At 39.0% G+C, this 72,089-nt stretch overlaps 4 protein-coding genes and 1 non-coding gene across 5 annotated transcripts in view; 4 read left to right on the forward strand and 1 right to left on the reverse strand.

Annotated features, from left to right (window-relative positions):
- The window catches only part of LOC142425894 (olfactory receptor 4K2-like), a 960-nt gene extending 18 nt beyond the window's left edge, over positions 1 to 942 (forward strand). Inside the window, exon 1 of the mRNA XM_075531354.1 lies at positions 1 to 942. This exon is cut by the window's left edge and continues 18 nt beyond it. Coding sequence (XP_075387469.1) covers positions 1 to 942 — 942 coding nt within the window.
- A 14,263-nt stretch (positions 943 to 15,205) lies between these two features.
- LOC142425569 (olfactory receptor 4K3-like) lies at positions 15,206 to 16,153 on the reverse strand. The gene has a single exon (XM_075530836.1). The coding sequence runs from the start codon at positions 16,151 to 16,153 to the stop codon at positions 15,206 to 15,208; it is 948 nt and encodes a 315-aa protein (XP_075386951.1).
- A 10,270-nt stretch (positions 16,154 to 26,423) lies between these two features.
- LOC142427192 (U1 spliceosomal RNA) lies at positions 26,424 to 26,587 on the forward strand. Its single transcript, XR_012780004.1, has one exon. It is a non-coding gene; the product is annotated as a U1 spliceosomal RNA (small nuclear RNA).
- A 10,588-nt stretch (positions 26,588 to 37,175) lies between these two features.
- Positions 37,176 to 38,123, forward strand: LOC142426673 (olfactory receptor 4K2-like). The gene has a single exon (XM_075532256.1). The coding sequence runs from the start codon at positions 37,176 to 37,178 to the stop codon at positions 38,121 to 38,123; it is 948 nt and encodes a 315-aa protein (XP_075388371.1).
- Positions 38,124 to 72,007: 33,884 nt separating this feature from the next.
- Positions 72,008 to 72,089, forward strand: part of LOC142426674 (olfactory receptor 4N5-like) — a 927-nt gene continuing 845 nt past the window's right edge. Inside the window, exon 1 of the mRNA XM_075532257.1 lies at positions 72,008 to 72,089. This exon is cut by the window's right edge and continues 845 nt beyond it. Coding sequence (XP_075388372.1) covers positions 72,008 to 72,089 — 82 coding nt within the window.

A 72,089-nucleotide genomic window follows, 5' to 3' on the forward strand; every position in this document is an offset into this window, starting at 1 on the left:
TCCAGAGTGGCGGAATTTGTGTTACTGGGACTTACTGAATCCCCTGAGCTCCAGATTTTCCTCTTTGTGGTGTTTTGCATTTTCTACTTAATCACCATGTTGGGCAACTGTCTGATTTTACTCACGGTCATTTCCACCGCACACCTCCACTCCCCCATGTACTTCCTACTCAGCAACTTGTCTCTCATTGACATGTGCCTGTCCTCCTTTGCCACTCCCAAGATGATCGTGGACTTCCTTGCTCAGCGCAAGACCATCTCTTTTGAAGGCTGCATTTCACAGATCTTCTTCCTGCACCTCTTCACTGGAACTGAGATTGTGCTACTTATCTGCATGTCATTTGACAGGTATATTGCCATATGCAAGCCTCTCCATTATTCAACAATTATGAGTGAGCAAGTGTGTGTTGGGCTTGTGGTGACTTCTTGGACAGTGGGCTTGTTGCACACCATAAGCCAGTTAGCTTTTACCCTCTATTTGCCCTTCTGTGGTCCCAATGTTGTAGACAGTTTTTTCTGTGACCTTCCTTTGGTAATCCACCTGGCTTGTATAGATATTTATGTTCTCGGCATCTTTATGATTTCAACCAGTGGTGTGATTGCTCTTCTGAGTTTTCTGCTTTTGCTCACCTCCTACATCATTGTTCTCGTCACCATCAAACACCACTCCTCCACAGCATCGTCTAAGGCTCTTTCGACCTGCACAGCACACTTCATAGTTGTCTCCATGTTCTTTGGGCCCTGCATTTTCATCTATGTATGGCCTTTCACCAACTTCCTGGTGGACAAAGTCCTATCTGTTTTCTATACCATTTTTACCCCCTTTCTGAATCCACTTATCTATACTTTGAGAAACCAGGACGTGAAGGCAGCAATGAAGAAGAAACTAAGTTATCAAAATTTTAATATTGGGAAAACCGCACCACGTTACCCAGTGCAATAAAATAGCTCTCCTCTCTGATATTTACTGCCATCAATTTTGTGGATAGAGCAATAGTAAATCAAATTTAGAATGCCTTTGGGGTAAGTTAATCTAAGGTCCTGAGAAGAAAACACAGGGTTTTGATAGCTTTGAAACATCTGTCCCAAATTCAGTGTTTGCAAGCCTTGTGCAATTATAAATTCATTTGAACTATTATTGAAATCTGCAGGTTATTTTATTAAAGTGTACATATCATCAAATTATGAAAATAAACAGGGGTTTATGAAATGTTAACGCTATAAGAAACATGCCTAAATTTAAGATTACTTGGAAAAATCTGAGGTTCATATTTGTATTCTGTCTCCTACTCAGAAGAGTTCCACTCTGAGCTCGGTGACTTGAGTGGGCTGTGGGTATGCTGCTAACCGCAAGGCAGCACAAAGCCGCCAGTCACGAGAAGGACGAGACTCTCTGCTCCCATAATGTGTCTCAGAAACCCCAAGGGCCACATCCACCTTATCCTATGGAGTCTCTGTGAGTCGCAATCGACTCAATGGCAGTGAGTGAATTTGGCTAGCTTTGTGGTGCTCTGATGGTGTCAGCTTATAGGCTTTCAAGGAATATGATAAGTGAATTCCTTACAGCATTGGAACTATTTTCAAAGGCAGATTCATACTGCACATAGATTCTTTTGGACATTTGGAGCAGTCTTGATTCAATGCGTTCAGTTCTTTATGTTCTCAGTCAAACTTGAAGAGGAAAGCGCAATTAAGAAGATCTAAAATGTAACACTGTTGGCCCACAGCAGCACAATTTCTTAATGATTTTGAAGATTCTTATCTTACATGGTAAGTGATCTGTCAAATAATCATTCAAGTGGAAATTTCTGATATTTAAAGCAGAAAATGAACACTTCAAATCTAATTACTTTATATCCTGGCTTACATTCATTGTTATTATGTATTCATTTAATACCATAAGTAAATATTTGAGAAACCGATTCACCATTATACTAATGGCAAGCTTTTCATTTCTAAAGCAAAATATTCCAAAATCTCCTTAGTATTAGTATAAAATATGTCATTTTTATAATAATGTGACCTGTAGAAAAAGGTGAAACAAATTTCAGAAATATTTGACCTAATTCTCACTTTTTTATTATCCATCAACCTAAATATGTTTTTGTGTGTGCTGAAGGTGATTCTAGAGAATCATCTTAAAGTTGAGAGATGTGAATTAAACATGAATTTTTAGTAATCATTTATTTTTTGTACAGTTATAAATTATTTGGAATAATAAAACAAGAGCAACTTCTCCTGAGAAGTTGATACCTAGTCCTGAGACAGGATACCTAATAATTTCAGGAACAAAAGACCAATATAGCCATTAAGGAATGGAAAAGGTATTCATACTGCGTATATTTTAATTATTTTATTAAGGATAGAAAATTCCCCGGAATATTTTCAGTTCTTCCTCTATTCTATAAAGGCTGAAGGGAATAAAGAAAATCTGATTGACAAATGAGAGTTATTTTGCCTCCTATCTAGTTAACATTTCTAAGTTAAAATTAAAATTGTAAAATAGAGCCTGAAATACCACAATAATACCAACATTTTCAGATTTGGCAGGAAGCCAATAGACTCTATGAAAAAAATAACAACATATTCAGATGTTTGCTTCTAAGAGAATAACAAGCCACATTAAAATTCAAATTTTAATGTGATTAAGCACTAGAATTGTAGGTACAAATTCACAAAATTCTATGCTTCTTCAACAGTGTCTCTCAGTGACTCTCAGCGGGCAACAATTCAACTTGTGCTTATCTGATCTTTGAAGGTTTTAGAACATAATATTGAATCACAGTTAGTACCGGGCGAGGTATCATTTAGATTTTATAATGAGAAATTCCACAAAAATCTGTTGTTTGAAGTGCATATGTAACTAGTTATAAGATACACCTCAATCATCTACTTTATAGACGCTTCATAGTTTTTTTCTGATGTGCATTTTGCTAAAGACCATTTCATAGTATAAACGGAGATGTCCAGTAGAATATGTTTTATATCATGAGATTATAAAACAAATATAATAACCGAAAAACCTAATGTCTGGAGGTTTCCCAGAGCTGGCTCCGGGCTGAGTCACTTTAAGTGGTAAAGAACATTCCTCTAGGAATGTCTACATATGAACTTGGCAATCCCATCTTGACGCTGTCATTTGTGCTATCCTGGGACAGGGACTTCACTCCTGGATGTTCTTCTCATCTCACCTCTAACACGAGGAAAACAAAGTAGATAGCAATGGTGTGTCACTGCTTAATGAAATGTGAAAAGAATGCTTATAAATGTCATTTCCATTCTCTCTCAGCCCTACGGACAGCCACACAAAATAAGTTTGTTTTGAAGTCATCTGCGTTTGAAGGATCACTTTACTCAGGGCCAACCACCATTATGCAACATTTGGTACCCTAGCTATAGGATGACTCTAGGAGTGTATTTGAAATGACACACTTCCGCCAAACAAGAGGGGCATGGTGCCATTTCCCATCGTGAAAATGGTGATGACAAAATTAGGCAGGTTATCTGATACTTTGAGATTCGTATTGTTAACAGTATAGTGATGGATGGTATCTTTTTTAATTCACTGGAATATATGAAAAGAATTCTGGCAAATGATATTAATAGTATCGTACATTTATCTTCGAATTTTGGTCTTAACATGCTTAAGCACAAACAAGTTCCAGGTCCAATATTTAAAATCTGAAGTTAAATCATGCACAAAAATTTGGTTTTAAATATTTGCTTCTTCTTATCCAAATCACAAACTCTTCTTTCTTGCCTCAAAATCAGTCAGACAAAGAAAAGATTGAAGGGAAAATGTATTTTTTCCTCATATCCATTCTTCAGGTAAAATTTTGATCTTTGTTTTAAAATATAAAATTTTGTTTCTGAAAGTTAACCTTTAGCTCAATGATCACTTGTTGAGCTCTCGCTCTCCTCAAGGCTCTTTCTGCGTGATGCAAACACACTAAAACAAGGAGGTTGGTCTGTCTACAGGAAAAAGGATGATGACTCTGCAGTCGTCTGAAGTCCAGTCCTAAAGCTTTTGCTGTGTAAACTCGACATTTTAAAAGATTCTAAGCCTCGGTTTCTTGATCTTTGTAATAGTTGCCTTTAATTACTAGAAATTATTTAAAGATTAACAAAACATAGTTGAAACATTTAGCATTAAGGTTTAAATTAATACTAGATAATGTTGTTACTGTTACTGTTGTGTTTTTATCTATAACATTACAGGGTTCTGGATGGAACCAGGTGTTTACTTAAAACTGGAGAGCACAGTTTTAATTCTGTACTAAGATAGTTAAGTTAGCTAATATTTACTACTATGGAAATATTGGATTTGTGCAATTATTATTCTTTGTTGTGTTTACTTTTGTCCTTGGTATGTATGTACTTTTTGGAAAGAAGTATTATTTTTGTGCTTTTCTTAATCATTGTAACTTCAAATATATTCAAAGATTCAATGAAAGGAAAAATAGTAAATACATAATCAGTAGATCCGTTTCTTATTGTATCACAGATATATTAAAATAAAATATGCATTGTTGAAAGAAGACACATTAGGTAGGTTTGGCTGTCTTTAAATGCTTTTACCCAGCCAAAAGATTTTAATGGAGTAATTTAAAATTGTTATGAAATGAGGTTTACAAAAAGGGCATTATCTGGAAACTAACGGTGATAACTGAAAAAAAAAATCAAGCCTACTGCCTTTGAGTGGGTTCTGATGCACAGTGACCCTGCAGTCAGAGTTGAGCTAGCCCAAACCTGTCATCTTTATAGGCGGAGTTTCTCCATTTCTTTATCTATTGAGTAATTGGCGGCTTCAAACTAACCTTTAAACCTGATTTTAAACAATACACTCATGACTGACAGCATGTATGTGTTGCATATCTAATCCATTGACAATGGGATTTTTTAATTTAATAAGTCTTTTTATTGGGGCTCATACAACTCTTATCACAAGCCATACATACATCAAATGAATAAAGCACCCTTATACATTCATTGCCCTCGTCATTCTCAAATTTCACCTTCCACTTGGGTTCCTGGAATCAGCTCGTTTTCCTTTCCCACCTCCTCCCTCCCCACTTCCCCCTCCCACCTGAACCCTTACTAGTTTATAAATTATTATTTTATCTTATCTTACACTGCCCGGCGCCTCCCCTCACCCACCTTCCCAGGAAATGGGGTTTTTACTCAAGTAAGAGCGAGGCAGTGCTGCATGACTGGCTCAAAGATGCCAGCTGGCACGCATTCCAAATGGCATAGTTCCTGCCATCTCTGAGCAGGGGATTTCTGTCTTTTTCCTTCTGAGGTCAAAACCCCACTAGTAAGAAATATGGTTTTTATGCAACATGTGGAGTATATTGGCCATGAATGAACCATTTCAAATGGTTTGAACCTCAGGCCTTTTAGTTTGTAGTCAAGCAGTTAACCACTCTCTATGCCATGGAGCTCCTTTGAATGGCAACACTTGTTATTTGTTGACATTATACATCAATAAACAAAGTTCTACAGTAGAGAGATTTTGTCGAGAAATATGAAAATATAAGGGAGCTCTCTATTCAGAGAAAAGGAAGAACGTCCTATTCAGGAAATGGTTAAAATTAGACATTTGAAAGGACAGCATCTAGAAAGATAGTTCATCCCCGAAGCTGGCAGTTGGTAGGCGATATCACTTGGGCAGCTCTGGTGGTACAGTCCTTTCCCGGGGACTTGGTTAAGACCCAAACTGTCCCCTCTGAGCTCTCACTCATTGTGCCTAGTTTAGATTTCTGCATTGGCACAATATGCCAACCATTCTTTTTATTTATTTATATTTTGTTGTTGAGAATATGAAACCGGAATTACACTAATTCTCCAGTTTATACATGTACAGTTCAACATGTAATCTATCTCAATATTGCACAAGTCTCCCAGGACTCTTCAGTCACTACACTGAGGGTGATTTACTCATATGATTGTCATCAACAAAGGACGATCAAAAGATATATTTGAAAAGAAGATATAAGAGACAATAATCAAGGGAAGAAAAAGGATATTGGCAGAATAGATTCTGAGATATTAATGCATAATTAGGGTTCCATTCACTCCCTGCTCCCAATGCAATTCACGAAATTGTCTTCCTGATTAGTCTCCAAATGCATATTGATTCTACTACCAAAGAAAAAGTATAACAATTATTTAAAATGCCCTCGTTTCCTTTCTGTGAGATAAGAGAAGTTACTGTAATTATTGAGAAACACTCTAGTTCTGGTGACACCAGAGATAATTCATAGTGAGCCCTGGAAAATGTTTGTACTTGGGCAGAAAGTCTGTGACAAAAAATTGTATTAACTCGTGAGTGATGTAGTGTTTTTGTTGCTGTAGATGTAGTGGAAGTATGCACGTACATGCAGTAGTCCTATACATTCCTATACATGTACATGTTACAGGAACACGGTGAACGAAAGCATGTATGCCGTGCATACTCTTCATTAAGCTTTGAGGTATCAGAGCCCAAAGTGGGAAAATCCACTTTGTCGAAGGCTATTCATGGCAGGGAAAGAGCAAGGCTCATTAGTCTTTGTACCAAGGTTCAAGGGATCTACATAGGAGATAAGCCTCCAGTGATCTCCCTCTATCCATAATAGAGGGGTGGGTGGGAGGACAGTAGTTACTAAGTAGAGTGCATCGGAGTCTATAGAAGATCAAAATAATAAACCTGGCTCTAGGATAATTTAAAGGTATAAAAATAAGATGCCTTTCCCATAGGCTCTGAACTCACTGAACTATGGAGTCTTCTTGGTTTCCTAGTCTACCACACTTCTTACTGTTGTGACATGGGATATGTAACTTGTCTCTTTTGATAGGCTTGTCTTTCTTTTTGCTAGAAATCAAGCAGTCACAAGGGATTCTTTTTGTATTTTAACTCATCATTTATTCAGCAGGAGAAAGGTGAGTCTGTTGGTGAGGTCGAGCTCCACAGCTGAATGATCCTGCAGAGCAACATGCACAGTTAAAAAGAAATTGCAGACAGACAGCAGAGCTTAGGCGACTGATCTCATTTGGGAAGAGAGAAGTGGTGCAAGAGTCCAGAGTTTAGTCAGCAACAGGTATTTATACTTCTTGGGGCCTGCAAGCCTCTCGTTATACATACACATCAATCAAACGGGCAATGTGCTCATCTTGAACAAACCAAAACCTCAACAGGTATACTTCAAAGGGAGTACCAGGCATGCAAGAGATAAGAGGTGTGTATTGTTCCTCTAGAATAAAGGACAAAGCAAGTGAATGCTCTTAGAAATGAGCTTCTTTGAGCTGCACATGTGGGGAGGGAGGAGCCAGGCACCTGTAAGAGACAGCTTTCTATTAACTTTTCTGGGGGAAGATGTGCGGTGGAGAAACATCCGTCCTGGAATATGTGCATTGAAGTTCTTTCCATATCTGGGACTGTGGAGGCGTGTCTCTCACTAGGGCTGACGTGCCAAGCCCCGTGGTCACAAGTGCTGGGAGCAGGCCCTGTGTACTTCCCTCCAGGTCCTCAGTTTCCCACCCCTCCCCCTTCTGCTGTTTATGGGCTGCAGGGGCAATATGACTGTAATCTGACCGGCGGCACCTTGTTTAGTAATACAGGAGGCCCAGAAGCTGCAGTATCAATGGCAACTATGGCCAGAAACGGTTTTACTGGGGTTACTGGCTTGCCAGTGTTTGCTAACACGTTTTCGGCCACTGGGTCAGCAGTTTCACCTGGAGGGGGGACAAGTGCTGGATGTCAGGCCCTTCTTTCTTTTTGTGGGATCTCTTGAAGGATGCAGCCATCATGTCCATGGTGGGGAGGGAATCAACCTCCACAGGACCAGGAGGTTCCTTCTTTTCCTCCTCCTCCTCCTGCATCTCTGTCACTCGAGGGCTGGGGTCGGATTCTTCCTAGACGACTTCATCCTCCGTGTCCTCCATCCTCTTGCCTTGCTTCTGTTTCTTCTGCATCTTTTTATGGGTTTTCTTCATTTTCTTCAGAATCTTCTTGTCCATCATCATTTCTGGTCCTTCCACGCCAGGAGCCAAGGGATTCATAGGAGGCAGCCCAGAAACAGGTGGTGGGTATGGAGGAGGGTAGGGACCAGGAGGTGGGTAGGGCCTTGGGGCTTGGCATCCTAGATACCCTAGTTGTGGTAGCTGGTTCCCCTGGGCCACTCCCAGGGCAGTGTGAAAGGGGCCTGGAAGGCAGGCAGGGTTCACAGGTGGTGGATGGGCAGGGTTAGCACCTCCAGGGTACATACTATTGGGGGAGTATAAATTGGGCCCCAGCTGCCCAGCATTGGCATTCCACAAGTGTCCCCAAGCCTCTGTTCACAGTTGAAAGTCTCTGAGTCTTCAGGAGAGGGGAGAGAGGGGCAGAGTGTGCCAAGTTCTGGGTTCCCTTCACTCCACCTCCCACAGAGGATTCTTAGAACAGAGATAGAAATGAAAACTAGAGGAAATCTCTGTCTCTCTCTTTTTCTATAAAAGTATTTCAGTATGGTTTCTCGGTTTCTGAGAACCATTGGGGAGGCCTGGTGGCATAGTCATTATGTGTTGAGCTGATAATCACAAGGTCAGCAGTTCAAAATCACTAGACCCTCTATGGAAGGAAAAGAAGACTTTCTACTCCCGTAAAGATTTACAGTCTCACAAACCCTCATGAGCAATTCTACCCTATCCTAAAGGTCACTATGGATTGGAACCAACCCCATGGTAGTGAGTTTGGGGCTTCTTTTGGTTTGGGGGAGCATTGGTGCAACATGTGGCTGCATCTCACTTGTTTTATTTGTTATGGTCTTTTAGACACCAGTGCAAATCACAGCTTCCTTTTCCCTAATCTCATCACCACCGTTCCCTTGTACTCCCAATGACTTATTCCTGATCTCAATTCTACTGCTAGCAATCTGGCTTTTGGAAGTTTTATACGTGAACTACCATAGGACAACTTGGATTTGGAATCAGAGAAGCAGGACCTTAGAATATTACAGCTTAAAAGATCCCAGGAGGAGCCAATCAAATCAGAGTTTTGCACATCGTTGCATAAGCTGAATTATGTAGCGAAACAAGCCAGTGGCACTCACATATGTATAAGAGTTTTATATCAAGAAGTAATATTGTATCAAGAAGGCATCTCAGTCCAGGCCAACTTCAGTCCATAAATCAGATGCACATAAGAGCTCTTCTCAGACTCATGTAACTGGTGCTCTATAATTAAGAATTGAGAAGCAAAATGCAGGAAGATCACAGGCTAGGTGCTGAGTCCAGCGGATCTCAGTGAATGGGGACATGGCAGGTTACCGACAGCTCTCAATGTCAAGTGGGCCCCATGGGATGATCCTGGAGGCAAGCATGGACCCCAGAAAGCAGGAAGAGAAAGGACAGAGAGAGAGAAGCAAAGTTCCCAGCTTCCCACTTTTAAAAAGGCCACACTCCAAACAAGATATCACCAGGCGGTTACCGAATGACAGGGTGAACTCCACCCCTAGCCAGGAGTGTCTAGTTGACATAGTATCAACCACTACAGTTAATAGTGAAATATGACAAGGTCATTTTATTATCTTTGAAATTCTCTCTAAAGAAATGTGTCTAAAATTTCTATGATAGTTTACTATGAGCTGTGGAATGTCAAAGAAAAGTGTACAGACAGTATGTTTATTATTAAGACGATATTTAATTTAGAAAGTACAGCAAGTTGCCACTTCTAATTATGCCCAAGTCAAGTACTGTGTCAGGTACTAAAAAATTAACACAGGAGAAATTAACAAACAAATGGAAAACAATGACAACTGTGAAGAATAATTAAAAAGAAATCAATACAAGAAATAAAGAAGATTTTTTGAAGAGATAAGCCTTGACAAACTTGAAGGGCGATATAATAAAATCGTACTTGTGTTGTGTGTAAAATCATTGGTGTTTTTATGGCTTATTTTTTCCTTTTTTTGTGTGAATTGAATGAAAACACACAGAGCACATCCATTTACCATTCAGCTATTCATATCCATTTTGATTCAGGTTATTGATAACAACCCCCACAATGCAATACCGCTTATTTCAATTTTACCCTAAGTTTTCCATCTTTATTCCTCCTTCTTTCTTACCTCTTCATGCCTTCTGATTTTGCCCTGGGAAAATGCTGCCCATTTGATTTTGAATGCACACGGTCCTGAAATAACAGTAATAACAATAATCTACCAGTGTCGTAGACAGACATGCAAGCTGAACTGGTCTGGGAAGAAGAATGGGACTACACCCATGAATATGTATAGTTTTAACAGAGGATATAAATACATATGTATTTGCCTTTCCTGCAGATCCATAAATATAATAGCGCATACAGAGGGAAATGTTATGAAAACTTCTTAACCATAAACAACACCTTGAAAGAATAAGCACTTGGGTATGAGGTCTCTGGGTCATAGTCTTGGGAGACACAAAGTTCAACTAGCACAATATAGTTCACAAGGAAAATGCTCTACATCCATTTACTTTGGCATTTCAAACTCAAACACACCACCATTGAGTCAATTCCAACTCATATCAGCCCTATAGGACAGAGTAAAACTGTCCTCTGTGGATTTCCAAGATTGTAATTCTTGGTGGGAATAGAGAGCTTCATATTTCTCACAAGGAGCAGCTGGTGGTTTTGAACTGCTAACCTTGTGGCTAGCAGCCCAACGTATAATAACCATTCCATCACCAGGGCTCCACATTGATGATGAAGTGTGTTTTAAAAGTCCACGAGCAGCCATATAAGTTAGAATAATTTGCACCATGTCTGGAGCAAAGAGGGAAGAAAATGAAAGAAACATGGAAACAGTTCAAACGACCAGTGAACCACGTGAACCTCAACCTTCACAGCCTTGAGATCAAAAGACCCAAGATGGAACTACCAACTTCTCGGAAAGAAATCACATTAGAATATCCTGGATAAAGTAGGGTGGAACTAAACTAACCATCTTACAAAGGTCCGGGCTTATTGGTCAGATAAAGAGTGATCAAAACCCCTGAGACCATGGCCCTTGGACAAAGTTTAAGCTTGGGTTTGCACTTACCTCCTTGGCACTGGTATTTTTTAAAACAAAAATTGTAACATAATTAAAAAATATATGTTCTGGAAATAGAGATGAGCAAATTTCTAACTGAGCAGAAACAATGGCATGCCAAACCATTTCTTTGTCAGTTTATTGTAATAAAGCTTCATGAATTTTTAAATACAGCATCAGAGGCTACATCACTTACTCATTTTTTGCTTATGAGAGGAGCAGAGGAAAGTAATTATTTGAGTAACATGGGAAATTTTCTCCTCAAGGAGAAATATGACTAAATGGTGGCATGGAGCTATTAGCTAACTGAATTCCTAAGACTTGTAACTGCAAAAAGTTAGTAGACCAACATTAACCACTGTGCGATGGGGGCTTACAATATAGTCTGTGTGGTAGTGACAGAATCTCGTGTCAACTTGATAAAAGAATGAAAGGGTGGAGTTTAGTCTGTCAGTCAGCTCACGACCTGATGGTACCTCCTTGGGGGATGGCCTAATCATGAGGATTCTGGAAACTTCCTATCTTTTTCTCCTGGTAGGTGGACCACACTCTCCCTGCTTCACCTTCCTGTTGACAAGCCACATGTAGTCACACTTATGGCAGCCAGATCCCTGTGGATGCATCCACCAGCATTGGATCCAGAAGACTGTGCACCACCAGCCTGAGACCTTCCTGCCTTCTGTATCAGTGTATGTGACTGCAGGAGTCTGAAGAGTGATTTATGGACTATTATTATCTTATGGACGAGTATGGACTTATGGACTTGACCTGGACTGGATTGAGATGTTTTCTTAGCATACAATTACTCTTTGATATAAAATATTTCTTATACACATATGAGTGTCTCTGGATTTATTTCTCTAGTCAATAAATTCCAGACTAACATTCTGGAATAGTCCTTTTCTCAACTTTTGTTTGTTTGATGCTTCCAAATAGTTAGACTTTTTCTTTAGAGTTAATTTTCTATATTGTATTCCTGAAACTTTCCCTTATTTTAGAACAAATTCAAGTCCAACTGAACCCATGACACTTATTTAGCTATAAGTCCAAAGGTCGTATATGCGGAGAATATAATGTAGCATATGATTGATAACCTAAAATGTAGTAAAACAGAACAAGAACCATAATGTTCTCCTTCTCCTCTTCATCAACCAGCCATATGCTATTGGTCAGACTGAAATATTTCCAGCTCAATGCAAGGATTCCTCTTACTAACAAGGTTCAGTAGGTGATGGAGGTGGGGCAGTTTTATAATATTTAGAGACTCATAAAAAGTCAAAGATCCTTTTATTATATGTTCACTGTCCTTAATTCATTATCAGATAGTCCCAGTGGTGGTTGAACATATTTTTAATACCTAGTGGTTTTTCTTCATCGTGAAAAATGTATTTAAGACTATGCATTTTCAATTCTAGTAACTTTTCAAATAATTATTCAAAAGTAAACAAATTGTATTTTATAGTTGGTACAGGTTAAATATACATACACATGAACTATTGAGTCACTATTCTAAATTATATTCATTTAGATATGAACAGTCAATATTGTTTTATCTGTCTACTTATATTACCATATATCCATTTAACATCCACTCACTTATACATCTATATTCCTACCTATTCACTTATTAATCTATCTATCAACTCCATCAAATCTATTTTTAATCATTCTAAATATCCATGTATTTTTGTCTATATTCAGACTAGGGCAATAATAATATTATACAAATAGTATGGCTTTTTTTCTGTTGTAGGCAATTTGCTAATTTTTAGTGTTTACAAATCCCAGGAATTCATTTTATACATGAAACTGTTTTGTGATGTGCAGCTCTCAGAATGATCATGGCCAAAATGCCTTAAAATAAGTTGGGGAAGTAATAGGTGAAACTAGGAAGCGAAGAGAGGGCCTTCTAGGCTAGACTGTCATCAAATAGCTTGATGTACTTGAGAAAATAATTTTACTCCTTGGTCCTCAGTTTCATCATGCTCAAAATAAATGAAGTTGACTAGATAATTAATATGTTCTACAAATTAGTGCAATTATTTATTCCAATAAATTGTAGGGCCACTATTCCATAGATTCCTTAAATAAAACACTGTTTATCCTGGGAAATGGCTCTGATCATTTAGAACTTTATTATATGCAAATTTGCTTTAGATTTCCAAAATGATCCAGCAAATATTGTTGCTCAAGTCTATCTCATTACTGCTTAGCCAAAAATTTAATATCCATATTTTTATATGAGTGGTACAGATTTTGCCTCTAAGGTGACCTTGAGAAAACTACTTTATTCCTGGGTTTTGGTGTTGTATTATGTGGAGCGAGTGCTTGGTTGAGACTTCTTTGTACATGACACTTGGACCTTTGCAGCTTTGTTGGACTTATAAGAGCATTCAAATTTTCCTGCAATTTATTCCGTTATTATTTTTTTCTTTTTTTCACAAGAGAAAAGCTTGTAGTTAGTTCAGGGATAGTTTGCTGGCCCTTAGGGGCGATTTCCAGTCCAGTCTGTTGGGGCACCATGCCCTGGCCCCAAAGTCCACTTTCACCATTCCCTGGGGACCTTGCCACTCCATTCCCTTGCTGTTCCGCTGCACTCCCCCAGTGATTTGCCTCGGTGTGGTGGGATCAGGTCAGGTGCAATTCCCACACTGTGTCTCCGGTGCTGTCCCCTGTATCGCCCTTAGTCACTGAGGGGCATCATGTCTCATAGTAGGGCCAGCCATGTTGTTCTCTCTGTGGACTGGCTGCTCTACTCAGGAACATCATCATCACGGCCTGGTGGGCCAGGCTGTGCTCCACTCTCTCCTCCTCTCCCTTCGTCTGCTCCCGTGTGCTCTGATCAGATATGTCCATCTCCCGGAGCTGCAGAGTCAATGTCGTCCTTTGGAACAAATTCTTTTCGGGGGAGGGGCAGGAATCCTCTTAATTTATGGTGCTGGGGCCAGCCTCCCAGACCTCTCCACTTGTTCCCTACTCCATGTCGGGATATTGCATTCACACCTTGCGACAATTCGTTGAAGTCTGGTCCCACTTTCCCTGTGGAGATATAAACAATACCCTCCCCTTGGGTGGATTAATGCCCCATGACCCCACTACCCTTTTCTTCCTTATATTCATCCTTTTGTTTTTTAAATGCTGATTTCTCCCCTAGGAAACTCAGAGTAGATAGATAAATCTTATTAAAGATAAGATTGCAAAAATATTAAATGCAAAATAATTTTACTTACCAAGAACTTTTCATTTTATTCTGACTTTGGAACTAGAGAAATCCATTCATGGACACCATTATGAGTTAATTTTTTCTCACAGTTCTGCAGTTTATAGGATAGGAGCCATGGTGGTATAGTGGATATGGGTTCGGCGGCTAATTACAAGGTTAGCAGTTCAAAACCACCAGCGTCCTTGAGAGTGAAGGACACGGTTTCTACATCGTTTATGAGTTACAGTCTAGGAATATGCTACATATCATCAATTCGATGGCAGTTAGTTTGGTTTGGTTTTCATGATAGGTGCTGAGGTTTCCATACTTTTCCTCCTTTCTTAGAGAGTATGGCAAGAGACAGGAAAGAATCTACTTTAAAAAAAAAAGAAAACACATAAATGTCTTTATCCATTTGCATATTGTATATTTCATATATGGAGACCTCAACTTATCTGTGATTTTCAGGGGCAGGTTGGAGGGAGAAGGAACAGGCAACTCATTACTTAGGGGAGGCAGAGGTTCTGTTAATAGGATGAACAATTTGGAAATAGTTATTGGGATGGTTGAATAACAATTTAAACATGTCACTAAGTGATACATCTAAAATAAGGGTAAATTAATGTTTATATATATTAAAACACATTATGTAATATAAATAAACAAAAGCAATAAAACAAAAATGCATGAGCTTTTTGAAGGAAGGAATATGCAAATAAATGTTTATATCTGACAAAAGTTGGCAATTCTAAAATGTGAATGAAAATACTGAGTAGGGGTTTGATAATGCCCTGTCATAATTGTCATGTACGGATTGATTAAATATGAACATCTCTTAGTGAGTGAGTGCCGAGGTTGATTCAAGAAAGAGTTCTGCGATGACCAATATTACTTTTCTAAAATAAGAAATTATGTGAATCAATTGACGGAAGCAAGTAAAGCTGAGCAAGTGTTTCATCTTGGTGTGAGGGAAATTAAGGCTTGTGCCCGGTCTTGCTAGACTTCAAGACACGGCTACCCAGTTTCTTCATGGAATCCTTGACATCTTTATTTCGAAGGGTGTAGATCACTGGATTCAGGAGGGGCGTGAAAATGGTATAAAATACCGAGAGCACTTTGTCTATTGGGAAATTTGTGAAAGGCCACACGTAGATGAAAATGCACGGGCCGAAGAAAAGGGTCACGACGGTGAAGTGCGCAGTGCAAGTGGAGAGTGCTTTGGAGGAGCCCCCGGACGAGCGCTGCCGCACAGTGACCAGGATGACCGTGTAGGAGATGACCAAGAGGATGAAGCATACCAGGGAAAACAGGCCACTGGTTGAGATCATGAACACCCCCAGGATGTAGGTGTCGACACAGGCGAGTTTAATCACCAACGGGAGGTCACAAAAGAAACTGTCCACTTCATTGGGTCCACAGAAGGGCAGATTTACCGTAAATGCTAATTGACTCAGGGCATGGAAGACGCCCACAATCCAGGAAAGGGCCACGAGTCCAATACACATCCTCCGACTCATGATGGTTAAGTAACGCAGAGGCTTACATATGGCGACATATCTATCGAAGGACATGGAGATCAGCAGGACAATCTCAGCGCCTCCTAGGAGATGCAGAAAGAATATCTGTGTGATGCAGCCTTCAAACGAAATGGCTTTGTACTCACTGAGGAAGTCTGCGATCATCTTGGGGGTGGCAAAGGAGGCCAGAGACATGTCTATGAAGGAGAGGTTACCCAGCAGAAAGTACATAGGTGAGTGCAGGCGCGGCTCGGACGCCACAGTGCACACAATCAGGAGGTTTCCCAGCACAGTGGCTATGTAGACGAGGGAGAAAAAAAGGAAGTAGAAGATTTGGAGCTCCCAAGAACTGGACAGACCCTGGAGTATGAATTCAGTCACCACCGACTGATTGCTCCAAGCCATTCACCTTGATTTCTGGAGGGACTCTGACATTTACAAATCAGAAGAGAACTAGGAGAGAAGACAGTGATGAAACTCAAAGTGGGATTTTCTGCACAGAATTTTTTTGGGGCGACTCACAACCCCCAGATAGCTCATTATTGTATTTCTGCCCTACTTTCAGTGCTTAAATATTTTCCCCATTGACCTTTCCAAGTGCTTTAAATAATTACATTAAAGATGAATTCTCATACATAGCTATTTACCTTACAAGAAAAATTCGAATTTTTCATGAAAGGAATACAAATTAAATTATTAGAATCGTTATTCAGCTAGTGAAATACCTTATCAACTTCACAGCTAACTGCCAACAGGTTTCGAAGGGAAGAGGAGCATCATGATGCTAGAGGGAGGAATGTTTGTAAACTCATTATTGATATTTAGTGGGAATAAAATTGTGAACCGAAATGCACACAATGGCCTCTTTCAGTGTGGAGGAAAAAGCAATAGAATGTAAGGGGATGGGAAATGGCTACAGTGGAACACCACCTCCCTCATTTTTGAGTAGAGCTTGTTCACAGTAAAAATGAAATTCCCTCCCATATTTACTTCTTCATTTCAGAATGAGGCAGGCATTCTGAATGATCCTTGTCCTCAACGTTACACATTTTGAAAGACCTCCACCTTTCACACGGTGATTACAGTGACTTCCTCCATTTTGTGTATATTTTAAATGGAAAGGTTCTATTAAATACAATGATATCTGAAACTGAACATTTAAAAAAATCTGGACTTTATAGATTTTCACCAAAGCAATTTGTAATCGAAGACTCTTCATATTTCCAAAGTTCATGTGGAACAAATCAGAGATAAGTTTACATAAAAGGCAGAAGATGATAATAGCAAATGCAGTGGAGATTATGGGGCATAACATGTCTCACGAATGAAAACAAGAATGATTTGGGGCACTTGCACAGAGATCTGAGAAGATTCCAAAGGGCACTGAAAGCTAATTGAAATGACACATACCTAAAATCCATGACAAAACCCCATTCATCTCACCAAGAGTCTTCTCAAAACTCTCTTAGCAGTAGACATCCAGAATAAATGGTTGGAAAAGTGATCTCAGTTTTTAGCACACAACTACCTACTTCTTGATGAGGTTTTATTCTGACGTCATGTTCTTTCAGTGACTCCACATTGCTTTGCTGAGTTTACCCATCCCAGGAACATTTACATTAGTCTACTCTGCGTCCACATACCTGAGATGAAAAGGATGTCTCCAGCACAGTTCTCAATTAGATGAGTGTAGCAGAAAGAGCAGTGATCTGTGACTCAGAAAACGTGGATTCAAATCTTGACCTCGGTTGACAAGATTGGGCAATTTACTGAATCAATTGATGCCCCAGAATATTCACATATGAAGTGAATGAGTTGATCTCCATGATTTTAAAGTATGTCTATGTACCTATTAATATTCCAATGCTCAACTAGTGCTTAAAAAGAGTAGCCGTTGCTACAGCATGACCTTAGTTTAATCCTAGGTCTGATTTCTGGGAAAAGGAGGCTCACGATTTTGAGACTTCTGTTTTTATAACAACTGTATTGATGATGAATTGATTCAATGAATTACACGGCTTAAAAAAGACCAGCTGCTGCTCAGGGAATAAAACAACTCAAGTTGCAGAGGGAGTTATTAAACCCTTCAAATTGGGCTTGGCCTGAGTTACATGCGGATCTCAAAATGTCATGATTGCTCTTAAATGCTTTACATACAGGGTAGTCATGTGGGGAAGACGTAAGGAGTCGACTTATCTCAGACCACAATAATGATGAGATAAATTATATTTACTATTTGATTTCTTGAAAATTGTAACCTTTCTACTAAACTACTCCAATAATAATGAGTATAAGGCCTGTAGGGGGCCCACAATGTAAAGAAAAACTCATAATTCACAGTTAATGAATGAGGGAATGTTTAGCTTTATTACATTCACTTGAGTTATTATGAACTAAGGGAACAAAAGAGAACTGAAATGTGATCTAATATCGCTTACAAATTCTGAGAATACAAGAAATGTGAAAGGTCGTTAAATCTTTAATATCTTTATTTCCTTTTCATAATTATCTGTAATTATTATACCGTTGTTAAGGTTTTGCGTCAACTTGATTGGGCCAGGATTCTCAGTAGTTTGGCAGTTAAAACCTAGTAATACCCTTTAAGGATGTGATCTAACAAAAGGTAATACTTTCATAATGGGACTTGTTCTGCGGAACCAATGAGCTCTGAAATGATTAGGCTGGCTGCAATACTCTTACTTGGATGACAGCCTTACTCTGACAAATTGAAAGGAAGTCTCCTCAGGAATATGGGATGCTTCCAATACAAGCAGATGATATGGGAAAGCTTCTCTATATTTTGAATTCTGATAACATTGTCAAAAATATTGAATACACTATCACATAGAGCCTCACTCATCACCAACACTTCATCTGCTACTGTTGATATTTTGGATATTAACATTTCCAGCTCAGCTCATTGGTCAAATGCATCATCTTCCTAACATTGGGAGAGCTATTTATTCTAAGGGTGGCAAAATTTTAGTTACTTGAAAACTAATCAGACTTCAGAACCAATTTAGAAAACTTATTCTTAAGATTTTGTTTCCCTCTAGAACCACTCCTGGTACCAAGTGTACTTGGACTCAAGAGAAGCAAAACCAGTGAAAATTATGTATACACATATATTAAAGTGAACTTAACCAATGGGAAAAGTGATTGAGGTAGTTTATTGTGCCAACCGGTCCGATGAACACGTGTGGGGTTAATTGAAAGGTGCAGGGTTAAATGACTCATTAAGCCTCGCCTTTCTAGTTCTTGGGTCTCTTGCTTTCTGATGGTTGGACCAGGGTACAACTGCCTTAGCCAGTTCTCTGCCTCAGCTAGCAAGGCTCACTTCCTACAAGACAACCCCAAGGAGAAGGTGCCTGGATTCATCCCGATGCAGCCCTGGGTGCTGGAGCAGCCGTGTGGGGATCCCTGCCAGCGCTGAGATGCTTACGTGTTCACTGATTTGGCTTTCCTCTTGCAGTTGGTGTCATTCCTTGTCTTTTGTGAGATGGAGGAGGACTTTGTGGATTGGTGTCGGACATATGGGTTAATGTTGGACTGTGGGCTTGGGCAACACTGGGTTGGGATGTTTTCTTGATGTGCACTTAGCCTTTGTGTAAAACTCTCTCTTATATATAAGTTTCTGTGGATTTGTTTCTCTAATATACCCAGACTATGGATTTGTTTCTATAATGCAACACAATGATGACTGCTCCACACTTTTAAATTTCATTTTATAAACATTAAACTTATGTGTTAGGTAGGTATTGTTTCAACCCATAGTGATCCTACGACAACACAAGAAAACGCTGCCCTGTTGTTTGCCATCCTCACAATTGTTCCTCTGCTTCGGTCCATTGTTACAGCCACTGTGCCACTCCATCCCCTTCCTTGAGGGCCTTCTTTTTCATTGCCTCTCTACTGTTTTTTTTTTTTTTTTTTTTTTTGGCCTTCTCCAGGGACTGATCTCTCCTGACAACATGTCCAAAGTAAGTAAGATGAAGTCTCACCACTCTTGCCTCTACTGAACACTCTGGCCATACTTCTTTCAAGTCATTTTGCTTTGTCCTTTTAGCAGTCTATGGTACTTTCAAAATTCTTTGCCAGCACCATAATTTAAGTGCATCAATTCTTCTTTGGACATCCTTATTCAATATTTAACTTTCACATGCAAATGAGGCCATTGGAAACACCCTGGCATACCTGAGTGGCACACTTGAGTCCTCAAAGTAACATCCTTGCCTTTTAATACACTAAAGAGGTCTTCTGCCCCAGAGTTAGCTTGTGAAACTCGTCTTTTGATCTATTTACCACTGCTTCCATGAGCATTGCTTGCGGATCCAGGCAACACAGAATCCTTGACAACTTCAACCTTCTCTCCATTTATCTTGATTTTACCTATTGGTCCTTTTGTAGGGCTTTTGTTTTCCTTTACATTGAGCGTAGTCTACACTGAAGGCTGTAATCCTTGATCTTCATCAGCAAGTGCTTCGAGTCCTCCTCACTTTCTGCAAGCAAAGTTGTGTAATCTGCATATCGCAGGTTGTGAATAAGCCATCTTCCAATCCAGATGCCACATTCTTCTTATAATCTAGTTTCTCTGATTGAAGAAGTATGATGAAAATTTGTAACCTTAACACACACTTTCCAGATTTTAAACTATGCAGCATTCCCTTGTTCTGTATGCCAGTTATAAATATATAAATAAAACAAACACACACACAAGACAGATGCTGTCACGTTGAAAGCCCACACATATCAGAGTAAAACTATGTTCCATAGGGCTTTCAATGACTGATTTATCACTAGCAAGTTGTCAGCCTTTCTTCTCAGCTCCCTCTTAGTGGCAACTGCCAACATTTAGTTATTAGCTGAGAATGCATCTGTTTGTGTTTCCTGGGCAGTCTCATAAATATATACTAACGAAAATGCCAAGGACAGTGGATTCTGACTCAAGGTAAACTTAGAAAACACCAACGGGCCTTCTAGGGTTTCCAAGGAGGTGAATTTTTATAAGAAACGAAGTTCTTCAGTCAAGTGACCGGTGGGTTTGGATTGTTACTCTTTTGGCTAGCAGGTGAGTTTTTAACCACTTAGGAAGGTGAAAAGTTATATGCCAAGTTCCATATGCATAAGATCCTCATTTATGTTAATAACTTTGCCTTCATTGAGTTCTCTGGATACATATCTATCCAGACAGCCAGTAGCATTTCTATAACTATATTCAATTAAGGTTTAGCACTCTGTGCTATTAATTTTTGTTTCTTTTTTCACTTTCATCATTATTGAATAAATTATTTCAATGATCTGTTTTTGTAAAATTTCACATAGGTTCATCATTGGAAGGCAATGAGAGAACATCACTACATACTTTCCTGTCTGGGTATGAACCAATGACTTTATAGTAAACAATCGCTGATGGATTTTGACAGAAGTGATGTGCTTTGCTCTGATCAAGATGCACAACAGTGAGTTCTTCATGTAGGAATTTGTGGGCTATGGACAAAAGGATTTATGCAATTACTTGCAATTAATATACTGTAGTAACTAAAATTTGAACCATATTTTGCATTCAGGGGGTCAGAAGGGCCTGTTCCATATTACTACAATAAGATAGCTGAAATTTGTGCAAACTCTTCCTCTCTATCTCTACACACACACACGCACACACACACACACACACAAATACACAAAGGCTTCAATAGAAATCTTGTGAGTTTTTTTTCTAGGAACTTTTTGTGGTGTGCTATTGAGCCGGCTCAGTCTCATCAGATTTCCTAGGTGAATTTTTTCTTTAATTATTTTGTTTATTTTTTAACAATTTTGCAGACAAACAAATTGCATATAATACATTTAATTGTTCAATCCCATTCAAAATAGTTGTGTAACCATCAACACCATCAATTCCAGGATATCTCTTCTTCCTTATACTCATTGTCGTTAGCTCCTCAATTCCTGCCAGCTTCCCCTGCCATGTTTGTTCGAATATATTGATATAATCATTGTATCTACAGGCTTACTTAATCTTTTTTGAATATAAAGAGAATCAGATAAAATCAAGACTCAATACAAACAAATGACCCAACAATAGTGTCATAATGAAACAAAGAACAGCCTCAATTGATAATGAGGCAAAAACATGAAAAAATGAGCAATGACACATTGAGTCCAGAGGGAGATCAATGACATGTTTTATTGTAAGTACAATAGCTGTAATCCATCTGCAATGTACTTGGTCTGGAAGCAAGGCCTTTCCCAATGCTGGTCCGTAATCAGAGGGGATTGATCAGAGGCTTAATTAACATGAGATATCCTGCAAATGGGTGTGGTTTTTATAGGAGAAGATCAACAGGTGTTGTCTCTTTCTGAATTTCATAATATTTACAGAATCTGACTCTCATGTATTTTTCCTCTAAAGTGCCTGATGAGTTATAATTGCTGACTTTTGGTTAGCCGCTTAACCCCTGGGCCATCAAACTCCAAATTCATTACCCCTGTTAGAGTCCAACTCATCACGACCCTGTCTGACAGGGCAGAACAGCCCTTGTGGTTTCTGAGACTGTCACAGGACAGGAGCAGAAAGCTGTGGCGGGGCTCTTTAAACTCTGCCTAGGTTAGTGGATTTAAGAAATATCAAAGAGGAACAAATGAAATATGTGTACTTTTAGAAGTACTTTGGAATCTCTGTGTAACAGGAACTGGGATGTGTCTCATTTCTTCTCTTTAAATTAGCATTGCATTGCAATTATGTGATCATTTTTAATATTATCTAATCATCGTGTGCTGGCTATGCAGAAAAAGGAGCAGAGGGTTTCTTTTAAATTCAAATATATCTACACTCAAGGAGGATGGTCTACACGCAAGGAGCTTCATACATATCTAAAGCTGATACAGAAGGAAAGTGCCTGGCCTTCTGAGGTGTCTTGGCATTTAGCAAAAATGTTCTCCAAGAAGGAAAGATATAAATTTTGTCCAGACAGTTGACTATAATGGATTCTAAATCTCCTTCAAATAAAATATGAATATTTATCAGCATGGTGGCACTGTGTTAGCCTGGTGAATAGCTTTTTCAATAAATTGTGTCAAATGATATAATCTCTTAACAGGTCTGCACATTTTATTTCTGTCTTTTTTGGGATGTAGCATCCGTGTAAAGAAACATAGGGTAAAAAGATAAACGCAGTATAAATTACTCACTGATGAGGTGTGTAACATATAGAGATTCCAACCGAGACATACAAATGGTAAGGAGGCCATCTGAAAATTCCAGTAACAACCAAGTGCGAGATAAATGCAGCTAATTGAATCTCTTTTGTGGACTCTGGGGTAAACTATCATACACATTAATATTGTCAATTTGGTTAAGTTGAGAACTTTATTTCCCAGAATTCCTTTGCTTAAATGTTTCTGCATTGTGGTTGTTATTGCTGTTGCTAGGTGCCATCAGGTTGCTTCTGGCTCATGGTGACTCTATGTGCACCAGAACAACAAAGCAGTGCCTGGTCCTGCACCATTCTTACAATTGTTATATTTGAGCCTGTTTTTGCAGCCGCTATGGCAATGCATCTCATTAAGGTTCTACCTCTTTTTTCCTAGGAGCTACAGATGGGACTGCTAACTACAAGGTCAGCAGTTTGAAACCACCAATCATCATCCACAGGAGAAACATGAGACTTTTTACTCCTGTAAAAAGTTACAATCTCTGTGTGATTATGAGGTACGGATGGGATCAGTTATCAGGCATCAAAGAACAAAAAATCATACCATTGTGTGCTCACCTCCATGATATGATTGCTGAAGACAAATGGGTGCATATGCAAATGTGGCAAAGAAAGCTGATGGTGCCTGGTTATCGAAAGATATAGCGTCTGGGGTCTTAAAGGCTTGAAGGTAAACAAGTGGCCATCTAGCTCAGAAGCAACAAAGTCCACATGGAAGAAGCACACCAGCCTGTGCAATCATGAGTTGTCAACGGCATCAGGTTTTGGGCATCAGCAGAACAAAAAATCTTACCATAGTGAATGAGAGAGGGAATGCAGATTGGAGACCCAAATCCCATTTGTAGGCCACTGGACATCCCCTTTCAGAAGGGTGTCGGGGAGGATATGATTCAGCCAGGGTGCGATGAAACATACAACTTTCCTCTAGTTCCTAAATAGTTCCTGCCCCCCGCCCACTATAATGATCTCAATTCTACCTTGAAAGTCTGGCTGGACCAGAGCATGTACACTGGTACAGATAGGAACTGGAAACAGGAAATCGGGTTGATGATTCCTTTCGAACCAGTGGTGTGAGTGGCAGTTCTAGGAACATAAAGCGAGTGTGGGTTGGAAAGGGGGAACAGATTACAAGGATCTACATATGACCTCTTCCCTGGTGGATGGACAACAGAAAATGGGTGAAGGGAGACGTCGGACAGGGCAAGATTTCACAAAATAATAATTTATAACTTATCAAGGGTTCATGAAGGAGGAGGGAGCAGGGAGGGAGGGGGAAAAATGAAGAGCTCATGCCAGGCGCTTGGGTGGAGATGGAGAGGGGACGTTTTGAGAATGATGAGGACAATGAATGTACAAATGTGCTTTAAACAATTGATGTATATATGGATTTTGATGAGTTGTATGAGCCCCTAATAAAACAATTAAAAAAATGTTAAAATCTTGGAAACCCACAGGGAGAGTTCTCTCCTGTTCTATATGGTCAATATATGTCAGAATTGCTTCAATGGAAGTAAGTTTGAGCTTTTTATTATTTTTAGCTGACCCCTGTTCTTTACCAACTGTTATGCCCTGGGAGTTCCTCATGATATCACATCCAAAATGCATGAGCTGAAGTTTCTTTGCTTCTAAGGAACATTCTGGTTGTATCTAAGGAAAAGAGATGCATTTTCCTCTGGTAGTTTGTACTTTCCACGTTCTTCATCAGCTCTACAATTCAAAGGCATCGATTCTTCTGTGTTCTTCCTTCCTCATCATCCAGGTCTCACATGCAGATGAGACGATCGAAAATGCCATGGTTAGTGTCCAACCAACCTTATGACTCAAAGTGACGTCTTTGTTTCTTTTTTAAAAGAAATCAATTTAAAGAGGTCTTGTGGAACAGATTTGCCAAATGCAATACATCATCTCATCTTTTGACTGATGCTTCCATGAATATTGGTTGTGGGTCCAAGTAAAATGAAACCTTAAACAACTTTAATTTTTTTCTGTTTATCACACAGTTGTTTCTTAGTTCAGTTATGAGTATTGGAATCCACAGTGAAGAGGCTGTAGTCTTTCATCTTCAACCGTAAGCTCTTCACCTTCTTTGCTTTCAACAAAGGCATCTGCATCCAGTAGGTGGTTAATTTGCCTTCCTTCAATCCTGATGCCACATCCTTCTCCATCCAGTTTGCCAGTTAGCCCTGATACACACCTATCCTAATTTTAAACCATTCAGCAGTCCTTTGTACTGTTCTATGTCCATGTCCAGGTTCCTCATGAGCACAATGAAGTATTCTGGAATTCCCATTCTTTTTAAGCTATCCTTAGTTTGTTATGACCCACACAGTCAAATACTCTACCTAGTTAATAAAACAGAACCAAGCTTTCTTTCCCCCGGATAATCTCTACTTTCAGTGAAGGTCCATCTGACTTCAATGATGCGAGCCCTCATGCCACATCCTGTCCTGAACTTGAATTTCTGGCAGGTCCTGTTCAATGTACTGCCACAACCATTTTTAAATTACTGTCATCAGAATTTTATTTGCATGTGCTATTCATGATATTGTTCTATAGTTTCCACACCCTGTTGCTTTATCTTTCCTTGGAATAGGCAGAAATATGAATCTCTTTTATTCAGTTTACAAGGTCTTCCAAATTTCTTGGCATGGGAAAATGATTGTTTCCTTAACTTTTGGAACCCTTTCAACTGCTATTTTGTCAACTCCGACACCCTTGTTTGTTTTGATAATGCCTTCAGTATGGCTTGTATATCTCACTTCAATATCATTGTTTCTAAATCATAGCTACTTCTTGATATGGTGGTTGGCTTACTAATCCTTTCAGTGTAATGATGATGCATTTCCTCCATCCTCTTTTGACACAACATCCATCTGTCACTTTGTTACACTGTGGTGGCTTGCATTTTGCTGTAATGCTAAAAATGATTTCAAATACCATTAGGGTCACCTAAGGTGAACAATTTTAGCAGAGCTTCCAGACTAAGAACAGATTAGAAAGAAAAATATATGCTGTTCACTTCTGATGAATTAGTGACCCCAAACCTTCTGAGTAGTGAGGGACTAGTGTCAGGTATAGCACCAGAAAATTAGCCACTCAGGGAAAGAGGTGCTCAAAATAAATGTGGGGAAGAGCTGCCTTCACAAAGTAGAGTCAACCCTAGTGACTTGGATGGAGTAAAGCTTTCAGGAACTTCACTGTTGGAACTTCACTCAAAACAAGAAGAAGTAGTTGCAGACATCCAACAATTATCAGAAATATAAAATGAGGACAATTAGGAGTTTTCAAAAAAGAAGTGAGACATACAAATATTTCTATTCCAAGCATTAGTAGGGTGAAGTGGACTGTTAGTGACCATTTTGAATGAGACAATCATATGATTTACTATACCTGGAATAATAATTTCAAGAGGAATAGCATCGCTTTCATTTCCAAGAAGGACATTTTAAGATCTATCCTGAAGTGTAATGCTCTGGCAGGGGAGATACCATCATCACGAAGGTGGTTTTCCCAGGGCGAGGCTTATCCATTGCACTCCGGATGTGCTGACCCCTGCGATTTCCCCAAATGTGGGAAACCCGACTGCATAATTTGTGGTAGTGGGGGACTGCGTTCGCGCTCTCCCCTAAAAAAAAAAAAGAAAGCCAAGCAATACAACTATTATTCAAACTTATATACCAATCACGAAAGCTAGTGCTGAAGAAATTGAAGAATTCTACCAATATCTTCAGTTCTGCAATTGATCACACATGCAATTAAGGTGCATTGATTATTAACTGTTGGTGATTGGAATTAAAAAGTCACAAACAAGGAGGAAGGAACAGCAGTTGGAAAATAAGGCAGCGATTGCAAAGTAGGAGATTGCATGATAGAATTTTATGAAAGAGATCTGTTTTTCAACAACGTAAATGATGAATGTGCATAGGGAGTTTGTTGAATTGAAGGCACAGGAAGCAGATTGACTGTATCTGTGAGAAGAGGCAATGGAAAAGCTCAATGTCATCAGCTGAAACAGGGCAAGGGGCTGACTGTGCAACAGGCCATCAATAGCATCAAGACCAAGTTTCCAATCTCTTCTGATATCCATTTTGATTTTTCATTTTTAATGATACTTTCTTTTCTCTTTATTAATTGGGATTTAGTACACATATCATATCATTCCATTTTCCTTCTTTTTAATTTTTAAATCATTTTATTGGGGGTTCTTACATCTCCCATCACAATCCACACATCCATCCACTGTGTGAAGCACATTTGTACATATATTGCCATCTTCAGTTACCAAACATTTTCTGCTCGAGCCCTTGGTATCAACTCATTTCCCCCCTCCCCCACCCTCTCTCCATCGTGAACCCTTGAAAATTTTAAAATGTTTTTTTCATGTCTTATACAGACCACTCCTCTCCCTCCACCCATGAAGTACTTAGTTTATTATGCAAACCTGGCCAATAAACACATGTCGGGTTAATTGAGGGGCGGAGGGATAAATGGTTCAGTGAGCCTCGCCTTTCTAGTTTTTGGGCCACTTCCTTTCTGATGGTTGGACCAGGGTGCAGCTGCCTTATCCAGTTTCCTGTTTTGGCTGACAAGGCTTACTTCCTGCAAGATATCCCTGAGGAGAAGTCACATGGACCTACCCCGATGCAGCCCTGGGTGCTGGAGCAGCCATGTGGAGACCCCTGCCAGCGCTGAGATGTTTACACATTCACTTACTTGGCTTTCCTCCAACAGTCGGCATCATTGCATTTGTTTTGTGAGATGGAGGAGGACTTTGTGGATTGGTGTTGGACATATGGGTTAATGGGTAAATGTTGAACTTGTGGGCTTGGGCAGCACTGGGTTGGGATGTTTTCTTGATGCACACTTAACCTTTTTATAAAACTCTCTCTTATACACATGAGTTTCTGTGGATATATTTCTCTAAAGTACCCAGACTAACACAACCCATTTTTCTGTTGTCTGTACACCTGGGAGGGGGTTATATGTAGATCATTGTGATCAGTTCCTCCTTTCTTCCCCTACCTTCCCCTTATCCTGCTAGTATCACTACTCTCATTATTGGTCCTGAGGGGTTTATCTGTCCTGATTCCGTGTGTTTTGAGCTCTTATATGTACCAGTGTACATGCTCTGGTCTAGCTGGTTTTGTAAAGTAGAGTGTGGTCATGATAATGGGGAATTGGGGAGGAGGAAACATTAAAGAACTGGAGGAAAGTTGTATGTTTCATTGGTGCTATTCTGAACCCAGACTGACTCGTCTCTTCCTTGTGACCTTTGTGTTTCGTCCTTGTAAGGGGATATCCAATTGCCTACATGTGAACTTTGGGTCTTCACTCTGCACTCCCCCTCATTCACATTGATATGATTTTTGTTCTTGGTCTTTGATGCTTGAAACCTGATCCATGGACACATCATGATCATACAAGCTAGTGTGCTTCTTCTATGTGGGGTTTGCTGTTTTTGAGCTAGATGGCTACTTGTTTGCCTTTAAGCCTTTAGGAACCCAGATGCTCTATCTTTGATATCACAGCACCATCAGCTTTCTTTACCACATTTTCTGATGCACCCATTTTGTCTTCAGCGATAGTGTTGGGAAGGTAAGCATCACAGAATGCTGTGTTATTAGAACAAAGTGTTGTCGCATTGAGGGAGTACTTGAGTAGAGGCCCAGTGTCCATGTGCTACCTTATTACTTCACATACAAATATATGCTCAGAGATCTATTTCCCTCTCATTATATATAAATATATTTACATATGTGCATGCCTGTATTAAGACCTGTATAAATATCCTTTGTCTCCTAGTTCTTTCCTCTATTTCCTTTTACTTTTTTCTTGTCCCACTATCATGTTCGGCCTTCATTCAGGTTCCAGAAATTTCACAGGGCTACTTTGCTCAAATATTTGTTTTATCTTCAATTAAAAGTGCTCTCCAATTTTCTCCTGCTAATTTAAAATACATTATTAGGTATCCATGTAATGGAATACAATGTAACTATTAAAAAGAATTATTTGGATAAATATGCTCCATCAAAGAAAATGTTCGTTATTTAGTTAAGTAAAGAGAGCACCTCCTAGCTGAAAGACTTTATATCAACCAGGCATTCCCTACTGAACAGTCTGGTGGGTGTTCTGAAGATGGAAGGGAAATGATGCAAGGAAGTACTTTGAAACTGTAATGAAAAGGGAGATCCTTAATACAGGGAGCTGCATGGTCAAATATAACTCAAATTAAAACAAAAACAAAAACTCACTTACATTAAGACAATTCCAACTCTTACTGCTTCATAAAACATCCTAGAACTATCCCTGTGAGTTTTTGAGCCCATAAGTCTGGATGGCAGCAGAAAGCCTCATTTTAATTAAGGGTTAGTAATAAGGCAATCATTCATGATAACTCCAATTTAGAGTTATCTAGTTCTATTGTTGGTGATTTTAATAGCATTATAAAAAGCTAGTATAGTGCTTGCCATATTGGATGCATGCACGGACTGTGACAAGAGCTGTACAAGCTCTCAAGTAAATGATTTTTTTAAAAGCGAGTATAAAAATAAGTTAAAGGGTATATGAAATATAAAGTCATAATCAGTAATAGTATCAAAATGAGGAATGGGTAGGTGAATCTTGGTATAGAGTTTCTAATGTTACTGAATACTGACTTGGCATTGAATAATTATAGAATCATCTATGTCAGAGATTATGTATTACTAATGCATGCACTCCTACATAGTGGGTGTTTCGTAACATCTGTTGACTAGTGGGAGGATTTATGAAAGCACAGACAGGAGGGAAAGAAGACTGTCTAGTCCTACTTGTTCTCACAGAATGATATTAAATAAACCTCTATATCTGTTATTTTTCCAAGTTGATTCTATAGTTGGTAATTAGTTTGATTTTGTCACTTTCCATTTTTGCACGGAAAATATTCTATGTAATAACAAATATTCTATGTAAATATATTTACAATGGCTTTTCTTTTTTTAAAATCATTTTATTGGGGGCTCACACAACTATCACAATCCACATATACATCCACTATGTCAAACACATATGTACATTTGTTGCCATCATCATTCTCAAAACATTTGTCTTCTACTTGAGCCCTTAATATCGGCTCCTTATTTTCCCCCTCTCTCCCTCCTCCGTCCTCCCTCATGAATCCTTCATAATTCATAAATTATTATTTTTTGTCATATGTTACACTGTCCGAAGTCTCCCCTGCCCTCTTCTTTGCTGTCCACCCCCCCAGGGAGGAGGCTGTATGTAGATTCTTGTATTTGGTTCCCCCTTTCCACCCCACATTTCCTCCACCCTCCAGGCTTCACCACTCTCACCACTGGTCCTGAAGTGGCCATCTGTCCTGGATTCCCTGTGTTTCCAGTTGCTATCTGTACCAGTGTACATTTTCAAGTCTAGCCAGATTTGTAAGGTAGAATTGGGATCATGATAGTGGTGGCCAAGGAAGCATTTAAAAACTAGAGGAAAGTTATATGTTACATCGTTGCTACCCTGCACCCTGACTGGCTCATCTCTTCCCCCCAACCCTTTAGTAAGGGGGTGTCAAGTTACCTATTAATGCCTTTGAGTTTCCACTCTGCACTCTCCCACATTTACAATGATATGATTTTTTGTTCTTTAAGGCTTGATACCTGATCTCTTTTACACCTCGTGGTCAGACAGGCTGGTGTGCTTTTTCCATGTGGGTTTTGATGCTTCTCAGCTAGATGGCCGCTTGATTATCTTCAAGCCTTTAAGACCCCAGACACTATATCTTTTGATTGTCAGGCACCATTAGCTTTCTTCACCACATTTGCTAGTGCACACAGTTTTCTTCTGCAGTTGTGTCAGGAAGGTGTGCATCATGGATTATTCCATATTTCAATGCCATCAAGTAGAACTGTAAAATTTCTACCACAATCATTTTCTGAACAATATTTGTCTACATGGACTCCTTGACATCATCTTCCTTCACCCCCACTCCCCACCACCACTATACCCCCTCACTGCAAATCCCTATATTCTGAAAATGGAAAAGCATATAACACCGCTTCAAGAGGGTTACTAACACTGACATAATATCTGTGAGATACACTCTAATATGAACAAAACCTGAACAAAACAATATAAACCAAAAATACAAAAAATGTATGATGTTCTACACATCATTTTACTACTCATCTCGTCTTCTCTTATTAGAGTTCAATGTGTCATATTTGTTCTTCAGATGGTATCTAAATTCTGGGGGATTTATTCAAGATTGTATTTTGATTCTCTCAGTCTTATTTTAATTTTCCTCTGTTTCAAATCAAACTTGTGTTTGAGAAATTGATGATCTCTTCTTCAGTACGTTCATGGCCTCTTTATCTTCTCCAGGGTTTCTTCCTACAGATGTCATAAATTTAATTATTGTGTATTCCATGTGTACGTTTACTATTTATGGTGTTGAAAAAGATATTCCCAATGAAGTCATCATTGATCCTGCAAAATTCTATCATGTGATCTTGAAATGTTCTTTTTGTTGATGAATTCAATGTCATTCATCTTAAATTTTTCATTCTCAATAGTAAGTCTTATCATTGTCCTACTCAAAGTGACCAATAACCACTCCATTTCATCTCAGTATGCTTAGGATATCAGTCATCATTTGCTCCATGTTATTTATGAAGAATCCCAAATTTTCAATGTTCATATATAGTACATTTACATTCTGGTTCATAACGGATATTTGTGGCACTTTCTTTTCATTTTGACTGATGTCCTCCCAGCAAATGAAGGACTTGAAAGATATACTCCGTCTGGTTCTTCCCTGGTTATATGTTGAGTGCCTTTCTAACCTAAGGGTCTCTTCCAACTCTGGACGAGACAATGTTCATAAGGTTTTCTGCGGCTTCCTAAGAATAGTACAACTTTTCCTTCTACCCAGTCTGTTAGTGTGGGAGCTCTGCTGAAATCATGGGTGACCCTAGTGGCATTGGAAATAAATGTCACATGGGTGCTAGTACCACAGCAGTGCACAAGCCCCCACATTATGACAGGCTGATGGATGGTGTTTCCACCACTTCCTTTCCTAAAATAAATGCCCTTGTAAATAGTGTCATGGAGTCGTGCATTTATTTCTATGACTTAATCCTAGAAGATATTTTTACATCACAGGACTTAGAATTTGACACTATATCACCAAGGGGTTTGTTATTGTTGTTTGTTGTTTTCTTATCCAGCAATCCAGACATTCACCAACAGCTCAGAAATACACCCATTTCTTATCCTTCTTTTAAATTGTGATCAATCTGATGGATAAAATAACACATATTTGTATTATAATATGTAGGTCCCCAATTATTAATGAAGCTAATTAATTTTGATAGGTTTTTATATCTTAGGAATAGTAATTTTTCAGAAATATGGCAAATATTTATTCTCCCATTTCCTTTTAATTATGTATGTGATGTATATAATCTTTTTTGTTTTTCAATGTTTTATATATTTTTTAATTAAAAAAATCATTTTATTAGGGGCTTGTAAAACTCTTATCACAATCCATACATCCATCCATTGTGTCAAGCACATTTGTTGCATGATGCATATTTTAATATGCATAATTACACTTGTTTTAAAACTAATTTTATTAAGGAATAATTTACAACAAGGAAAATTACTAATTTTAAGTGCTTAATTCAATCAGTTTTGCAAATAAATAGACTTGTACAACAACCCCCACAATCATGATATAGAATATTTCCATAACTTTGGAAAGTTTCCTTATACTTTTTTTAATATAGATCTGCTTGACCCAAACCCTGAACCCTTGATCAGCTTCCCATCTTTTTTAGTTTTGACTACAGAATTTCATTTAGTACACAGACTTATACTAGACATAATCATATTGTTATTATTCAGTAATACAAATATTACTAATGGCAGCTACTTGAAATTCTCATTTTAAAAATAATATTCCCATTGCTTGTACTTAACCAAGGTTTTCCTTTGACTTATTTCCGTTATTATCACCTGCTTGAAAGTTTTCCCTTCTCCAAACCATTGAGGAAATTTTTTTCAAAATAGTACTTTTGAATTGCCCTCACTCTGTGTATTGTATTACTTTACATAAGCTCCCTATTGTCGTTTACATCAAGTGATACATTTTAGATGGCATTCCTGCGTTTATAAGCAGCAAATTGGATAGCAATGCCATATAAAAGATGTCACGGTCTTTCGGTAAATAGCTATCAAATTCCTCCCTGTATGGATTTGTATCATGCTTTTCTCCCTCACACCAGTTATCCCTTGCCAATCTAAATTCTAGTTTGCATTTTTGGACAATTTCATCACCTGGTCCTGCAAGAGCATATCCATTCTTGAATTCACCGCACTGCCAATTTTCCTTTCTCTAAAGTCAATTTCACTCGTGATCTCTGAGAATTGATTGCACAATCAACTAAATTTATTCGGCTGTATTTTTGCCTATTAGACTACTTATGGGTGTCAAATACCTCATAGACACTCAAATTTATTTGTGAGGCAATGCCAATTTTTAAATTTCATTTTGTGCTCTCTAGAATGGGATGAATTTACTATGAATTCCTATTAAAATTTATTTAGCTGATATGTCTGGTTGCCTCTTGAAAATGACTTTCTTTCCTTTCCCTGAACCACTCAGGTCCAGGTGAAAACAATCCCAGTAAATTCCCCAAAGACCTAGAGATAGCTTCCCTTTGTGAAACAAATGATACCGACTTCGTTGTTTAATAAATCCCACTGAAAGATGATCTTGGTAAGTTTCCAAATCCCTACAACATCCATTTTTTTCTACAGCTGCTTAACAACTTATGATTCAATGAGGCCACTTATATTTAAAATCGACTACCTACATGCTCTCTGGCAGAAGCCTACTCATCATTTGGATATTCCATCGTTCTGATTCTGTTCTAGGTCTGGTAAGTGCTTTCAAATGACTTTAAATGCCTGTCTGTCCTTTCCCTTTCTCCATTGAGGTGAGAACAGTAAAACAGCTTGTGCATATGTTGCTGCCTATGAGGAAACAATTCAAATGAAAGCAATATGACATATCCTTGAGGAAGACCTTCAATGAGATGGATGGCCGCAATGTCTGCAACAATGGGCACAGGATAGTGCTTCCTTCATTGTCTGTAGGGCTGCCATCGGTCAGAATCATCACTACAGCACCTGGCAACAATCTCCTTTCGGTAAATTTGTGTAAGTCATAGATCATAAATATGTATTGGTGGAATAGACACTCATGTTTTAAAGATAAAGAAATTGAAATTAAGTCCTCCTTTGTTGACTAGAACCTGACTGCCACATTTTTCTCCTCCACGAGGCTGCTGGGTTAGGACTAATGATGTTTTAGATAAAGCCACACACTTAATCACTGTGCTGCCGTGGCTCCCATGACTGCAAAGAAAAGACCCACAAATACAACATGTTCATGTTGGTGCATGAAGATACAAAGGATCAAATAACACAGAAGAGAACCCTACAAATAGACATAATCACACATGGAAATTATGTGTATGGTAAAAAGTATATCAAATGAGTGCAGAATATAAGCACTTTTTAATATGTGATTTTGAGATTACTGTATAGCCAGGTGGGAAAAAGGTAAAATTTCATCCATTCCTCATACCTGAATTGTAGAATCCAAAGGGGCCAAAGCTTTAGATGTTAAAATGGAAGCTACACAAATATCAGGAACATAAATTTCTATGGACTGAGAGAAAATAATTCCTAACAAACCCCCAAATTCAGAAACAATAAGAGGAAATATAAAAAAAAAATTTGATTACATAAATAATTTTATGTGGTGGAAAAACAAAAGCAAAATTAATGGATTAGTATCAGAATAAGTAATTCTTAATGTATATCTGTTGGATTTTAACCAGGGAACATTCATCTGTCAATATGTTCATAGTTTTTCTCTAGAAACTGTTCGTTGAAACTTCACAATAATGTTGCTTAATGACCCAGGTCTCTTGCATGTGATACAGCTAGTGTATGTGGTTGATTTGCTCTTTCATGGAGGATACACTTGTAGTGAATTATGACTCTGTGTGTGTGCACTCATACTGAATACATTGTCTGCACAGAGTAACTGCTTAGTCCATGCTATTTATTTTCCTTTGGATTATATAAACAAACAGATAAATACTCAGAAAGGTAAGCATGGCAGTTTTGGATGATATGACCTAGTTTGGTTACCAATTAATATCAGAAGGGAAACATTATTTGTAATTTCTGTGAATTACATTGTATTTCCCTAGAGTCTCTAATAATCTATAATTCCCTTTCACATTGATGTGCCAAATGAGGCTAGGAAGAATGAGAGAAATAAATTTTGATAAATTCATGAATACATGTTGTTAGAACAATTCGATGAGAAATAAAGTGTTATTAATCAGTTAGTAATTTATGTACATGAAGTCCATAATTCAAATATTATTTATGTCCTCATTTAAATCCCTCTGCCCAGGAAAGGTCAGATAGTAAATATTAGACCTTGATTTTCCCAGAGCCATTTTAAGAAGCATTTACATAATTATGAAGAAATAATTTACTAAATATGTAATGTATTATCATTAATATGGTATTGTAGTCTCCTTTACTAGAGTATAAATTTTGGTGAAAACTCGCCTTCTGTAGGTTCAGATTTTTTTTAAACTTTTGGTTGTTAGAACCTCTGTTAAAATGATGTCTTTGACATTGAAACTTCAATCATCCAACAAAGAAAGTAACCGCTTAATATACAATACATCTCTCAGGTTTGATGTTAAAGTGGCTCATTTATAAGTTAAGCTTATGTGCTAACAATATTGTGTGCATATGGCTATGTCTCTTTTTGTTGCACTTTTAGGAAAATAACAAGCATATTGTATATTTTGCCAGTCTTATAATCCTCTTAAATATTATTTTCATAAATTTTATATACACCTTATATGTGTGGGTGCATTGCTTGTGCAAAACCCAGTACTTAACCTGGAATATGACTTATTATTAATTGCATCAAGAAGAAACTATCACAAATTATTAAGTTATTCTCCAAATGTCATAAAAAAGCAGTCTTGATTATTTATTTACCTTTTTAAAAAAATATGAGAAATTTGTGTAAAAGGCAGGTGTATTGCTTAGAGGAACTATGTTGTTAGTGTTACGGATTTTCAAATTGGTGTGGAAAATAGAGCAGTATACTGAAAATCAGCCAGTTGAATTAAAATAAAACTTCTGCTTGGGAAAGAACAATTTCTAAATAGAAGTGCAACAATATATAATAAAATTACCATCTAATTTTAGTATAAGAACAGCATAGGACCCTAGATATTCAGATGATAGATTGTGATAGCTACCCAGGAAACAGTTGTTTGAGTTGATATACCAACATCACTGTCATTGATTTGATTCTGATTCAGAATAGAATTGTCCCATGAAATTTTCAATGCTGTCAATTTTTTACAGAAGCAAATTGTCACATCTTTCTCCACGGAGCTTCTAGTGAGTACTAACTGCTGACCTTCTGAGTATCAGGTAAGCACTCAAAACACTGGGCTAGCAGGGAGGCATCAGTGTTTACACAAACCCAATCACACTCACTGGCATCAAGTCAATTATGACTGATGGTGACCCTACAGGACAGGGTTGAACTGCACCTGTGGGTTTCCTAGACTAAGTGGTTATGGGAGTAGAAAGCCTAGTCTTCCTTCTGAGGAGATGGCTGGTGATTTCGAACTACTAACTTTGATGTTAACAGTCTAACTTGTCACCACTATACCACCAGGGCCCCTATCAATGTTTACAGAACCCCCCAAACTCTACTGAATTGATTGTGACTCATAGTTACCCCACAGGATAGAGGAATGACTCCATATGGTTTTCAAACTTATGAATATTTATGGGAGCAGACTGCCTCAATCTTTCTCCTATAGAGCAACACAATGGTTCACACCCCTGATCCTTTAGTTGGCAGCCCGACTCTGAATCCACTGCACCACCAGGGCCCCATAGGACACCCATGACTAATTCTCCTATGTCCTCTATAGGGACCATAGACAATACTAGGTTACATACACATCGAAATCGAAAGCAAAAATGATCATTGTGTCTTCAGTAAAAGTAGAGTTTCGGAATTACAGTTTTTGCTTCATGGAGTATGACTTTTTCTTGATTTTTGTTTTTCTGTGGTACAGGCTTTTCACCCATCAATTAATACAATGGATGTTGCCAATAAATCAACTGTCTCTGAGTTTATTTTGCTGGGCCTCTCCAGTTCCTTGGAGCTACAGATGTTCCTCTTCGCAGTGTTTTCATTGTTTTATGTAGTTACAATAGTGGGTAATAGTCTCATCGTCATCACAGTTATCGCTGACTCTCGCCTACACTCACCCATGTATTTTTTGCTTACCAACCTTTCAATCATTGATATGTCTCTTGCTTCCTTTGCCACCCCCAAGATGATTACAGACTACCTCACTGGACATAATGTTATTTCCTTCGATGGTTGCATAACCCAGATCTTTTTTCTTCATCTTTTTACTGGTACCGAGATTATTCTACTCATGGCTATGTCCTTTGACAGGTATATAGCAATATGCAAACCCCTCCGCTATGCTTCGATCATAAGCCCTCAAGTGTGTCTTGCCCTTGTGGTGGTATCCTGGGTTGTGGGAGTCGTGCATTCAATGAGCCAGGTCATCTTTGCCCTCACTTTAACATTCTGTGCTTCCAATAGGGTAGATAGTTTTTTCTGTGACCTTCCTGTGGTTTTCCACTTGGCGTGTATAGAAACTAATGTTCTGGGTCTCTTTATGATCTCAACAAGTGGCATAATTGCTCTGTTCTGCTTTATTCTTTTATTTAATTCTTATGTCATTGTCTTGCTTACTATCAAACAGCATTCTTCAGGGGGATCCTCCAAGGCCCTGTCCACTTGCACAGCTCATTTCATCGTGGTTTTCATGTTCTTTGGACCATGCATCTTCATATACATGTGGCCACTCAGTGATTTTCTGATAGAAAAGGTTCTGTCTGTGTTTTATACCATCTTTACTCCAGTCCTGAACCCAATAATCTATACCTTGAGGAATCAGGAAGTTAAGACAGCCCTGAGGAAAGTGAAGAATAGGTTTCTAAAGTCCAACAAAGTGACCCCTCATCATTAATTTTAGGTTGAATTTCTTGTTCTAGGTAACTTCTTGTCTTAGCTTTTTGTTTTGTTTTGTTTTAAACGTTTTATTAGGGGCTCATACAACTCTTATCACAGTCCATACATATACATACATCAATTGTATAAAGCACATCTGTACATTCTTTGCCCTAATCATTTTCTTTTCTTTTTCCTTTTCTTTTTTTACATTTTATTAGGGACTCATACAACTCTTATCACAATCCATACATATACATACATCAATTGTATAAAGCACATCCATATATTCCCCGCCCCAATCATTCTCAAAGCATTTACTCTCCACTTAAGCCCTTTGCATCAGGTCCTCTTTTTTTTTCCCCTCCCTCCCCGCTCTCCCCTCCCTCATGTGCCCTTTGTAATTTATACATCGTTATTTTGTCATATCTTGCTCTATCCGGAGTCTGCCTTGCCCCACTTCTCTGCCGTTCCTCTCCCAGTGAGGAGGTCACATGTGGATCCCTGTAATCAGTTCCCCATTTCCAACCCACTCACCCTACACTCTCCCAGCATCGCCCCTCACACCCTTGGTCCTCAAGGTATCATCCACCCTGGATTCCCTGTGCCTCCAGCCCTCATATGTACCAGTGTACAACCTCTGCCTTATCCAGCCTTGCAAGGGAGAATTCGGATCATGGTAGTTGGGGGGAGGAAGCATCCAGGATCTGGGTGAAAGCTGTGCTCCCAATCGGTACTACTTCGCAACCTGACTGACCCATCTCCTCCCTAAACCTCTCTATGAGGGGAACTCCAGTGGCCGACACTTGGGCCTTGGGTCTCCACTCTGCACTTCCCCCTTCATTCAATATGATATACATATAAATATATATATACACACACACACACATATTCTTTTCTTTTTTTTTGCATGATGCCTTATACCTGGTCCATTTGGCACCTCGTGATCTCACTGGCTGGCGTGCTTCTTCCATTTGGGCTTTTTTGCTTCTGAGCTAGATGGCTGCTTGTTCACCTTCAAGCCGTTAGGACCCCAGACACTATCTCTTTTAATAGCCGGGCACCATCCGCTTTCTTCGCCACATTTGCTTATGCACCCATTTGTCTTCAGCGATCCTATCATGGAGGTGTGCAGCCAATGTTATGATGATTTTTTGTTCTTTGATGCCTGTTAACTGATCCCTTTGGGATCACTCTCTCACACAGGCTGGTGTGTTCTTCCATGTGGGCTTTATTGCTTCGGAGCTAGATGGCCGCTTGTTTATCTTCAAGCCTTTAAGACCCCAGTCACTATCTCTTTTGATAGCCCGGCACCATCAGCTTTCTTCACCACATTTACTTGTTCACCCACTTTGGCTTCAGCAGTTGTGTTGTGAGAGTGAGCATCATACAGTACCAATTTAATAAACGAAAGTATTCATGCATTGAGGGAGTGCTTGAGTAGAGGCCCAAGGTCCGTCCGCTACCTTAATATTAAACCTATAAATGTAGACAATTAGATCTATTTCCCCATCCTCCTATATATGTTTGCATGTACATGTCTTTGTCTAGACCTCCATAAATGCCCCTTGACTCCCATCTCCTTCCTCCATCTCCCTTGACGTTCCTCCTGCCCCACTACGATGCTCTGTCTCCCCACCTGGGCTACAGCTATACCTCTTCTCTACACAACCTTACCCTTGATGGTTCCCCATCAGGCCTGCCACTCCCCCCTCACTACCATTTTGGGTCCCATGTTGTTCCCTTGTCCCTGTGTTTATTAACACCACTTCCTTACACTCCTCCCCCTCACCCACCTGGAACTGTCTGTCCTCCCGGAACTGTCTGTCCTATTGTTTTTCCTCCAGATAATTCATCCAGCCTGTCCTATTCAGACAGACCTGTGTAGACACAAACATGCACGAAAACAAGACAGAGGAAAACAAACAACAGTATACAACCAGACAATAAAACTACAAAAACAAACCACTGACAAAGAACAAAACAAAACACTTCACAAAGAAAGGCTTGTAGTTCGTTCAAGGATCGTTTGCTGGCCCTTAGGAGCGTTCCCCAGTCCAGTCTCTTGGGGGCACCACGCCCTGGCCCCAAAGTCCACTTTCATCATTCCCTGGGGACCTTGCCACTCCATTCCCTTGCTGTTCCACTGCACTCCCCCAGTGCTTTGCCTCGGTGTGGTGGGATCAGGTCAGGTGCAATTCCCACACTGTGTCTCTTGGGCTGTCCCCTGTATTGCCCTTAGTCACTGAGGGGCACCATGTCTCATAGTAGGGCCAGCCATGTTGTTCTCTCTGTGGACTGGCTGCTCTACTCAGGAACATCATCCTCACGGCCTCGTGGGCCAGGCTGTGTTCCACTGTCTCCTCCTGCCCCTTCATCTACTCCCGTGTGCTCTGATCAGATATGTCCATCTACCAGAGCTGCAGAATCAATGTCATCCTTTGAAACAAATTCTTTTCGGGGAGGGGCAGGAATCCACTTAATTTTTGGTGCTGGGGCCAGCCTCCCAGACCTCTCCACTGGTTCCCTACTCCACGCCGGGATTTTGGATTCACAAGTTGCGGCATTGGGTTGAAGTCTGGTCCCACTTTCCCTGTGGAGATATAAACAATACCCTCCCCTTGGGTGGATTGGTGCCCCATGCCCCCACTTCCCTTTTCTTCCTTATATTCATCCTTTTATTTTCCTTTCCCCACCTCCTCCACTGTTGTCTACCATGTGCATCCCTGGTTTTGATCTAGTCTCTGCCATACTACACAGTCTTCACCCCAGAAATGTTTGTATACAGTAGCTTTTTCCCCTAATCCACTTTTGCATTAAAAAAATTTTTTAATACTTACCTCAGGGGGCTCATGTTGTACTTGTCCTTTTGTGCCTGACTTACTTCGCTTAGCATGATTACCTCCAGTTCTTCCCATGCTGCTATGTGCCTCATACGTTCATCACTGCTTTTTAGTGATGCGTAGTACTCCATTGTATGTATATACCACAGTTTTTTAATCCAATCGTCAGTTGATGGAAATTCAGGTTGCTTCCAACTCCTTGCAATTGTGAACTGTGCCGCAATGAACACTGGAGCACAGATGTATGGTCTTGGTTTGTTCCTTGCCTCTTCCGGGTATATGCCCAGTAGGGGGATTGCTGGGTCATATGGTAACTCTATTTCCATCTGTCTTAGGTATCGCCAGGTTGATTTCCATAGTGTCTGTACATACTTACAGGCCCACCAGCAGTGGATGAGAGTTCCTGTCTCCCCACAGCCCCTCCAACACTTGTTGCTTTTTGATTTTTTGAATTGGGCTACCTTTGAGGGTGTCAGGTGGTACCTCATTGTTGTTTTAATTTGCATTTCTCTTATGGCTAAAGATCGGGAACATTTTCTCATATTTTTGTTGGCCATTCGGATTTCTGTCCATGTGAAATTTCTGTTCAGCTCCTTTGCCCACTTTTCAAGAGGGCTATTGGTTTTTTTCTTTTTGGAAGCTAGGAGAGTATTGTAGATTTTAGTAATAAGACCTTTGTCTGATGTGTCATTGCTAAAGATGTTTTCCCAGTCTGTGGAATCTCTTATTACTTTCTTGGTGAATTCTTTAGATGTACAAAAGTGTTTTATCTTCAGTATATCCCATTTGTCAATTTGTGCCTCCTCTGTGTTTGTGGCCTTCCCTATTTCTGATAGCCTGTGTATTCCCTGCGCCAAAGTTCTCAAGTTGGTCCCAATCCCCTCATTGATGGCCCTAATAGTTTGGAGTTTAACTTCAAGGTCTGTGATCCACATTGAGTTTATTCTTGTGCGTGGAGTGAGATAAGGTTCTTGCTTCATTTTTCTGCATGTGGATATCCATTTTTTCCAGCACCACTTGTTAAAGAGGGCATCAGCTTCCCATTTGATATATTTGGGGCCCTTATCAAAGATCAGTGGTGTGTATGCTGATGCTTTGATTTCTGGGTTTTCAGTTCTTTTCCATTGGTCTGAGTATCTGTCATTGTACCAATACCATGCAGTTTTGAGAACTGTGGCTGTATAGTATGAGCCAAAGTCAGGTAAAGCAAGCCCTCCCACGGTGTCCTTCTTCTTGAGGAGTTCTCTGCTAATTCTGGGTTTTTCCCTCTCCATATGAAGTTGGTAATCAGTTTTTCCATTTCTTTGAAGAAAGATGATGGTAATTGTATCGGGATGGCATTAAACTTATATAGTGCTTTTGGCAGAACAGATATCTTAACTATATTAAGTCTCCCAATACAAGAGCATGGAATATTCTTCCATTTGTTGAGGGCACTCTTGGTTTCTTGTAATAGTGTTCTATAGTTTTTCCTATATAGATCTTTTGTTTTTTTCAGTCAGGTGTATCCCTAGATATTTCTATTTGTGTTTGGCTATTGTGAAGAGTACCACCTTTTTGATCTCTTCTTCTGTGGTCTTATCTGATGTGTATAACAGTCTGATGGACTTCTGTTTGTTGATCTTGTATCCTGCCACTCTGCCAAACTCCTCTATTGCTTCCAGTACTCCCCTTGTGGAACTTTTGGGATTTTCCATATATAGAATCATATCATCTGCAAATAACGATAGTTTCACCTCTTCCTTCCCCAGACGAATAACTTTGATGTCACTTCTTTGCCTTATTCTGTTAGCTAAAACCTCCAGCACGATATTAAATAGGAGTGGGGACAAGGGGTATCCTTGTCTGGTTCCCTTTTTCAGTGGGATTGTGTTAGTCTTTTCTCCATTGACTACCACTTTGGCTGTTGGTTTTTCATATATAGCTTGTACTGTCTTGAGGAACTTTCCTTCCATTCCTATCTTCGCTAGTGTCTTAAACAGGAATTGGTGTTGGATGTTGTCAAATGCTTTTGATGCATCTATTGATATAATCATGTGATTCTTATACTTTTTCATGTCAATGTGACGAATAATACTAGTGGTCTTTCGTATGTTGAACCATCCCTGCATCCCTGGTATGAATCCCACTTGGTCATGGTGAATTATTTGTTTTATATACTTTTGTATTCTGTTGGCTAGTATTTTGTTAAGGATTTTTGCATCAATGTTCATTAGGGATATTGGTCTGTAGTTCTCGATTCTTGTGGGATCCTTGCCCGGTTTGGGTGTCAGAGTTATACTAGCTTCATAGAAGGAGTTTGGGAGTTTGCCATCTTTTTCTATGTTCTGGAAAAGTTTGTGTAGGAGTGGTATTAGTTCTTCCCTGAATGCTTGGTAGAATTCTCCAGTGTAGCCCTCTGGTCCAGGCGATTTTTTTTTTTTTGGCAATCCCTTGATAACCTTTTCTATTTCTTCTATTGCTATGGGTCTGTTGAGATTCTTGATGTCCGCCGAGGATAGTCTAGGGAAGGATTGTTTTTCCAGGAATTTGTTCATGTCTTCCAAATTGTTGAATTCATTGGAGTACAATCCTTCATAGTACTGTGTAACTGTCCTTTTGATTTCATTAGGGTCTGTTGTAATGACTCCTCTTTCATCCCTTATTCTTGTTACTGAGATTTGTTCCCTCCTTTCTTTGGTTAGGTTTGCCAATGGTCTATCGATCCTGTTTATCCATTCAAAGAACCAACTTTTAGCGATATTAATTTTTTCCATAGTTTTTTTTATTTCCCCTCTCCTGAATCTCAGCCCTGATTTTTATAATTTCTTTTCTTTTGCTATTAGTAGGGTTGTCCTGCTGACTCTGCTCTAGTTTTTGTAAATTTTGTGTCAGCGTATCCATCATGATTCTCTCTTCCTTTCTTAGGTGTGCTCATATTGCTATGAAACTTCCTCTGATGACTGCCTTTGCTGTGTCCCATAAGTTTTGGTACGTCGTGTGCTCATTTTCATTGGCTTCTAGAAATTTCCGAATTTCACCTCTGATCTGCACCAGTATGCACTCCTTTTGCAGTAGCGAGTTATTCATTCTCCAATTATTTTCTTTGCCTTCTTTATGTTGATTTCCAGTCTTATGGCACAGTGGTCAGAGAGAGAGGACTGTATTATTTCAATGTGCTTAAATTTACGTAGATTTGCCTTATGCCCCAGCATGTGGTCTATCTTCGAATATGTGCCATGGAAATTTGAAAAGAATGTGAAAAATTTTTTATTTGGATAAAAAGCTCTGTAAATATCTATTAGGTCAAATTGTCTAATTGTGGAGATTAGCTCCCTAGTCTCCTTGTTGAGTTTCTTTCCCTGTGATCTATCTTTCTCAGTGAGTGGTGTGTTGAAGTCGCCCACTATAATTGTCGAGTCTGTGATTTCTTTCTTAATCTTTTGGAGTGTTTGGTTGACGTATTGAGCTGGTCTCTCATTCGGGGAATATATGTTTACAATGCTTAGTGGTTCATTGTCTATGATTCCCTTGAGCATTATATAGTGTCCGTCCTTATCTCTTTTTCTGGTTTGCACTTTGAGGTCAATTTTATCCGAGATAAGGATTGCAACCCCTGCTTTTTTTTGTATTGCTGTTTGCTTGGTAGTTCCTTCTCCAGCCTTTGATGCTCAGCCTTTTTTTGTCTGTAGCCTTGAGACGTGTCGCCTGTAGGCAGCTAATTGATGGGTTGTGTTTTCTAAACCATTCTGCTAGTCTCATTCTTTTAATGCCTGAGTTCAGGCCATTGATATTCAGGGTTATTATCTCAATGTGCACACTCTGTAATGCCATTTTAAACCTTTTGTGTTGGGAGTTTTCCTACTTTCCTTTATCATTAGTATGTGTTTTGTGTGTGTTTCATTCTTGACTTCTTTCCATCCTTAAGCCATTGCTATCTTGGGGCCTGTTTTCTCTTTGTTGTGCTCTGGGTGCAGTTGTTCTATGTGTTGGTCTCTTATTTGTGCTTGGTGAGTGTTGTTCTTCTGCTCATACTGAGTCGGCGAGGATCTTTTGTAAGGCTGGGTTTGTTGTAACGTATTTTTTGAATTTTTCCTTGTCTGGGAAGAATTTTACTTCTCCATCGATCTTGATCGATAATTTGGCTAGGTAGAGTATTCTTGTATTTGCGTTGTTTTCCTTCAACTTTTGGAATATGTTACTCCACTCTCTCCTTTTTTTCATAGTTTCTGCTGATAGGTCTGAACATATCCTTATGTCGTGACCTTTATATGTGATTGCTTTTTTTGCCCTAGCTGCTCTCATTATTTTCTCCTTTTCCTCAAAGTTGGATAGTTTAACTATTATGTGCCTTGGTGATTTCTTCTTGGGGTCCCGTCGTGCTGGTGTTCATTCAGCCTCCTGGATGGTTGCTTGGTTTTCATTAATTAGGCTGGGGAAGTTTTTCTCCAAGAATTCTCTCGCTACTGTTGCAGATGACTTCTTTGTTGTGTCTTCCTCGGGTAGGCCAATAATTCTAATGTTCCTCTTCATAGCAACAGACATAGCTCTTAGGTTTTCTTTGGCTTCTCTGATGCTCTTATTAGATTTTTGTTCACGTTTATTAAAGTCTGCTTGGCTGTCCTACAAGACACTGATGCGGTTCTCTGATTCCTCCAGTTGATTCTCAAGGAACATGATTTTGCTATTGTTTTTCGTTATTTCCTCCCTACGCTCCTGTATTTCCCTTTGGTGTATGGCTTTTATCTCCTCTATCGTTTCATCCTTTTTCTGTATTGTTTCCTTCATATCCTGCATGATTCCAAGCAGCATTCTGAGAGTTTCTTTGTATGGCATCTCAATGTCTGCTTCTTCTATGTAGGTTGCTATGCTCAGCACATCTTCTGCCTTTGTCTTTTGTTTCTCCTGTCTTTTCGTTGAGGTCGTTGGGGCTGATGGCTGTTTGAATTGAATTGTTTTTGAGGGACCAGGTGCCATTTTCTAGTCTCTCTCTGGAAGACTTATAAAGATGCTTCTTTGAACTGCCTACAGCTGATTTTGCAAGGTTATTAACCTACCACTCTATCTTCCTGTGGCTTCCCTATCAGGGAGTGCCCCAGATGGCAGGTCGGCTGCCTGCCCCAGTGTTGCAGAGGCTGGGCTGAAATTCCTGCTATTGGTTTGAATATTGATAAGTGTTGGCTGAGCTGCCTTATGTCCCCAGGTACACAGGCAGGAACTCCCTGGTGAGGAGTCAGAGGAGTATCCCCTGGAAAGCAAGCAGGCCTTTCCCTAGCCTTGGGCTATCTATGCAGGGTGGAGCTCACCTAGCTGGATGTGGCCCAGGCGCAAATGCCCTAGGGCAATGGGAGTCTCCAGTAAGTCTGCAATGGCTTGTGAAAGAGCAGTTCAGGAACAAGAGGGGGAGAAAAATTAAACAGTGAGACCAAACTCTGCCGGGGTACAGGGAAGCAAGGGAAGGAAAAGCAACTATGCAGCTGAGTCCCACTCCATGCCTGTGGACCTGCAAGGGCCCACTCCCTGCCCCAAGCCCCAGCGGTAGTCCGTAGCTGAGCCCCTAGAAGAGTCGCATGAAAGCTGCTGAGCAGCCCCCAGAGAAGTGGGGGGTCAGAGAGCAGAGATGTTATCGGACGCCGCAGTGTAGCTGAAGCTTGATCTCTGCCTATGGAGCTGTGGGGGTTTGGGTTCAGTCCCTGCTCAGCCCACAGGGTGGTAAGCTGTGGCTGTGCCTCGAAAAAGCCCCTGCGCAGCCCTCCAAGGCTGCGTGGGAATATAGAGCAGAGACACAAACAGAAGCAACAATGCAGCTGAACACCAATCCCTGCTGGGGGAGGCTCAAGGGCCCTGTCCCTGCCCTGAGGCAGGCAGGGGAAAACTGTGGCTGTGCAGAGGCCAAGCCTTGATACAGGCTCCAAATGGTCCCGGCTTGGGCAGACACAGGGGCTAGGCTAGGGTCGAGCCCCAGCCGGATTCCACTGAGGTAAGTCAAAAGCCCCCAGCCCCTCAAAACCCCATGAATCTGAGCCTACTTATCTTTATGATGCGCCTCCTGCTATCCAGGGGCGTTGAATTTCCCTCTGAGCAACTCTCCTGGGCTGGATTCTGCGGAGTCCCTCTGGTATGTGTTCTTCTTGTGTTAACTTCCTGGGCATCGAGTGCCACGGATATTGTACACACAGGACTGGCCATAATTCTGTGTTCAACTCTCACTACTAGTGTTCTCAGCCAGCTGAACTTGCCAAGAATTTGTGAGGGCACATGGGAAGTGTGTTTGAAAGTATTCTCATGTTCAAAGGCTCAGAAAATATTTTAACTTTCAGAAGAATACGTAGAGAAATAATTGCTTGCAGATGCAATTGCTATCTGTCGCAAGTGTCAGAGTAGTTGTTTCAGTCAGGAGTTTCAATATTAATAATGGATCCATTGGAAAAGAGGGACAAAGATTGGGATGAGGAAGGACAAATAACACAAGTAGGGGTTCATAGCATTTACTTACAGCTAGCAATAGAACCATCTCCAGCAGTTGTCTTTAAAGAATGACAAATTAGCTAAATTTCTATAAGCCTCAGGGACTTGATATTGCTTCAGGAGCTTAGTCTTTGAATGACTTCTTTCTACATCCCTGAGTCACTCCTACTTAACATTTAATCGATTTGCAATCTACTCTATTCAAGGAAAGCAGACTTCTATTTCATTTCATAGGCTGGATAAGTCTAATAAAGTAAGTGGAAGAGTCTCCAGCACTCACTCTTAGCAAATAAACATCAATATCACCTTAGTAACTCCCTTTAGGAATGCAGAATCAGTAGAGCTGATGATGGAGTCTGCAAATCAGTACCGAGGCTGATGGATTCTGCAGAAATATGATATGCACTGCAGAGCAGTTCACTTTGTTTAATACTATGGAAATTTAATCTCTGGGAAGTTAAACTCAGAATTAAATGCAGAAATGTAGATTATAATCGTATCTGAACCGATGAAGAACCTACGCTTTCAAGTATCACAGTGCTGTACATTTTGGTTAGATTACTTTTTTCTTTTAGCCTTTGGTTGCAAAATTTTAAAAAAGTTGTGCTTAGTGACACATTGTCAATATCATAAGCAGACTTCCCTGTAAATAGCCTTTATAAGATGAAATAGTTTTGAAAAGAAAGTCAGGGACAATATTAGCTTTAAGGCACACAAGCTATTACTACCATTGGATGGAATTAGGATCGCAAGTCTGAAAGGCCATGCACAATATTTTTCGGTGCCATATTTGGTAAATTGTGTTTTTGAATGATGAGATACATTAATGATTATTACTTGGAATTTATGAAGCGATATTTCTAAAATATCATGCCTATTATATAATCCACCTTGCAACTTATGTTTCAGATCACATCCTTTGCATGGATTAAAACAGTATTCGATAAATGTCAAGTTGTTATTTTCTGGCTTTACTGAGTAAATGACAACAAGGATTGTTTATGTGCTCATTATTATCTCTGAGGGACACATTAAGAAGAGGAAATTAAAAATTTTCCATTTAAAGCCAAATGACAAGAATGTGTTTTTCATTTATCAGTGTCTGTTTATGTTTCTTTTTTCCCCTCTTTTTTTAATGCATTCAATGAATAAGGGAACAAATTCTCAAGTTATAAGTGTATGCTATTGTATTAGAAACTTAGTCAAGTGTAAAGTTGTTCGATAAATTGTTGGCAGTATTCTCATGAGAAAGACATTTTTCTATCCAAAAATATCAAATAGCATTATTCTATTTGAAATAAGGATAAAATCCAACTTTTAGGTTGTATGTATTAACCTTTTTTCTCTTTTTCAGTAGCATTGAAAATATATTCCAGATCAAAGACCTCATTATTTTAAAGACTTTTTATTGCTGTGTTAGAAATGCCAAAAACAATTCTTTCAAAAATACTTTTGGTCTGAGAGTATATTAACAGTGAACTATATTTTTGTTTGTTTGCAATATCAAATGTGCAATCATTAAAAATGAGCACCATCAGCCTTCAGTGATTTTTGTGGGGACATAGAAAGCCCCCAAATATTACACAAATAAACAGACAAAAACCCTGAGTAATTTGGTAGTAGATAACTGTCCTCAGATAAAGCAAATATGGAGCTAGATTGATAGCTCGGCTGTGCAGTTGACAATAAACAAAGACCACGGACAACCTCTGCAGAACTTATAGTCACCTTCTCTGGTGACACACATGAGGAATCACTGTCCAAAATATTTCTACATCTTAAATAGACACTGCAGTCTTCATTTGGGGTTACTGGTAAGTGATCTTATCACTATATTTATTTAAAATGTTGTTGAAGCCTTGGTCTCCAGGACAAGGCAGTGGGGTTGTCACTGGCTGCATAAACCACAGTACAGATAGGGCCATGCACTAACAGAGCCTCTAAAGGTGGAAGTAATGATTTGCAAAACATGTTCCAGCAGTGCTTACAAAAGTGGGAGAGACTGCCCACTGGTGGGCTTCGCTGGAATGATCCAGGGGTCGTGCAAAAGCAGATCCCTACATTTTTATCTCGGATTATGGACTATACTACCAACGTTTTTTTGTTTTTTTTTTTTAAATGGCTCTGGGATCACTGAGTAATTTTTGTTTTGAAAAGAGCACAGTAGGCTAAATAAATTTGGTACCCTATGGGTTAGACAAACAGAGTCAAGTAATACAGATAACCATATGAGCTTGAGGATAGTTTTCAGTGGTCGGCACTATTTCCAATAACAAAATGGCAGGAATGTTGAGATTTGAAGGATTTACAGAAGATGACATTGACACCCACCTTTATCATCTCTTAGGTGTTTGTGGAGCCATGAAACACATAGATGGGCTTTTAAAATCTGTGACACGGATCTTGTAAAATTCACTTTACAGGAGTAATTGAGTTTAGGTTATAAACAAAACTATTAAAATCAGGTTTAGGCGAAAATAATAAAGATGACATCTTTTTATCATTTATTAGTTTATTTTGTCTCTAGAAACAAAAATATGGAACGCATCAAGCAGTGCAGTGGCCTTGCTAATCTCAGTGTCATTCCACTTAGTGTATGTCCTGCCAAAGTGACTTCTAATATGTGAAAAGGTTGAGTATATGTAATTGTAATATATAATTGTAAAAAAATCCAAAATTTTATATGACGTATGCTTCCAAAAATCTTTGAGGGAAATTCCAGAAAGTGATGTAGTGAAATGGTGGTGAGATTTCCACAAAGCTCACGAAACGGAAGTCTCAGATCACCTCCTTTGCATGTGTGCTCCAAGGCCCTCAATTTGGCCTAAAAACCTGTAATTCGTAACTTTGATTTTTGTTTTTTTTTTCTTACCATATCTACCTCAGATCATAGATGCTTTAGGCTCTTCAGAATGTAGATCCATCCCTGAAACAGGAGTAAAAACCAGATATTCTGTTGTCTTTTTAACCTGTCTTTACCTACTGTTTATCAGAGGTGTGAACTTGGGCAAGACACTTACTCAGTTTCTTCATTGTAAAAGGAGATAATAATGGAACTTAACCCATAATCTTGTTTAAAGAATAAAAGAATCAGTTTGTATAAGATCTAGAATAAGTGTTCAATACATGTTAATCATAATAAAAATTTTGATCCACTATGGAGATATATATAAGTATGTACAGATTATTGATTTAGATTTGGGAGAAATTTTCCAGAGTAATTAGCCTTCAACAATTCATACATAATTTGGTTTGTGATATTAATTATCATAACTGTCACATAACTGTCACTCCCTCCCTGACTTTCCCATTTCTATTTCCCCTTTCCTATTCCTCCCTGCTTTCTGAGCTTCACTCCTGGGCAGATCCTCCTGTTTTGATCTCACATGGTTGATCTCTCTAAGGAGTGTGCCGCCCTGCTGTAATAGTTTATCACATAGGTCTGCTTTTCATTCAGCTGAAAATTGAGCCGCAGGGGCACATTCAGATGCAGTTCTAAAAGGTGAGTAAGGGTCATAGTCTCAGGGGTTCCATTTGTCTCTCTCAAACCTGAAAACCTCACCGTTTTCTAAATGGTTTTAGGTTTATTTGTCAATATCTTTTTCAAGGGGCTTGGCACGTCTCTCAAACTGATAATTGAGGTGCTTAATTTTAAAATAAGATTTTATAATGGTAAATATCTATGTCTGAGTATGGGCACCTAAAACGAACGTGCATCAGAAACATTCTTCCTAGGCCACAGCAGAAGGATCCAATATGGAAAGTTCACTAAGCAAACTAGACTTAACCTTAAACTCACCTGAAGCAGCTTTAAGAAACACAATGGCCTACGCTGAGAAGGACCAGATCAACCCAAAGTTACAGACTTAGAGGTCATTGGACTTTGGTTTGGATCTTTTGCTCTCAGGTTTCCCAATAAATGGCAGCTTGAGACTACTATATGTTTGCTATTTTATGCTTTCCTTTATGACATCTTAATATGGCTGGCATGTCTCTGCCTTTGTGAATGATCATTATGGAATCATTTGCCTGATCTCTAATCCTCATTGTTTGTGTAAATAGTATCCAGTCACTTGAGTATTTTATCTATATAGCTCAACAACCCATGTATTTTTATCTAAAAAGCTGCCCTATCCATGCATAGTTTACTTTTCTAAATAGCATTAGAAATTATATATCATTGACTGGATTAATGATACTATCAGTATAATTACCATATGACCTATAGGGATGATGTATAATGTTCTCCAGTAAAAGTATATTGATGTCTCTAAAAATATGTTTGAAGTTGTCAGGGAATTGGTCTTGCTTGGATCCACAGTCAATACTCATGGAAGCAGCAAAGAAATCAAATGACACATTGCACTGGGTAAATCTGCTACACAAAACCTCTTTAAAACATTGAAAAGGAAGGATATTACTCTGAGGACTAATGTGCACTTGATACAAGCTATGGTGTTTTCAATTGCATCATATGCATATGAAAGGTGGACCTTGAAAAAGGAAGACAAAAGAATAACTAATGCATTTGAATTATGGTGCTGGAGTATTGAAAGAACAATCAGTCTGTCTTGAAACTAGTACAGTTAGAATGATCCTTAGGGGCAAGGATGGCAATAGTAGATTTTACTCATTTTGGACATGTTGTTAAGAGAAACGAGTCCCTGGAAAAGGACGTCATACTTGGTAAAGTAGCAAGACAGTGAAAAAGAGGAAGATTTTCAATGAGATGGATTGATTCAATGGTTGCCTAGATGGGTTCAAACAATTGTGAGAGTGACACCGGACAGGGCAGTGTTTTGTTCTTTTGTACATAGGGTTGCTATGAAACTGAACTGACTGGACGGCACCAAGCACCAAGAGCAAATAGTGGGCAGGGACATCTATAAACTATAGATCGATAGATTTTGAGTTCCCATTTAATTGTAGCCCTAATCTAAGAAAAATTGATTCTTATGATATGAACCTACTCCATAGCTGCTCTCATGAAGAAATCCCTAAAACATTGCGTGCTATAAGAGAGTATGGTGAAGAAATCGGGTAGTGCTAAGCTATCAGAAAGAATAGCAGCTGGGATCTTAAAGGCTTGTCTTAAAACAATCATTGGTCTAAAAGAGATGACAACTAAATCCACATGGAAGAAGCATACCAACCTGAGTGATCCAAGGATTGTAAATAATAAAATCCAAACCTGGAGGAGGGACTGGTACGAGAGCTTCAAGTTTGAGCCTTCAGTTTGCAGAAGGCTATAGATGACAGTGAAAGCCCAAAATCCATTTGTGGGTCCCCACATGGATTAATCCTCCAGTGAATTCCCTCTGACCATTGACCAAAGACAGGACTAGCCTTGCTATCAGACATAGTGCATTGGAAAATGTACCAGTGCAGATGTAGTTATGTTAAAATATAATGTGTTATTATTTCCTCTTCTATTTGACCGATTTTAATTGTTTTCGGTTATCTTTTCACCTGAGATTTTTCTATATTTAATTTGTTGTTGTCATTTTTGTATGTTTTACTCTATATAAAATCCATGATAGAAAAAAAAATCCATGATAGGTAAATCTATAGACCTGGCAACTGGATTAATAGTTGCTTCAGGTTATGGCAGGAGAGTTTTGGAGAAATGAGGGCTAACAATGATCAGTACTAGAAAAAAGGAAATGTTCTAAAATAAATTGTTATGCACAACTCTTTTCAATGTGTTTAGACTATTGAAATGTATGTTATGTAAATTTTATGCCAATAAAACAGTGACAATAAAAAATAATGTGCATCATGATGAATTTGACAAATTAAAACTTTTTTCCACTAAAAAATTTACATTGATCTCTGTTATGAATTAAATTGTGTCCCCTGCCTCTCTCACTCCTATCCCAGACAAATAAATTGGGATCTTAATCCCTGTACTTTTGTACCTGTGTATAAAACTCAATTTCTTTGTTATGGTTTCTGGTAAGGAGGCAATATCTACGTAGGGTATGTCATAAACCTTGGCACATCTGTGATATAAGAAATAGCACAGTCTGAGTACTTTAAAGAAAGAAATCTACAGAAACTCATGTATAAGAGAGAGTTTTCTACATAAAGGGGAGATGCGCATCAAGAAAACATCCCAACTCAGTGCTCCCCAAGCCCACAAGTCCAACATTAACCCATTAACCATGTGTCTAACACCAATCTGCAAAGTCCTCCTCCATCTCACAAAACACACGCAATGATGCTGACTTCAGGAGGAAAGCCTAGTCAGTGAATGTGTAAGCAACTCAGTGCTAGCAGGGGTCTCCACACAGCTGCTCCAGCACCCAGGGCTACATCAGGGTAGGTCCATGTGGCTTTTCTTCAGGGATGTCTTTCAGGAAGTGAGCCTTGCCAGCTGAAGCTGGGAACTGCTAAAGCAGCTGCACTGTGGTCTGACCATCACAAAGCTAGAGACCTGAGAACTCGAAAGGCGAGACTCACTGAGCCATTTATCCCTTCGCCCTTCAATCAACCCCATATGTGTCAAAGGCCAAACAATGGTAAATAGACATCACATGAAGATCTTCAAAGAATTAAACATTCCAAATATTAGAAGCTGAAATAAATGAAAAAGGATCTCAACACCAGAGTATGCAAAAATGTCATGTATGCATTTTTAATTTTATTCTGGTAATATATGCTACATATGTAGGGGGAGTGGAGGATATTTTACCCACTTGAACTGGTAATATCTAATTAAAATTTAGTTTATTAACAAACATATTTCAGGCCTTCTTACCTCATTAAATTTTGTTTTCCTTTAGCCTCTTGTGACTATTAATTGTTAATTTGTTGTTAATTTGCCTATATTTGTCTTATCTCTAGTAATTCTACCAGAGTTCTCAATTTGCTTAGACAATTTTATTGATTTCAAGTTTCTTCTCTAACAAAATTCATTCTTAAGGAGGGTGGTTTAGAGCCTATGTGAGTCAATCAATAGTATCCATCAATATAATCTGAATTCTTTTGACTAATTTTGTATTTTTATTATAAAATAAAACTCAAATAGGAGGAAGACATGCAAAACTATATGCTTTGATGAAATTGCATAAGGGAAACACATTTTAACAAATCTCAACTCACAAAATGTAAATGGGCCGGCCTTTGGAAAAGTCCAGTAGAAACGCAACTTCTCTCGTTCTGGAATTAACTGCTACCCTTAATTATATAGTAATATATTATTCGAAATTTTAAGTTTTTAGTACCTTGGCATACATTTCATTCAATACTCATACATTAAGTCTTGCTCACTTTGTTTTCTTTTAATATACACAATTCCTCCCATCCTCCACTTGTTTTCCTTATAATTAACATGCTGGAAAGCCTGCGCTATTTGCCTTACAGGGTGTCCCATAGACTGGGGCATGCTGACTGCTTGCCCATCATACATTTCACTATCTACTCCTTCCTTCTGTATTTTCTAAGCATTGAAAATTTTCAAATTGCAAATCCAATATTTTGATCATATTCAGGTTCCTATCTTTTCTAAAACAGTCTAGTTGTTGTCTGATTTATCTATCTATTTATTTATTTATTCTCGAATTGGAGGATCCCAATACCTAGATCTCTCTCTTTTTGTAATGATGGTTGTTGCTCTTATATGCTATGGGTTGCTTCTAACTTATAGCACTCATATGCACAACAGAGCAAATACAGACTAATTGTGCTTTATAGGTTTGCGATGGGTTGAGAGCTGGGCTTCTAATCACAAAGTGGACAGTTCAAACCTACCAGCTCCTCCACTGGAGAAAGATGAGGCTGGCGGCACTCATACTTATACCTTTAAAAGGCCAGGAGCAGCTCTACTCTGTACTATGAATGCATTGCTCTGAATCAGAGTGGACTTGATTGCAATGGGTATGATTTTGAGTTTTTCTGTTTATCTCTAGCTATTTTTTATTGCCCAAACATATTTTCTATTGTATTTCTCAAGAAGTTTCTTGGGGATCATGTTCTCTAAGTTCTGGTACATTGAAAACTGTTTCTCTGTGTTCTTTGTACTTGAAAGTCATTTTGTTGTAAGTTCCTTGACTATCATCTAACTTATTTCAGGATCTTAAATATGATTTCTAGCTTCTTCCGTCATAAATCTTTACCACAAATATCCTGATCATATATTTTTAAAAAGTTATATGCTTAGGATTATATATAAGAAATTAGGGGGAAGAAGTAAGAAAACAAGGACAAAAGGATAATAAATAATAATAATAATTTTAAAATTCTCCACTTGCCTATAAATCTAACCTCAACTTTGTGCTGAAACCAAATAAAGATATCAGACAAAGGAGAGTTCATTAGAAACTCTTATTTTTGAACATCACATGTGTATCCATTCAGATTGGATCAGGGAGTCAAATTGGGTGACCTGGAATTATTATACTGATGGATTAGATTTTCTAGTATTACAAGAGTTGATGGAGAATTCTATGGAAGGCCATTGCTTTGAAATCTGATGGTAGACCACAAGATGACACAGAGTAGCAAGGATCATGTGAGAGAAAAGCTGGATATGGAGAGACAAAGAGCAAAGTCCACTAGACCCAATGACTACAAACTGGACTCACAACTATCCCTTGCTACTTCTAATACATTGGAAAACAGATGCATGGCCAATTGGCTTGAAGAGACTCATGTTTATGCCTATTCCAAAGAAAGTGATCCACTAGGACATGAAATCATTAAGCACTATCATTACTATCACACACAAGTACAATGCTAGCAAAGGTATACCATTCAGAAATAGTTCTAGCAATACATTGACAGGGAACTTCAAAAAATTCAAGCAGGAGTCAGAAGAGGATGTGGAAGGATATCAGATGGATCTCTGCTAAAAGTAGAAAATACCAGAAAGACGTTTATACGTGCTTATGGATTTTCAAAGGCATTTGACTGCATAAATTATAGTAAATTATCAATAATACTGCAAATAATCAGAATTCCAGAACACCTAATTGTGCTCATGAAAAATCTGTACATAAACAAAGAGGCAGTTGTTTGTGTATAAAAAGAGGACACTAAGTGTTTTAAAACAAGAAGCATATGGGTTAGAATTGTTACATTTACCAAATTTATTCAATCTGTATGAGATTATATGGAGACAAATGTGGCATCATGGGAGGAAGACCATACATAGATGATCCAAGCTTGCTTACTGAAACAAAGTGAAGAACAATGAAAGCATTTATTGATGAAAATCAGATGATAGTCTTCAGTATGGATTTCAACTTAAGATAAAGGAAAAAAGAAAAAGATTTCCTGGAAGGTGGTGACAGAGTGACACATACCAGAGGGACTCTGCAGAATCCAGCCCAGGAAGAGTTGCTCAGAGGGAAATTCAATGCCACTGGATCGCAGGAGGTGCATCATAAAGATAAGTAGTCACAGACCCACGGGGTTCTGAGGGGCTGGGGCTGTTGGCTTATCTCAGTGGAGGCTGGCTGGGACTTAACCTTGGCCCCGCCACGGTCTTTGCCCGAGCTGGGACCATTTGGAGCATGTGGGGGAGCAGGCAGGGGGGGGTGATGGGGATGGTGGTCTTGACACAGCCATGGTTTGCTGCTGCCTGCCTGGGGCGAGGACTGGACCTTTGTGGCTCCTTGGGCAGGGATTGGGGTTCAGCTATATTGTTGCTTTTGCTCCACAGGCAGGGACTGGGGTTCAGCTACATTGTTGCTTTTGTTTCACTCTCTTCTCCCTGTCTGCCTAGTCTTGGAGTGCTGCACAGGGGTTTTTATCAATGCAGCTACAGCTTGCCACAACCGCCTTCTCAGGTGGGGACTAAACCTTTGTGGCTCCTCGGGTGGAGATCCGGACTCAACTACATTTGTGCTTTTGTTTCCCTCTCTTCACTATATTCCTGAACAGGCTCAGCGGACTTACTTTTTAATTTTATTTTCTCCTCTTGGTCTCTTTCCTATTCCTAATATACCACTGATGACCTTCAGACTACTCCTCTTAGCCTGGGGCATTTACATCTTCACCACAACCAGCTGGGTGGCCTCCACCCTGTGCAGCTACCCGAGACTTGGAAAGGCCTGCTGACCTCCACCAGGGGATACTCTGCCCACCATCTTACTGGTAAATTCCTACATCTGTGCCTGGGACCCTATGGCAGCTTGGTCAACACTCGTCAACATTCCAAGCTTCTGCAAGAACCTCTGCCCAACCTCTGTAATACCAAAACACGCAACCCACCAGCCTTCTGGGGCACTTGCCTGAGTGGGAAGTCACAGGAGGATAAAGTGGTAGGCTAATTTCATAGTGAAATTAGCTGTACGCAATTTGAAGAAGCATTCCAACAAGTATCCCAGAAAGAGACAGTGCTGTTCGACATCCTGGAAAATGGCACCTGGCTCCTCTAAAACAACACAACACAAACAGCCATCAGCCCCAACGAGCTCAATGAAAAAACAGAAAAACAAAAGACAACAATCAGGCTAAACACCACAATTAGACAGTTTGACCTGATAGATATTTACAAAGCTTTTCATCCAAATACAAAAGAATTCACATTCTTCTCAAGCCTATATGGCAAATATTCAAAGATAGACCACATGCTGGGCATAAGGCAAATCTACATCAATTTAATCATATTGATATCATACAGACTTCTTTCTCTGATCACTGTGCCAAGAGGATGGAAATCAACAAAAGGAAGACGAAGAAACCAAAAGCAAACAATTGGAGGATGAATAACTCTCTACTGTAAATGGAGTGTGTACTGGCACAGATTAGAAATGAAATTAGGAAATTTCTAGAAACCGATGAGAATGAGCACATGACGTATCAAAACGTGTGGGACACAGCAAAGGCAGTCATCAGAGGAAGTTTCATGGCAACACATGTACACCTGAGATACGAAGAGAGACTCATGATTGATATGCTGGCATAAAATTTACAACTAGAGCAGAGTCAGCAGGACAATCCTACTAATAGAAAAAGAAAAATTATGAAAACCAGGGCTGAGGTTCAGGAGAGGGAAAATAAGAAAACTATGGAAAAAATGAATGCTGCTAAAAGTTGGTTCTTTGAAAGGATAACCATAATTGACACACCACTAGCAAACCTAAGCTAAGAAAGGAGAGAACAAATTTCAATAGCAAGAATAAGGGATGAAAGAGGGGACATCACATCAAAAGGATAATTATACAGTACTATGGAGGATGTACCCCAATGAATTCTAAAATTTAGAACACATGGACAAATTCTTGGAAAAACAATCCCTCCCTACACTATCCTCGATGGATGTCAAGAATCTCAACAGACCCATAGCAATAGAAGAAATAGACAAGGTTAAAAAGGCATTACCAACAAATACATTGCCTGGACCAGATGGTTTCACTGGAGAATTCTACCAAGCATTTAGGGAAGAACTAACACCACTCCTACGTAAACTCTTCCAGAACATAGAAAAAGATGGCAAACTCCTTCTAGCATAAGCCTAATACCAAAATGGGGCAAGGATCTCATAAGAATCGAGAACTACATACTAAATCCTTGGTGAACATCAATGCAAAAGTCCTTAACAAAATACTAGCCAACAGAATACAAAAGAATATATAACAAATAATTCAGCATGACCAAATTGGATTCATACCAAGGTTGCAGGGATGGTACAGTATACAAAAGACCATTGATATTATTCATCACATTGACATGAAAAACTATGAGAACCACATGATGGTATTGATAGATGCAGAAAAATCATTCAATGACATTCAACACCAATTCCTGTTTAAGACACTTGAGAAGATAGGAATGGAAGGAAAATTCCTCAAGACAATACAAGTTATATATGAAAAACCAACAGCCAATGTGGTATTCAATGGAGAAAAGACTAACATAATCCCACTGAAAAAGGGAACCAGACAAGGTTGCCGTTTGTCCCCACTCTTATTTAATATCATGCTGGAGGTTTTAGCTAACAGCATAAGGCAAAGAAAAGACATCAAAGATATTCGTCTGGGGAAGGAAGAAGCGAAAGTATTGTTATTTGCACCTGATATGATTTTATATATGGAATATCCCAAAAGTTCCACAAGGGGAGTATTGGAAGCAATAGAGGAGTTTGGCAGAGTGGCAGGATACAAGATCAACAAACAGAAGTCCATCAGACTGTTATAAACATTGGATAAGATCACAGAAGAGGAGATCATAACGGTGGTACCCTTCACAAGAGCCAAACATAGATTGCAATATCTAGGGATATACCTGACTAAAAGGACAAAAGATCTACATGGGGAAAACTTCAGAAAACTATTACAAGAAACCAAGAGTGACCTCAACAAATGGAAGAATAGCCCATGCTCATGGATTAGAAGACGCAATATAGCCAAGATGTCAGTACTGCCAAAGGTACTATAGAAATTTAGTGCAATCCCTATATAGTTACCCTTATGTTTGTTCAAAGAAATTGAAAAACTGGTTATCAACTTCATATGGAGAGGGGAAAACCAAGAATTAGCAGAGAACTCCTCAAGAAGGACACAGTGGGAGGGCTTGCTTTACCTGACTTTAGTACATATTATACAGCCACAGTTGTCAAACCTGCATGGGATTGGTACAATGACAGATACTCAGACCAATGGAAAAAAACTGAACCCCCCCCAAAAAAAAGTCATCAGCATACTGATGCACATGGTAGACAACGGTGGAGGAGGTGGGGAAAGGAAAATAAAAGGATGAATATAAGGAAGAAAAGGGAAGTGGGGGCATGGGGCACCAATCCACCCAAGGGGAGGGTATTGTTTATATCTCCACAGGGAAAGTGGGACCAGACTTCAACCCAATGCCACAAGGTGTGAATGCAATATCCCGGCATGGAGTAGGGAACAAGAGGAGAGGTCTGGGAGGCTGGCCCCAGCACCAAAAATTAAGTGGATTCCTGCCCCTCCCCGAAAAGAATTTGTTTCAAAAGATGACATTGATTCTGCAGCTCCGGGAGATGGACATATCTGATCAGAGCACACGGGAGCAGATGAAGGGGCAGGAGGAGACAGTGGAACACAGCCTGGCCCACGAGGCCGTGAGGATGATGTTCCTGAGTAGAGCAGCCAGTCCACAGAGAGAACAACATGGCTGGCCCTACTATGAGACATGATGCCCCTCAGTGACTAAGGGCGATACAGGGGACAGCACCGGAGACACAGTGTGGGAATTGCACCTGACCTGATCCCACCACACCGAGGCAAAGCACTGGGTGAGTGCAGTGGAACAGCAAGGGAATTGTTTGGCAAGGTCCCCAGGGAATGGTGAAAGTGGACTTTTGGGGCCAGGGCGTGGTGCCCCAACAGACTGGACTGGAGAACGCTCCTAAGGGCCAGCAAATGATCCTTGAACGAACTACAAGCTTTTCTTTTGTGAAGTGTTTTGTTTTGTTCTTTGTCAGTGGTTTGTTTTGTTCTTTTATTGTCTGGTTGTATACTGTTGCTTTGTTTTCCTCTGTCTTGTTTTCGTGCATGTTAGTGTCTCCGCAGGTCATTCTGAATAGGACAGGCTGGATGAAATCTCTGGAGGAAAAACAAGGGGACATATAGTTCCGGGGGGACAGACAGTTCCGGGTGGGGGAGGGAGAGGAGGGTAAGGAAGTGGTGTTAATAAATACAGGGACAAGGGAACAACATGGGACCCAAAATGGTAGTGAGGGGGGAGTGGCAGGCCTGATGGGGAACGTTCAAGGGTAAGGTTGCGTAGAGAAGAGGTATAGCTGTAGCCCAGGTGGGTACGAAGCATCGTAGTGGGGCAGGAGGAAAGTCAAGGGAGATGGAGGAAGGAGCTGGGAGTCAAGGGGCATTTATGGAGGTCTAGACAAAGACATGTACATGCAAACATATATAGGAGGATGGGGAAATAGATCTAAGTGTCTACATTTATAGGTTTAATATTAAGGTAGCGGAAGGACCTTGGGCCTCTACTCAAGCACTCCCTCAATGCATGAATACTTTCGTTTATTAAATTGGCACTCTATGATGCTCACTTTCCCGACACAATTGCTGAAGCCAAAGTGGGTGAACAAGTAAATGTGGTGAAGAAAGCGGATGGTGCCCGGCTATCAAAAGAGATAGTGTCTGGGGTCCTAAAGGCTTGAAGGTGAACAAGCAGCCATCTAGCTCAGAAGCAAAAAAGCCCACATGGAAGAATCACACCAGCCAGTGCGATCACGAGGTGCTCAAGGGACCAGGTATAAGACATCATGCAAAAAAAAAAAAAGAATATATGTACGTGTTTATATACATGTGTGTATGTATATATACATGCATGCATATATATATATATATATATATATATATATATATACACCATATTGAATGCATGGGGAAGTGCTGAGTGGAGACCCAAAGCCCAAGTGTCAGCCACTGGAGATCCCCTCATAGAGGGGTTTAAGAGAGGAGATGAGTCAGTCAGGGTGCGAGGAAGTACCGATGAAGAACACAGCTTTCCCCCAGATCCTGGATGCTTCCTCCCCCCAACTACCATGATCCGAATTCTACCTTGCAGGGCTGGATAGGGCAGAGGTTGTTCACTGGTCCATATGAGGGCTAGAAGCACAGGGAATCCAGGGTGGATGATACCTTGAGGACCAAGGGTGTGAGGGGCGATGCTGGGAGAGTATAGGGTGAATAGGTTGGAAAGGGGGAACTGATTACAAGGATCCACATGTGAGGTCCTCCCTGGGAGAGGGACCGCAGAGAAGGGGGGGTGGGGGAGGGAGACTCCAGATAGGGCAAGATATGACAAAATAACTATGTATAAATTTCCAAGGGCACATGAGGGAGGGGGGAGCGGGGAGGGAGGGGAAATAACAAAGAGGACCTGTAGCAAAGGGCTTAATTGGAGAGCAAATGCTTTGAAGATGATTGGGGCAGGGAATGTATGGATGTGCTTTATACAATTGATGTATGTATATGTATGGATTGTGATAAGAGTTGTATGAGTCCCTAATAAAATGTAAAAAAAGAAAAGAAAAAAAGAGAAAAGAAAATGATTAGGGCAAAGAATGTACAGATGTGCTTTATACAATTGATGTATGTATATGTATGGATTGTGATAAGAGTTGTATGAGCCCCTAATAAAATGTTTAAAAAAAAAAAAGAAAGTTCAACGAGAATTATATGTGAAGAAATGAAATCACAGACTCTAGTGATGCAGTGATAAGCACACAATCTATAGTTGTAAGCTTGATGGCTCAAACCTACAGTCTTTCCACTGGAGAAAAGACTCAGATATCTGCTACCAGGATTCCCATCTAGGAAATGTTTGGTTCAATTATACTCTCTTCCATAGGGTCATTATGAATCACAATTGACTTGAATGGCATGAAACAACAATAACAAGTAAAATACATAATATCAATTTCATAAGGGATTTATGGAGGACATATACTTTTGTAAAACTTTAACATCCTTGAATAATGATTCAAGGCAGATTGTAGTAAGTTAAAGATACATACTCTAATCACTAGAGGTAACATAAAACAAAACAAAAACCTATACGGGTTAGCCATAAAATCTTTATAGTAGAGGAAGTGATATACTGAAACATACCCAACTGATTCAAAAGAAGGAAGGAAAACACAAAGGAACAAAAATGAATTGCAAAAGCATTTATCAATGGTGAAATAGCAGCAATTACTTTAAATGTAAATGGACCAAACGCACTGACATAATGGATGTTTGTCCTCAAAAACAAAAAGTGGTGATTTAGGATTGTATAAAAATAGCAAGATTCAAGTATATAATGTTTAAAAGTGGTTTATTTTAAAGATAAGTGTACAGGTGTATTAGAAATAAAAAGATGGAAAATTAAATACCATATGAACATTATTGACATTTAATATCAAACCAAGTAAACTTTAAGCACCCTAGGGTATTATTAAGTATTGAGAAAGGTACTTCCTAATGTTAAAAATGTCAGTTCATCAACAAGACATAACATTATATATATTCCTCTAATAATAGATATTAACATTTCTGAACTAAATATGCTGTTGTTAGATGTTATTGATTCTTTTTCAACTCCCAGTGATCCTGTGGGGCTGAGAAGAATTCCCTATGGAGTTTTTTGCTTGGACTCTATGGGAGTCTGGTGCCAGGCCTTTTGTACTGCTACAAAATTTCAATTAGGAGATGAGTGCTTAACTGTTATGCCACTAGGGATACTTCAATTAGAGTTAAACATTGGACAGAGCAAAAAAAAATTTAACTTATATATTGATATTTTGAAAGACTTTTCCTTGAAAATGTATAGAATAAGAAGGTAAAGATCAGTAGGAATATGGAGGATTTGAAAAACAGTGGTACAACAGTAGGATCAAGTATAACAACATGGTGAAAGTATAACAGAATTGGGCAGTGTTGCATTTTGTTGTGTGAGGGTCCCTGTGACTCAGTCAACTTAATGGCATTTAACAACATCAATTGACTTGACCGACCTGCTGTATATAGCACTGCACCTAATACTGTAAGAAATGCTTTAATGCATGTGACACTTTTACCAAGACATACCATATATTGACTCATAAAAAGGCTTAACATATATTATTTTCTCATCTTCAGTAACTATATAAGAAATAAGTAATAAAGGCAAAAATTAATGAAAAATGCTGCATATAAACTCACACTTCTTACTAACCCTTTGTATCGAAGAAGCAATTATAAAGAATATTAAACAATATTCCACATTGAATGATTATAAACTCAAGATTTATTGATATCTTTGAGATGGAATTAAAGCAATGTTCATGTAGAAATTTGTAACTTTATGTTGCTATTAGGAAAGTGGTAAATGGTGCCATAACTTAGCCAAGTTGTCATCTTAAGTAATTATAAAAAGAAAATTAAACACAGAATAAGTATAAGAAAAAAGACTTTTAAAATCAAAATCTTTTCGCACTCAAAATCAACTTACCCTATGATTTGCTTTTAAGATCAGAACTGCATTGAAGTTAGGAGACATGTGAGGTGCTTATGTTGGGTATAACATTTAATGGAGTGATAAAATCTCATCAACCAAGATAAAAATAATTTGATTATATTTTAAAAGACTGAAATTAATTTTTAAAACTCCTTGATGATCAACAACAACAAAAATAAGTAAAATCAGGATCAGTAACAGTGTCATATTGATCTATATTAGAGCATGAGGCAAAAAGAAAAATCAGAAATTGAAACTTGTGATAATCTCTTTGCATGAATTCCAATTTTAACAAAATATTGCATTAAGATATTTATTATGTTTACTCAAGTTTTTGGTGTCTTGTAAATTTTGTGCCTAGACTTGTCCCTGCTTGCTTTCTTGATGGCATCAACAATCTTTTATTTGAGTTGATTTCTTTTGAATTTTATTACAAGGTGTAACTAGCTTTCATCAACTTTCTATTTATGTTTGATCTAACAAATATATATAAATAGGAAACATATTTATTTCATAAGTAAAATTTTGATTTTAGACCATAGAATTAAGCCAGTGAGACCTTAATGACACATTTTAAACTTTATTCCTCACAGAGCATTTCTGGTATTTCACTTTGTCCAGTTGACTTGATATTGTAAGTCCCATTGGAAATATTCTCAAATTCCCAAAGTGCTTTCTTCACTACATTATAAATCCAGTGATCCCCTGTGTGAAAAGAGTATTCGTCAGCATAGGCAAGAATGGTCAGTTAATTTTTTATCAAGAGGGGTGGCTGCTTTATGAGAACAGCTTGAGAACTCTACAGAGTCAAATTTCAGGTAGGTCTTCATACTTACAGGAAACCAAAAGGAGGCAAAGACTAAGGAAAAAACAACCCTCCAACTATTTTCCTGGGTTCATGTGGTGTCTTGGAATGCCAAGTTAGAGGTCAGTGTTTCAGTATGAATCATTTAATGTCAATGTTTAAGAGTGCAGTATTTTCTTACCTCTCCACTAATAAATACGTTGTTTACTCATGCTATTTCAAATTACTTTAAAGAGGAAACACACGTTTTCATTTCATAACCATAATAAAGTGAAATTATCAAGAGCATTGGGTTGTTAATATTTGTGATTAAAGCAAATGGACGATAACTATGATTTTCTTTAAAGTACAGGTGGAAGGAAGAAAAATCCAGAATAGGTTAAGCTAAGTGCTCTGGAGACTAAAGAGAATTGATGGTCTTACTGAAGGACAGCCTATGATTCTATCATTCACAAATACAGATAGTCAAAGAAAAGGTTGTAAAACCAAGAAAAACTTTGTTCAAAAACCACCGACTACCTTGCACTACTTTCCATGAAGATTTCACTGAAACCTCAATATTTTTTTCCCATTAATCACCGAGTGGGGCAAAAGTTAACTTGCTTAGCCTCTAATTGACAACTTGGAGGTGGAGTCTACATAGGCTTTATAGAAGGGAAGCCTGACGCTCCACGTTGAGAAACCAGCCACTGTAAAGATCTATGGAGCGCGGTTCTGTCCTGGATTCATGGAATGTTCTGGATTCATGGATTCCCTAGAAGTTAGGATTGACTTCGTGGTAACTGTTGACTAATTCATTCATTATTATTAATAACTCAGATTTGTGCAAAGGACATTGTTCTTCAAAGATATTGGCAAATACTTTTTGGTATGTGTCTATTTAATACAGCTATCTTTTAATGCATAAGTATTTTCAGGTTCTTTGGTTTTACCATATTAGTATGAGTTACTTATAACCGTCACCTCACTTAATCCTCATCTGAAACTTGTCAGATTGAAAGAGTAGACACATATTTTATTTGACAGAAGAGAAGTCCGGCTTGTTACAATGACATGGCTTTCCAAAGTCATACTGTGAATTGCTGAGCCAAGGGGTTGGAGAAAGATTAAACAATTCTAAAACCAAGGCACATTCTACATGGCCTGAAATATCCTTTTTTCCTAATCAAGGAATTTTCTGGGTGATGTTGTGCACGCGGAATGCTTTTTACACTCCACACTGGGTCAGTAGCAATTGAATATCAGGGAAGTATTTGATTATATTCTTCAGCCTGACTCACATTTTTCACAATATAGAAAACAAGTTATTCTATACCTAAATGACATGCACATTTATGTCAGTGTGATGACAAACAGTGCTGTCCTAATTTTGGAAAATTTGCTAATAAATTTATTTCATTAAAGCACTATTAATAAAATTTAGTTGAACAAATACATCATCAATTTTTTTCAGGGGGGGCTCACTCACTTACCTGCATAAATAAGAGCTGAAGGAAGGGGAAGAATTAATGGACGTTTCATATCTGGTGTGTTTCAAGCAGGATATTATTCAAAATTATTACTGAGGAGTGAGTTACTCTTTTTGTTCTGAGTTACACTTGGATTCTGTGCACAAAATATTAATAAGTGGAGATGTTACGAAGGAGGCACATTTCTCAGTCTTACTGGTAAAGGAAACCAAATGAAGCTTTTGGTTTTTAGATGCAAAGGCAAGACAGGAGTGGGCTAGAATGGAATAGCAATGCACATAGACATTAAGAGGGGAAAACATTACAAATGAAAGAAAATAGAGGACTTAGAGAGAGAAAGATGAAAAAAATTACAATTTTGAAAAATGGCTGTGGGAAGAGAAAACGTAGCAACATGTTAACAGGGAAAATGAGCCACCATCAAACTTTTTAATGTCAATTAAGCAAGGAAGGTGTTTGGTGAATGAAAAGGGTGAGAAAGAAAGAGAGGTAACATACAGAAGGACTCATGGATAAGTATTGCAAACAAAGAGCTGTTCTAACCACAACCTGGATGCGAGGCATGTAGAACGATGGTGTGGGGGTTTGTGTTTCCACACTAAGAGTGAAGGTGGAAGCATGTCTCCTACTCCGTACTCCCTATCATTGTCAGAATCAGATGACTCTGACCCACAACTAACAACGTGTTGTCAGCAAGTGGATTCGACTCCCAGCCACCCTGTAGGACAGAGTGGAATTGCCTCACAATTTCCAAGGCTGTACATCTTTATGAAGGCAGACTGACTTATATTTCTCCTCTGGAGAGTTGGTGGGCTCCTTAGCAGCTGAGCTCTAGACAGCTGTGTCACCAGGGCACCTCTCTCACTGCCATCAGTCAGTGCTGACTCATAGGAACCCCTGTGGGTTTCCACAGCTGTAGCTGTTTATGGGAGTAAAAAGCCCAATCTTTCTCCCAAGAAGTTTCTGGTGGTTTTGAACTGCCAACCATGCTGATCACAGCCTAATGTACCACCAGGGCTCCTAGTTAGCAGAACTTGAAAGAAAGATTAGAGATAGGAAGGGTAAGTAAAAAAAATATTAAAGAAAATTATAGGAGAGTTTATTAAGCAAAAGCATCACCATGTGAAGGTATTTTTCCCCACATATTGCAAATCGAGGTCTGTACACTTCTGAAGGTAGTATGTCCATTTTTTTTTCTCTTGTAGAATTTGTACTTCTCAATATATGCCACATAAAAAAGTCACTGTGGCAGCTTTACAAGACTAAAAGTGTGATATTTTAAATGTTTTTGGAGTTTGGGGGCCCAAAAGAAATCTGAAGGGGCAAGATCAGGGCTGCCCGGTGACCGGGGAGGTTCCCAATGAAATTCTTGTGGAACACACCTTTCCCGCTCTCACAATGATGTCATGATGGGGAGCAGTGCAGTAGGGGGACATCCTTGGAACAATTGTCCGGATCTTTTTCTGAATCGTGCAGCTTTCAGTTGTGTTAAGACTTTGTCCTGATAAGTCCCTGTATCCTTCAAGATCAGGACTATTTTACTGGAACTGCCCTCCCCGCCCCTGCCCCGGGCCCCCGCAGACCAAACAGGGCTGCCCTAACCTTCCAGAGCTGCTCTTGCTGCCTTCAATTAACCTGGCAGCAAATCCCTGTGGAAGACACTGTTTGGATTGGAATTTTTGGAACGAATCCTCCTGAAACGAAGAGTAACGTATTGTTGTGAAAATGTATCTACAGACGGATCACAGAAACCCGATAAACATGTTTTATTTGGAATGTACTCATTTGTATTAACTGAAAACTCAATAGCAATACTTTTTGACTGCGCATAATGATTGGGGTGGTGATTTCTGTTTTAACCTCTACCCATTGATTGAAAGGAAAGCCCCCCTCCCCCTGTTCTGGCAATAATTGTATCTTATTAAATTGTATTTAGTTCTTACCTTATTTTAACTTCTTTCCACAAATTTGACGCAAGTAGCTATTTTCCTCCTCATCTGTCCCTTTTAGATGCCCGTAATTGCTGACTTTTTTTTTTTTTTTGGGCAGCAAACAACTCACACAGTTTCGGGGTTGTGTGATGGAGTAAAAAAATAGATCTAAACCTACAAAATAGCTAAGTTTCAAGCATAATACTTCTTAATAAAGTCAAAGATCTGGATACTTGGAGTTACATGGCAAGAAGGTAAGATTTCAAGATGTAGGAACCTAGAGTCCTCAAGTGCAGAGCCAGTCATCAGAAGTACATGGTTTAATACAAATAAGAGTGCTGAACTGAAATTAGCATTTTTGTTTCTTTTTTTACCCAGAACATTGTTCACTTGATCACCCTTTGTCCTTACTCTCTGGTTTTGTATGTGCAAACAAACATGCTGATTGTGTTCACGTGTGTGCTGATGTATTATATCATTTTGATAAATTCCACTTTTACCTTCTGGCACCCATTGGATTCATTGACTGTTCAGCTTTAACTACCTCCTAGTTCACTGTCATTTGGTATAATTTGGTTCAGAGTGAATGTGTGGGATATTCAGCTTAGAGACACATTAAAATGATCTTTTGTGCTGTCTTTCCATTCAGTTTTAGAGATTTATAAAAGCAGATAGTTCTGATGTTTCCTAAAAGATATAACCCACTATAGTACTGTGTAGAGGGACTCTGTTCTTTGGACTTTTCTATGACTGTCCTCCTCCTTCCGTTCCTCATCCCTGTCTCTTTCTGTCTTTCTCTCTAGGGACCACATCACTATCACGTTCTGCCAAAGATTTTCCCTTCTTTCTGCACCTATGTTCCATAGCACTGACTTTAAACATGTGTGACTCAATCACGGGTCACTTTTGAACATATTACATTGTTGTCTTTTGCTATCGATCAGACATTTTCCCATAAAAATGTATCCCATTGTAAAACATTTTTAATCACACCCCCCAAACAAAACAAACAAACATCTGGAGCAAAGCTCTGCTGGGTGAGGTTTTGTAGTATTCCTGCTAGGCGGGCATCCAGCAACTCAGTTTTGGGGAAGTGCAGCCAGTGGTGTATCCTGGGAAGGTTCTCTCTGGTCACAGTAAATTTTTTCGTGAAAGCAGTTTCATTTGAACCTCTTTTTTTGTGATGGCTGACTTAAGAGAACAGCCTGCAGCCGTGAGATTTTGTTTCCTGCTTGGGAAAAATGACATTGAAACTGTGGTGATGCTGAATACAGCTTACAAGGACATTGCTATGGAAAAAACTCAAGTGTATGAGTACTTTTCTCATTTCCAAAAGGGGAAAATGCTGATTGATGACAAACCTCATTCTGGACGTCCGTCAACTTCCCGAATGGATGAAAATACCATCTTGTAATACATTTGGAGTTTGTTCAACCAGGTCAGGCTGCTAATCCTCTTTCTTTTTAGAGGTTCTGAAAAGGTAGTATAAGAGCACGCTACCCAAAAGGCCTGATTTGTGGCAGACAAGGGTCTGGCATTGCCACTGTGACAGTGCATCTTCTCATGCAGCCATCTCAATGCACCAATATTTGACAAAAAAAAATTACCCTGCACGCCTCTCTTGTACCACATACCTTATTCACCTGATTTTACTCTGCAACTTGTTTTTGTTTCCATGAATGAAGAGGGACATGAAAGAACTGTGATTTGACAGCATAGAAGAGGTGAAAAAACAATGAGGGTGGTGCTGTAAGCCACCCAAACAAATGAGTTTGAAAAATGTTTTCAAGAATAAACTTGCAGATTTCACACATGTATTAAGTGCAATGGAGAGTAATTAGAAGGTGATAAGGTTGTTTTATTAAAAAAATTAAATACATAACTTTGAAAATAATTCCATATTTTGATACCTCCTTGTACTTATTTATAAATTGTATATATACCAAATATAGCAATATGTCATTTATATTATAAATATTTTCAAATACAATTTTATAAGTTTAGAATACAGTGTGGTAGGCATATTTATATGCATGCATATAAATAGTGCTAACTAGTGCTATATATAAATGAGGCCCAGGTGATGCAGTGGGTGAAGCCCTCCACTGCCAACCAAAATGTCAGTGGTTCAAACCCACAGGTTGCTCCCCAGGAGAAAGACAAGGCAGCCTGCTTCAGTAAAGACTTACAATTTTGGAAATCTTACAGAGCAATTCCACTCTGTCCGGTACAGAGGGTTGCTGTGAGTCAGATGAACTTGATAGCAGTTAGGTTTTGGTGATATATTATTAATTAATTTGACATCTTATTGGATAATCATGTACACCTTCTGAAATGAGTACAGTCCACTAAAAAGACTGGCATACTGGCCTCTGAAACGGAATTTTTTCCACAATAGTTTGGACAGGGTTGGACTTCTAATCCCAGCAAAGGAGTAATTTTGGACTAGTTATCTCATTTTTAATGTTTTGAATATGCAACCAAAAGATGCATCAATTGATTTAAAGCTGTGAGAAATAATTTCTTAAACAATTTAATCTGAGTTGTATATACCTTACATTATTCTATCATTTGCAAACCAGATAAAAATTTCCTTTGCTTTGACATAAGGATTTAAACTGCAAGATATTTATAACAATTTTTAACACTTTCATTTCAAAAATATGTGAGTTAAGATCATTTCACAAGAAGTATTTTATACTGTCAATTTTTTATTGTAGCATATTATTTGTTGACATATTATTTGATGACTCCCCAATAAGTGTAATACTGGGGTCAGAAATGTGGCTTGGGAGTATACATATTTCAGACTGAGGGTATTAATTAGGCTGCATAAACAGTATATGAAGTGGCCACAAAAGTGATATTCAACCAAGGATTCAACTAGGGGACTAGTTTTAAGTTTAGTGAAAGGCAGAATTATTATGTGGAAACCTGATGATCAGTTTGGGGTTACAGTATATAAGATCACCAGACTAGAGGCAGGGCACTAGGCATATAAATAAAATCATACAGAGAGTAAGGAGAGAGCTAACAGGGGGAACAGGGTTTTCCACAGGGACCAAAGGAATATAGTTTTAGGCTTGTGTGATTAAGAAAAAATAGGTCTATCTCCCCCACCCAAATAGATAAGCCTCAAACATATTTCCCAAATAAAGTCAAAGATCTTGATGCTTGAAGTTATGCTGCATCTGAATGAGGACTGGGCTCAAGAAGGTAGGAATTCCAGGGTGCAGGAACCTAGACTCCTGAAGTGAAGAACAGCTCCATAGAAGTACATGGCTGAATGGAAGTAAGAGTGTTGATTTGAGATTAGGGGTTTTGTGTGTTTGTTTTAATCAAAATGAATAAAGGGTAGGGGAGTTTGCCAATAGTCTATGTTACTCTTGGCTTAAGTAACGAGTGTTAAATGTTTTGTTTGTTTGTTTTTGCTGAAGAAGCGCTCCTTGCTTCTTTATGCACCCCAGGCCAAGAAGATGGAGATAAGAAATACCACTGTAATGACAGAATTCATCCTTCTCGGTCTTACTCAGTCTCGAGACCTTCAACTCCTAATCT

The sequence above is a fragment of the Tenrec ecaudatus genome, chromosome 14, assembly GCF_050624435.1.
Source record: "Tenrec ecaudatus isolate mTenEca1 chromosome 14, mTenEca1.hap1, whole genome shotgun sequence".
NCBI lineage: Eukaryota > Metazoa > Chordata > Mammalia > Afrosoricida > Tenrecidae > Tenrec > Tenrec ecaudatus.

Excerpts from the sequence above, each read along its gene's own strand:
- LOC142426673 (XM_075532256.1), top strand. The coding sequence starts at position 37,176 with ATGGATGTTGCCAATAAATCAACTGTCTCTGAGTTTATTTTGCTGGGC.
- LOC142425569 (XM_075530836.1), bottom strand. The coding sequence starts at position 16,153 with ATGGCTTGGAGCAATCAGTCGGTGGTGACTGAATTCATACTCCAGGGT.